Raw genomic sequence first — 72,089 nt, 5'->3', positions numbered from 1 at the left:
TGCAACACCATAAGAACAACAATACCAACCAGCCAGAGCTCCCAGGGACTAAACCAACAACACCCAAAGAGTACACATGGACAGACCCATGGCTCCAGCTGCATAAGTAGCAGAGGTTGGCCTTGTTGGTCACCAATGGGAAGAGAAGCCTTTGGTCCTGCCAAGGCTAGAACTCCCTTCCCCCCCTGTGTAGGGGAATTTCTGAGCGGGGAGGCAGGAAGGGCGGTGGTTGTATGGTGGGAACGCCCTCACACAAGAATGTGAAAGGGGGATAGGATAGGGCGTTTATGGATGGGAAACCGGGAAAGGGGATAGCATTTGAAATGTAAATAAAAAATATCAATTAAAAATATCCATTAAAAAGTACACAGTACGAAGGCCCAGGTTTGGTGATCAAAGCCTCTAACCTTAGCTACTCAGGAGTTGAGGCAGGAGGATTGTGAATTTGGGGCCACATCGTAAGATTCGATAAAAAAATTATTATTCATATATTACAGTAGTTTGTACATCTCTATTTTACCATATACTTCATTTAGTATTGCTATTAGTAGTACTCAAATATATATATTTCTTTTGGATTTTTCTCCCAACAAATCTTTTTCTTTATATCTCCGGTCTTATACCATGACTAGAAGTGAATCAAAGTGTTTCTGCCTGTCATGTAACAGAAGATCTTTTCCTGCTCTTCATGTTACACTCATATGCTGATGTTCTGAGAGTAAATATGTGTTTAAAGTCTCAGGACTGACTCTGAATTCCAGGACTCCATCTAGCTGACCTGATCTTACTGTTGACAGCAAACTTTGCAGCTGTGTGTGGCTAGCAATGCTGCTGTTGCATTTGGCAGCCCTGGCTAATGTTGGCAATTTGTTGTCACCTGTATTGGTTTTTATCAAACTGTCAATTAGCACCTGAGCTTAGAACAAGTCGTTGGCACTCACAGAAAGCAACCTTAGCTGCTCCAGATTGAACTATTCTATAATGATGCAGTGCATTCTATTTATGAAGTGTGTGGCATATAATAAAAATAGCATAAAATTCTAAACTAAAAGTGTATTCTAAAAATGATAAAAAATGATCAACATGAAAATATGTTCGACTTTAGTAATGAATAGGGAAATGGAACTCTAAGTCATTATGGGATATCCCCTCACATCTGGACAACTATTAACAACAACAACAACAACAGAAAGAATCAGCTTGAGTTGGAAAAAGGAAGCCATATTTGTTATATTGGTTGGAATGATGATATGAGAAATATATGGGAGGTACTAAAGAAATTAAAAATAGAAGTCCCAAAAGTCAACAAGCAATGTTCTGGGTATAAAGCAAAAGGAAGTTAAATAATCTCATAAAGACAGCTGCACTCCACGCTCATTGCATCTTTCAAGCACTATGTGCAACACACACACACACACACACACACACACACCATAGACACATGCACATGCACACAGAGACACCCAAAGAAAAACAGACACACACAGTGAGATGTTACTGAGTCTTAAAGAGAGAGATCATATTTCCACTTTTCACTGAGAAACAAATATTTTAGTCATATGTAGAATCTAAAAAGCAACCAAATATATAAAATACAGGCTAAAATAGTGATTACCAGGGGTTAGGAGTTAGGGTATAGGTAAGATGCATGTCAAATGGTATAGCATAAAGGGGAAGCAAAGTGAGAAGATTACATGTGCACTGTGAGATGTAATTAACAATATTGCATTGCCTGTAGGGCAATTTCTAAATGAAAAGGAATGAAGCATATATTTGTTAATTCTAGGACAATAATCATGTGATATGTGCGCATACAATATTTTCTATGCTTTAAATATGTGCAATAAAACTTATTTGAAGAATTAAAATGTGCTGGCTTTATGTGTATAATATATGTAATATGTGTTGATTATAGTGAGGTACTATTTTAAATGCTGACAAGAGGACATAAAGAGATGGATATCCATATTTGGCTATGCTTGTGATGGGGTATGTGTATGTGTGTATTTGTCACCTGGATAGGTATTTGCCTAGCTACACTTCATTGTTAACCTCGAATTGACATGTACTCATGATGAATGCATGTATTCTTCTCTAGAAATGTCTTTTGGGGTTTTAGGTCCACAAAATGTTGACCTCTGTTTCCAAGGCACAGCTTACTGTGAATTAAAATGGAAATATTTGCTAGATGCTTTCTGGAAAAACTGAATACTTAACATTGCAGTTCCATATGTAAGGTAGTTTATAGGATGAAGCCCCCAGCAATTTTATTCCTATCAATTGTAGAAATTACATACATGAAGTAGAAAATGATAAGAAAAAATGTCCATTATTGTTTTTTAATGCAAGAGCTCAATGGGTTTTGATTAGTTATAAGAATCAATATGAGCCAGGCACGATGGTACATCACTATAATCCCAGCATTCAGGAGGCAAAGGCAAGTAGACCTCTGTGAGTTCCAGGACATCCAGGGCTCTGTATGACAACAAATCCTGTCTCACAAAACCAAAGGGGGAAAATGAATTGATATGAATTGGGAACAGCAGTTTGTGCCTGTAATTCCAGCGGCTGGGAGGCTGAGGATGGAGGACTGTAGCAAGTTCCTGGCCACAAAGTATGTTCTAGGTGATATAATGCTATACTTGGATCTTTACGTCATAAGTCTCGAAAGAAACTGTGGTGATATTATATTTCTTTTTTTTCTTTTTGATAGCGTGTCTCTTGTATACTAAGAAAATTTTAAATTTGGCATGTAGTTGGAGATGACCTTGAACTCCTAATCCTTTTGATTAATGGTAACTCCTAATCCATGTACTGAATGCTGGGATTATAGTCATATACGATCATGCCAAGTTTAAGTGATGGCGGGGATTTAAGCCTGGGCTTCATGCATGCTGGGCAAGCAATCTACTAACTGAGTTACACACACCAGCAGTGCTATAATTTGGAGTTAGACAACATGGTGTGGAATGTAAAACTTGAAAAATTACGTATATATGAGAAACTAAGCATTAGTTAATTTTCTGCATACCCTCTTAACACTGGCCACGAGAATGTTGTGCCATTTCCATGAATCTGGAAGTCCTTGGCATAACTGTGCTCACATCAAAACACGTATTCTTTCAGAACTTTATCTGCTCCTAACAAATATGTTTGTGCTGTTCTAATACATCATTATACACATATGCTCGTGTTAAGCTACAGAGAATGCTACCATGTTAGTATAGTATAGGTAGCTATGGAGCTACCTATGAAGGTTTTCTGAACATTATCCTATGTTTTTCAAGATACACATTCTTTTATTAATACAGAAAGGAGCAGAAAAACAAATAAAGATAAAAGTCTGTAGTGTAAAAGTCAAGAAAAGTATAGGTTCTTAGAGCTTAACCTTTTTAGAAATATAAAAAAAATGCTATAGATTTAAAATTGATAAAAGTAAAATGAATTGCAATGACAATGTGTCTCATTCCAAAATCAGCAGCCCCCATTACTCTCTTAGAAAAGCAACCAAGTTAGTGCACAGAACAATACTTTCTAAACAGAAATAATAAACATGGTCAAGAAACTCAAGGAGGACATGAACAAACGCTTGAACGAGGATTTTGAACACCCTCACCCCCATTTAATGAAAGCTAGTCTAGAAATTAAAAAAAGGAATTTAACGAAGAAACAGAATCTCTGAAGAGAAACAAAAATGAAATAAAACCAGAAATGAAAGGCCCAAAAAGAGTTTAGAGGAAACTCTCACTAACCAATTGAAATAACTGGAAGAAAGAACATCTATTCACAAAGATAAGGCAAGGGAAATAGATCCCCAGTCAAACAAAATATTGTATCTAAAGAAAAGAAAACTCCATAGGAAGAAAATAAGTAGGGACAAAATTTTATAATGCACTATAAAAAGACAATAATGCCTATGAATAATAGGTATACAAGGAAAAAACCATATCAAAGACACAGAATATATTTTCAACAAAATCATAAAAGAAAACTCCCCAAATCTAAAGAAAGATATGCTTATTAAGATAGGAATACCAGAGACTTGCTCACAATAGATTCTTAAAACAGAAAAAATATCCAGAAACAAGCCTAACCAAGACCTTCATAATAAAAACCTTTAAAACTCTAGCAAATGAGATAGAAAGACACTAGAAAATGGAAAAATTTCTCATGTTTATTGATAGGTAGATACATTGTTATAATCCTCATTTTACCAAAAGAATTACAGATTCAATGTAATTCCAATTAAAACTCACAGGTTGGACTTCCTAGAGATAGGGAAAAAGTCATAAAATTTGGATGAAACCACACCCCCGCACACACACACACTCACCCCCTCACACACACACCACCCCGCACACTCACACACATACACACACACACACACACACACACACACACACACGCACACACGCACACAAACTGGGTAGACAACTCAACCCTGAGTAAAAGGAACAATTCTGGAGAGATTATTATTCCACATTTCAAGATATATTACAGAGCTATAGGAATAAAAGCAGTATAGCCCTGAAACGAAAACAGAGATGTAGACCAATGGAACTAAATAGAAAACCCAAACATTGGTACATATAATTAAAGTCACCTGATATTGGACAAGGTTCCCAAAATCAGACACTGGAGAAAAATACAGAATGTTTGAGAAATGTATATAGGAAAACATATGTATAAAGATTAACTCCAAATGGTTCAAGGACCTCAGTGTGAAACCTGAAATGTTGAACCTGCTCTAAGAACATATAGGCAGTGCCCTACAAGATACAGATGTGGGGCAGCACTTCCTGAAGAGGACTCCACCTGTCTAGAAATTAAGGCCAATAATTTGCATTTTGTCCTCATAAAACTAAGATGTTCTATACAACAAATGAAGCAACCCAGCAAAGAGGAAACCCCCAGAGTGCGAGAAAATCTATTCTAGCTACACAGCTGACAGATGATGGATTTCCAGAATATTCAACGAACTCATAAAACACATTTAAGAATACTGATTACCCAATTTAAAAATGAGCCAGGGCTCGAATTCTCATAGAAGCCATAAAAATGGCCAAGAAATACCTCGAAAATGGGTTCATCATCTTTAGCAGTTAGCATAATGTAAATTACAACTTACCATCTTACTTCAGCTAAAATGGTTAAGATCAAGAAAACAAACGACAGGCGGATCCCTGCCCTCAGCAGCTCTCTGCTCCCAGGCCCCCTGGAGGGGAGCTCTCACCGCCGCCTGGTCGGGCGGGCACTCCTGAGGCAGCAGAGCGGAGGAGACCACCAACGCTGCCCACCCCTGCCCACATCCCTGGCCCAGGAGGAAACTGTATACGGCCTCTGGAGGGCCAGGAGCCCAGAGGAGGGCCCAGGAGCAGCAGTTCCACTGCGTCTGAGACACCGAACCTGAAGGGACCGACCAGATAAACAGTTCTCTGCACCCAAATCCCGTGGGAGGGAGAGCTAAACCTTCAGAGAGGCGGACACGCCTGGGAAACCAGAAGAGACTGCACGCTGCACACAGTACTGATCCCAGAGGAAAACACCAAAAGCTATCTGGAACCCTGGTGCACGGAACCTCCCGGAAAGGGCAGCGCAGATCTTCCTGGTTGCTGAGGCCACGGAGAGCTCATAGGCAACACCCCTCGAGCAAACTTGAGCCTCGGGACCACAGGTAAGACCAACTTTTCTGCTACAAACAACCTGCCTGGTGAACTCAAGACACAGGCCCACAGGAACAGCTGAAGACCTGTAGAGAGGAAAAACTACACTCCCGAAAGCAGAACACTCTGTCCCCAAAACTGGCTGAAAGAAAACAGGAAAACAGATCTACAGCACTCCTGAAACACAGGCTTATAAGACAGTCTAGCCACTGTCAGAAATAGCAGAACAAAGTAACACTAGAGATAATCTGATGGCGAGAGGCAAGCACAGGAACCCAAGCAACAGAAACCAAGACTACATGGCATCATCGGAGCCCAATTCTCCCACCAAAGCAAACACGGAATATACAAACACACCAGAAAAGCAAGATCTAGTTTCAAAATCATATTTGATCATGATGTTGGAGGACTTCAAGAAAGACATGAAGAACTCCCTTAGAGAAACACAGGAAAACATAAATAAACAAGTAGAAGCCTACAGAGAGGAATCACAAAAATTCCTAAAAGAATTCCAGGAAAATATAAATAAACAAGTAGAAGCCCATAGAGAGGAGTCACAAAAATCCCTAAAAAAGAATTCCAGGAAAACATAAATAAACAAGTAGAAGCCCATAGAGAGAGTCACAAAATCCCTGAAAGAATTCCAGGAAAACACAATCAAACAGTTGAAGGAATTAAAATGGAAATAGAAGCAATCAAGAAAGAACACATGGAAATAACCCTGGATATAGAAAACCGAAAGAAGAGACAAGGAGCTGTAGATACAAGCTTCACCAACAGAATACAAGAGATGGAAGAGAGAATCTCAGGAGCAGAAGATTCCATAGAAATCATTGACTCAACTGTCAAAGATAATGTAAAGCGGAAAAAGCTACTGGTCCAAAACATACAGGAAATCCAGGACTCAATGAGAAGATCAAACCTAAGGATAATAGGTATAGAAGAGAGTGAAGACTGCCAGCTCAAAGGACCAGTAAATATCTTCAACAAAATCATAGAAGAAAACTTCCCTAACCTAAAAAAAGAGATACCCATAGGCATACAAAAAGCCTACAGAACTCCAAATAGATTGGACCAGAAAAGAAACACCTCCGTCACATAATAGTCAAAACACCAAACGCTGCAAAATAAAGAAAAGAATATTAAAAGCAGTAAGGGAAAAGGTCAAGTAACATATAAAGGCAGACCTATCAGAATCACACCAGACTTTTCGCCAGAAACTATGAAGGCCAGAAGATCCTGGACTGATGTCATACAGACCCTAAGAGAACACAAATGCCAGCCCAGGTTACTGTATCCTGCAAAACTCTCAATCAACATAGATGGAGAAACCAAGATATTCCATGACAAAACCAAATTTACACAATATCTTTCTACAAATCCAGCACTACAAAGGATAATAAATGGTAAAGCCCAACATAAGGAGGCAAGCTATACCCTAGAAGAAGCAAGAAACTAATAAATCTTAGGCAACAAAACAAAAGAGAAGAAAAGCACACAAACATAACCTCACATCCAAATATGAATATAACGGGAAGCAATAATCACTATTCCTTAATATCTCTCAACATCAATGGCCTCAACTCCCCAATAAAAAGACATAGATTAACAAACTGGATATAACGAGGACCCTGCATTCTGCTGCCTACAGGAAACACACCTCAGAGACAAAGACAGACACTACCTCAGAGTGAAAGGCTGGAAAACAACTTTCCAAGCAAATGGTCAGAAGAAAACAAGCTGGAGTAGCCATTCTAATATCAGATAAAATCAATTTTCAACTAAAAGTCATCAAAAAAGATAAGGAAGGACACTTCATATTCATCAAAGGAAAAATCCACCAAGATGAACTCTCAATCCTAAATATCTATGCCCCAAATACAAGGGCACCTACATACGTAAAAGAAACCTTACTAAAGCTCAAAACACACATTACACCTCACACAATAATAGTTGGAGATTTCAACACCCAACTCTCATCAATGGACAGATCATGGAAACAGAATTAAACAGAGACGTACACAGACTAAGAGAAGTCATGAGCCAAATGGACTTAACAGATATTTATAGAACATTCTATCCTAAAGCAAAAGGATATACCTTCTTCTCAGCTCCTCATAGTACTTTCTCCAAAATTGACCATATAATTGGTCAAAAAACGGGCCTCAACAGGTACAGAATGATTGAAATAATCCCATGCGTGCTATCAGACCACCACGCCTAAAACTGGTCTTCAATAACAATAAGGGAAGAATGCCCACATATCACGTGGAAATTGAACAATGCTCTACTCAATGATAACCTGGTCAAGGAAGAAATAAAGAAAAGAAATTAAAAAACTTTTTAGAATTTAATGAAAAATGAAATTTACAACATGCCCAAACTTATGGACACAATGAAAGCTGTGCTAAGAGGAAAACTCATAGCGCTGAGTGCCTGCAGAAAAAACAGGAAAGAGCATATGTCAGCAACTTGACAGCACACCTAAATGCTCTAGAACAAAAAAAAGCAAATACACCCAGGAGGAGTAGAAGACAGGAAATACTCTAACTCAAAGCTGAAATCAACCAAGTAGAAACAAAAAAGACCATAGAAAGAATCAACAGAACCAAAAGTTGGTTCTTTGAGAAAATCAACAAGATAGATAAACCCTTAGCCAGACTAACGAGAGGACACAGAGAGTGTGTCCAAATTAACAAAATCAGAAATGAAAAGGGAGACATAACTACAGATTCAGAGGAAATTCAAAAATCATCAGATCTTACTATAAAGCCTATATTCAACAAAACTTGAAAATCTGCAGGAAATGGACAATTTCCTAGACAGATACCAGGTACCGAAGTTAAATCAGGAACAGATAAACCAGTTAAACAACCCCATAACTCCTAAGGAAATAGAAGAAGTCATTAAAGGTCTCCCAACCAAAAAGAGCCCAGGTCCAGACGGGTTTAGTGCAGAATTCTATCAGACCTTCATAGAAGACCTCGTACCAATATTATCCAAACTATTCCACAAAATTGAAACAGATGGAGCACTACCGAATTCCTTCTATGAAGCCACAATTACTCTTATACCTAAACCACAAAAAGACCCAACAAAGAAAGAGAACTTCAGACCAATTTCCCTTATGAATATCGATGCAAAAATACTCAATAAAATTCTGGCAAACCGAATCCAAGAGCACATCAAAACAATCATCCACCATGATCTAGTAGGCTTCATCCTGGCATGCAGGGATGGTTTAATATCTGGAAAACCATCAACGTGATCCATTATATAAACAAACTGAAAGAACAAAAAAACATGATCATTTCATTAGATGCTGAGAAAGCATTTGACAAAATTCAACACCCTTCATGATAAAAAAAGTCCTGGAAAGAATAGGAATTCAAGGCCCATACCTAAACATAGTAAAAGCCATATACAGCAAAACCAGTTGCTAACATTAAACTAAATGGAGAGAAACTTGAAGCAATCCCACTAAAATCAGGGACTAGACAAGGCTGCCCACTCTCCCCTACTTATTCAATATAGTTCTTGAAGTTCTAGCCAGAGCAATCAGACAACAAAAGGAGGTCAAGGGATACAGATCGGAAAAGAAGAAGTCAAAATATCACTATTTGCAGATGATATGATAGTATATTTAAGTGATCCCAAAAGTTCCACCAGAGAGAACTACTAAAGCTGATAAACAACTTCAGCAAAGTGGCTGGGTATAAAATTAACTCAAATAAATCAGTAGCCTTCCTCTACACAAAAGAGAAACAAGCCGAAAAAAGAAATTAGGAAATGACACCCTTCATAATAGATCCAAATAATATAAAAGTACCTCGGTGTGACTTTAACCAAGCAAGGGAAAGATCTGTACAATAAGAACTTCAAGACTCTGAAGAAAGAAATTGAAGAAGATCTCAGAAGATGGAAAGATCTCCCATGCTCATGGATTGGCAGGATTAATATAGTAAAATGGCCATTCTACCAAAAGCGATCTACAGATTCAATGCAATCCCCATCAAAATACCAATCCAATTCTTCAAAGAGTTAGACAGAACAATTTGCAAATTCATCTGAATAACAAAAACCCAGGATAGCTAAAACTATCCTCAACAATAAAAGGACTTCAGGGGAATCACTATCCCTGAACTCAAGCAGTATTACAGAGCAATAGTGATAAAAACTGCATGGTATTGGTACAGAGACAGACAGATAGACCAATGGAACAGAATTGAAGACCAGAAATGAACCCATACACCTATGGGCACTTGATTTTTGACAAAGGAGCCAAAACCATCCAATGGAAAAAAGATAGCATTTTCAGCAAATGGTGCTGGTTCAACTGGAGGTCAACATGTAGAAGAATGCAGATCGATCCATGCTTATCACCCTGTACAAAGCTTAAGTCCAAGTGGATCAAGGACCTCCACATCAAACCAGATACACTCAAACTAATAGAAGAAAAACTAGGGAAGCATTTGGAACACATGGGCACTGGAAAAAATTTCCTGAACAAAACACCAATGGCTTATGCTCTAAGATCAAGAATCGACAAATGGGATCTCATAAAACTGCAAAGCTTCTGTAAGGCAAAGGACACTGTGGTTAGGACAAAACGTCAACCAACAGATTGGGAAAAGATCTTTACCAATCCTACAACAGATAGAGGGCTTATATCCAAAATATATAAAGAACTCAAGAAGTTAGACCGCAGGGAGACAAATAACCCTATTAAAAAATGGGGTTCAGAGCTAAACAAAGAATTCACAGCTGAGGAATGCCGAGGAATGGCTGAGAAACACCTAAAGAAATGTTCAACATCGTTAGTCATAAGGGAAATGCAAATCAAAACAACCCTGAGGTTTCACCTCACACCAGTGAGAATGGCTAAGATCAAAAACTCAGGTGACAGCAAATGCTGGCGAGGATGTGGAGAAAGAGGAACACTCCTCCATTGTTGGTGGGGTTGCAGACTGGTACAACCATTCTGGAAATCAGTCTGGAGGTTCCTCAGAAAATTGGACATTGAACTGCCTGAGGATCCAGCTATACCTCTCCTGGGCATATACCCAAAAGATGCCCCAACATATAAAAAAGACACGTGCTCCACTATGTTCATCGCAGCCTTATTTATAATAGCCAGAAGCTGGAAAGAACCCAGATGCCCTTCAACAGAGGAATGGATACAGAAAATGTGGTACATCTACACAATGGAATATTACTCAGCTATCAAAAACAATGACTTTATGAAATTCGTAGGCAAATGGTTGAACTGGAAAATATCATCCTGAGTGAGCTAACCAATCACAGAAAGACATACATGGTATGTACTCATTAATAAGTGGCTATTAGCCCAAATGCTTGAATTACCCTAGATGCCTAGAACAAATGAAACTCAAGACGGATGATCAAAATGTGAGTGCAGATCGCTCCTGAGAGACACAGCCAGAATACAGCAAATACAGAGGCGTATGCCAGCAGGAAACCACTGAACTGAGAACAGGACCCCCGTTGAAGGAATCAGAGAAAGAACTGGAAGAGCTTGAAGGAGCTTGAGACCCCATATATACAGCAATGCCAACCAACCAGAGCTTCCAGGGACTAAGCCACTACCCAAAGACTATACATGGACTGACCCTGGACTCTGACTTCATAGGTAGCAATGAATATCCTAGTAAGAGCACCAGTGGAAGGGGGGAAGCCCTGGGTCCTGCTAAGACTGAACCCCAGTGAACTAGACTGTTGGGGAGAGGGCAGCAATGGGGGAGGGTTGGGAGGGGAACACCCATAAGGAAGGGGAGGGGAGGGGGATGTTTGCCCGAAACCGGGAAAGGGAATAACACTCAAATGTATATAAGAAATACTCAAGTTAATAATAATAATAATAATAAAAAAGAAAACAAACGACAGCAAACACTGGTGAGAATATGGAGAAATGGGAATCTCTATTCCCTGTTGGTAGGATTGTAAACTAATGTAGACACTCTGGAAATCAGTGTAGAGATTTTTCAAAAATGTAAAACTAAATCTGCCATATGATCTAGCTATAGAGCCTTTTTGTCATATCCTAAATGACCAGACATCCTGCTTTCCAGGTAATTGTCCAACCATGCTCATTGCTGCTTAATTTATTATAAAAGGTAATAAATAGGAACAACCTTATCCTTTAACTGATGGACAGCTAAGGAAAACAGGATACTTGTTTTCAACACAGTACTATTCTACTATGGTAAAATGATGAGATTTTCAGGTATAGGTATTATTTAATTTTGTGTAACAGCTTTTGTGTATATAAGTTTATTAGGGTTGTAATGTCTTCTTTATTTGTCGTTCCTTCGATTATAGCAAATATAACCCTCCTTACCCTTCCGTCAGTCAGAAATCTACTTTTACATTGTGGGATCAGGACATAGTAATTGCTTGCTTTCTACTCTCATTTGCTTAGATTACCTTTTCCCTTCCTTTCTCTTAAAAGTGGTGCTTGTCTTTAAAGATGAGAAGACTTTCATTCTTTCTTTCTTTCTTTCTTTCTTTCTTTCTTTCTTTTCTTTTCTTTTTCTTCTTCCTTCCTTCTTTCTTTCTTTTTTCTTTTTCCTTCCTTCCTTCCTTCCTTCCTTTCTCTTCTTTCTTTCTTTCTTTCTTTTTCTTTCTTTCTTTTCTTTCTTTCCTTTCTTTCTTTCTTTCTTTCTTTCTTTCTTTCTTTCTTTCTTTCTAGTGTTATATCTATTTTTAAAACTCTCTTTAATCTTTTTTTACAGTCCAGTCTTCATCCCCCTCCAGGTCTGTCCTTTGACTGTTCCTCATTCCATACTTACTCCCAGTTTCCAAGAGGATGTTCCCACCCCCACCACACCCCACCACACCCCTGCAGGCCTCCTCATTCCCTAAAGCCTCAAGTCTCTCAAGAGTTAGGTGCCAGACCAGGCATTCTTCTGCTTGTATATGTGTCAGGGGCCCTTGTACCAGCTGGTGTACGCTGCCTGCTTGGTGGCTCAGTGTCTGAGAGATCTCTGGGGTCCAGATTAGTTGAGACTGATGGCCTTCCTAGGAGGTTGCCACCCTCCTCAACTTCTTACAGCCTTTCCCGTATTCAACCACAGGTGTTCCCGACTTGAGTCCATGGTTCGGTGTAAGTATCTGCATCTGTCTCAGCTGCTTGTTGGGCCTCTCAGTGGGCAACTATGCTAGGCTCCCGCACAGCATAGCATCAGTAATATTACCAGGCCTTAGAACCTCTCATTGAAATAGATCCCAATTTGAGCTGGTCACTGGACCTCCTTTCTTTCAGTCAGAGAAGAGTTTCTTATAGACAGAAAAGATGGATTTTTGTCTATTTATTCAGCTAACCTGTATCTTTTGACTATAGAGTTGAGGACATCTATATTTAAAGTTAGTATTTAAAGATGAATGCTAATTGTAGTTACTTTATTGTTCATTTACTGTTTGTATTCTTAGTCCACAATACGTTTCAATACTTATCACTTTATTTGTTTTCTTATCATTTCTTGGGTCTGTTTATTCAGTCTGAAAGGCTGCTTTTAGTGTTCTCTGCTTGTTTGGTTAATATGAATTGTTCAGCCTATGGACATTTTTCTTGTTCAACTATGACAGATAGTTTTCTTGGGTACAGTAGTCTATTTTGTCATCTGTGGTCTTTGCTCAAGGATATTCTGGATTTTAACATTTATGTTGAAAACTCAGATATTATTCTGATATCTTTTCCTTTATGTATGTCTTTTTTTCTTGAAGCTTTCAATGCTGTGTGTGTGTGTTGTGTGTGTGTGTGTGTATGTGTGTGTGTGTGCTCTCATGTGTGTGTATTCTTTATGTCATTAAAGATCCTACCTAATTTACCTTTTCGCTTGTACTTGGAAGATTTCCCCCCTACTGGGTTGCCATATCCAGGCATGCTATGTGGGTTTATGTCCAGTCTTGTTGTATTTTGTTTGTCCATGTTCACTGAATATTCCTGGGAGGCCTGCTCTCTCTTTTTCATTTTTCATTTTAGAAGGGAGGACTGGCAGGAGTGAGGGGTGGGGAAATTGCAGTTGGGATGTAATGCATGAGAGAAGAGTAAACAATCAAAACAGAAATCATAGCCGTGTTACCTGTGTCTAAGGACAAAGAAAAGAATCCTACCTATACAGTTTCTGAATTTGCCTTAGAATTAGGGTTACATGGAGGTTGGTAATATAAGACGATGGAGCAGCAATGTGGAGATGTTAATATTAAAAATATGGATGGTTTTGTTTTAAATGTCTTTAGTAGAAATGACAACTGAGCAAAGAATGACCATCCTAAGGTAGAGATCCAAGATGTGGAATATCAAAATCTTGAGTGACAGCTCCTTAGCATCTTTTTTTATCTTTAACTTTTTTTTTAAATTTTATTTAATCTACTTTTACAGTCCAGATTTTATCCCCCTCCCGGTCCACCCTCTGATTGTTCCATATCACATGCCTCCTCCCCCAGTCTCCATGAGGATGTTCTCCACACCCTCCACCGCACCAGACCTCCCAACTCCCTAGGGACTCCAGTCTCTTGATGGTTAGGTGTGTCTTCTCTGACTGAGTCCAGACCCAGACCCGGCAGTTCTCTGCTGTATATGTGTTGGGGGGGACTCATCTCAGCTGGTGTATGGTGCCTGATTGGTGGCCCAGTGTCTGGGAGATCTTGGGGGTCTACTTGAAAACATCCAACTAAAAAAAGTCAGCCACAAGGAGACCTGTATGAAAATTGTTGTAATCGTATGTGGAGAAGGCTTTCTACATTGTTCCAAATGATTATGATAAAAATCAATGAAAATCAAATGGTGCTTTAGATCATGAGTAGTATCTAGAAGGTTGCTTCAGTCATCTGGATTAGTACAGGCGTCCCATGCTTCCCCTATGCCCAGCAGAATTAGCTCCTATCCCAGCCAAGCAATCTGAAGCAGGTGCAGATCTTGTCATTTCAATGGATCTACATGATCCAGTGGCTTTTTGTTGTTTTGTTTTTGGTTTTTGGACATCCTAGCAAATAATTTATCATTGGCTCTAGCTGTCCTAAGGTGAAGAGGGAAAGGATCTTTGGATGGAGAACCTGTGCCTTGCCTCACATTCATTCATAGAGAAAATCATCTATACTGCACAATGAACGTGGACTTTGCGTTGATTCAGAGGGGATGGAAGAATTTTGATGATCTAATGAAGTAGGATGTATGGTACTAGTGGGAGATGTGAAGGATCTGATTGCTGTCCTTGTGGGATGTCATGACTGACACTTGTGGTATAATCCGCCATGCTAGCACTGTGTCTATCAGCTGGAGTTACCAAGGTTCATGTCATTTTGACTCATGAAATATTTCTTGTCCAGAGATTTCTGAAAAACAATGAACCATGTTTTAGAGCCGTAGTATTTACTGATATCAGACCTCAGGGGGATATGATATAGCACTCTTCCAAACTAAAGGTGATCCTTGAAAAAGCCACCAGAAGAACCCACAATAGAGAGTCTGTTTCCTATCTAGTCAGCTAGGTTCTATCTGAAACTTAAAAATAAAAACGAATCCCACACCTTGTCCTCCCATATTTACTGACAAATTCAGCAGGAGACCAGTTTTCTCCAGTGCAGTTCTCCATGCCGTATTAAGAACAGTAATTTTTTCCTAAACTGGAGAAAGGCACCTCAAGATTAATTGCTAGAATTTTCTTCTTGCATGATCCTATCCCCAATCTTTTGGTTATTTTGTGACCCTTGCGGCTTCTAGAGTTTAGCTATTGTAGATGTCTACATTGTTGTGGGTGTTCCATAGGCCACTAGGATGTGACTCAGATTCTTTTGCATGTGAATATTTTGAAGGTATTTTTGTAACAACTAGGAGCCAAGCTGGTCAGTGGTACCAAGGCACCTTCAGCCATTTTGATTTTTCCCTTATCATAGGTCTTAGGTACAATGATCATTAGCTCATAGCTCTCTGCTTCCTGTTTATAACTTCTAACATTCACATTAGATAACATTTTGTAATGTACTCTTCTTTAGCCTACTAGCTCTAGGGTAGTAAGTTTTAGATGGTATCATAGCAACTGAGATTAATTTAAGTATTTAGTTTTTAACCTTTCTCAGATTTATTTGGCCTCACAGCCGAACTGAATTTTTTCAGAACATTCTGATGTCATAACCTTGTCTAGAACATCTTTCATGTGTCTAAATAATTATTTATTCATCATAATAGCCATAATCATTTAATTTATCCTCATTTGTTTCCCTCTTTCTAAGAGGTAGGGTTATTAAGCTAAGATTATACTTCTGAGGTCAAATATATCCTATAAAACACAATGCAGAAGATGAGTTTGTGTCATATTAATTACATTTTTTGTATTTGCTATGTATCAGGCAGGGTTTTATAATGTACTACATTTTATTTCATAAAATTAAGGATTGAATTTTATTAAATAATATGCTCTCCTATGTTTGTTTGATATATAACTTATGGTACAAATATCAGACCTTTAGAGGGCACACTATATAAAAAAGATGATCACTGTGGAGGACACACACAGACACACACACACACACACACTCATTCACTTAGTTCTAAAGTTAATATTCTTTGCTGATAGTACAAGCATATTCACAAAGCTTTTGTAAATACATTAAATCACAAAAATACATCCTAAAAAATCACCTCTGTCCCCTGACAGGGGACCTCATCACACATGTCACCTTTAATATTATCACAGGAGCATGCCCAGGGAAACTATACCCTGTGACTCTAAGTTACTTCAGTCCTCTTTGACATTCCATAGTCTCAAGACACTCCCAGTTTGAAGTTCTTCCAGGAGATCTACTGTGTCCTAAAACTTCCCTGATAAGTCAGTGAGCTTGGATAGATTAGGGAACACCAAGAAAGAAATTTAAGTCAAGTTTGGAGTATTTTCTTTCAGGTTGAGCTTATTTGAATGTAGTTTTTAGTCCCACTGCTGGCTGCATGAATTTCTTAGCAAAACCTCAGGGGTACCAGTTTTCTCATTTTTAGTCACATTGATAATATATATATATATATATATATGTGTGTGTGTGTGTGTGTGTGTGTGTGTGTGTGTGTGTGTGTGTGTGTAACAGTAGTGCCCTTCAGCATTGAGCCACCTCTCCAGCACCCAGAAAGCAGCCTCTGAAGTGAACCATTATAACATATATATATATATATATATATATATATATATATATATATATATATATATACAAGTCTGTCCCCAGTGGAGTCATGATGATTAATTAACATACTGTCTAGCACTGAGTAAATCTTAACTAAATATTAGTAATGTTGCTGATCACCATTGAACTGCTATCCTAAGCCTTAGTAGCCAATTGGTTCGTAGTTACAAAAATATTTGGAATTTCTTTTTTAAATTGACTATCTAAAATTTTACAGTGTAGATATGATGAATATCTGTGCAGGGAGATGAGCATATTGACAAACAATTTGAAGTGGCCATAGGGCTCAATTTTTAAAAAATATGTGTAATTGGCATTTAAAGAAATAAACATATATATGTTCCAAGTCAATTTACTCTATTTCAACTTTGCAGACCGTTTTCATGTCTTTGATTTTACTTAGATATAATATTTAAGAGTGTCAATGTATACTTAGAGAAGAAAGAAGCTTCCCTTTTTAAAATTTATTTACCCTTGTTTTATGTGCATTGGCGGTGTTATAGCTGCATGTATGTCTATGCAAGTGTCGGATCTTGGAGTTACAGACGTTTGAGCTGCCATGGGGGTGCTTGTATTGGAACCCTAGCCCTCTGGAACAGCAGTAGTGCCCTTCAGCACGGAGCCACCTCTCCAGCACCCAGAAAGCAGCCTCTGAAGTGAACCATTACAAGTTATACTTTCTAGAGTAACTTTCTATAAAAAATTAAATTAGGTGAAAATGTTTTCTTAGTGCTTCTTTAGCATTTTGTAGTCCTCTCTTAGGTAAAACACTAAATTCAAACAAAAATCTTGTGTATCACGTTTTTATACATTCTATGCCAGATACAGAAAGATAGATATCAAACATGCATCTAATAAGTAAAAAATTACATGTGAACATTTTGAGTTAATATAAAATCTGACATGAAGGTTTTTTAACCTTTTTTGATTGGATAATTTTTTATTTACATTTCAAATATTATCCCCTTTCCTGGTTTCCCATCCATAACCTCCATCCCATCCCCCCTTCTTCTATGAGGGTGTTCCCTGACCCATCCACTCACCCCTTCCTGCCTCCCCACCCTGCATTCCCCTACACTGGGGGGTCCAGCCTTAGCAGGACCAAGGGCTTTTCCTCCCATTGGTGCCCAACAAGGCCATCCTCTGCTACATATGCAGCTGGAGCCATGAGTCTTTCCATGTGTAGTCTTTGGATGATAGTTTAGTCCCTGGGAGCTCTGGTTAGTTGGTATAGTTGTTCTTATGGGGTTGCAAGCCACTTCAGATCCTTCAATCCTTTCTCTAACTCCTCTAATGGGCACCCCATTCTCAGGTCAATGGTTGATTTCTAGCATTCGCCTCTGTATTTGTCACGCTCTGACTGAGCCTCTCAGGAGACAGCTATGTCAGGCTCCTGTCAGCATGCACTTCTTGGCATAGCAATATTGTCTGGATTTGGTGGCTGTATATATATATATATATATACAGATGGCATATATATAGGCCGTATCCCAGGTAGGGCAGGCTCTGAATGGCCATTCCTTCAGTCTCTGCTCCAAACTTATGAAGTTTTACAAAAGCACTGAACATTCTATTCTGTAATACCTTTTCACTGTATATTTTATTTCCATGACTATTATAATTACAATTCTCAGAGATGATTTCTAAATACCAGCAAAGCAGAGCAGAAGTTAAGCAATGTTAATTTATTCAAGAAAGCTCCACTGGAAAGACAGGGAGATATTTATGTATTATATGCATTATTTACATGGGTCATTTTTACCTGCTGAGAATTCTGGGCATTTGAATAATTATTATTCTTAATTGTATCTTCTTGCATTTGTTTAAGCCAAAGCAAAGACTTGGAGAAGAGTCTCTCAGCTGTCAAGGAAAGTGCAGTGGGTACGTCTGTAGTTGCCAGGGAGCCCTGGATAGGCTCAGTGGCATCATTCAGCAGAAGGAAATGCTCTTTATAAATGTGCCTCTGGCTTCTTGACTTATTTACCCTTCTCCATGTCCTCTTAGGAATGAGAGAAGGACCTTTTTAAGCTTGTTAGTGCAGATGTTAGAAGCAAAAAGAACAAGCCTTGTAAAGTGTTTGTTAACTATAAAATATAAAATGCCATTCCAGGAAAATCTGTCATGGTGGTTAAAAGGATAACTTTACTTTGAATCTTGGTTCTCAAATAAGCTTACTTTTTCCCATTATTATTATTTCAAGGTTTTTCAGAAAGAAATGCCATATATAAACCAGGTGGGACATTCACCCTGCCACAGTTTTTATTAGTTGAGAATTGTGTACAATTCATTTTGATCATACTTTCCCTTTCCCCACTCCTCCTAAAATCCACTCCCTTCCCTAACCACTCAACCTTTTGTCTCTCCACCTTTTAAAGCCATCAAGTACAGCTGGTCCTACCTACACACTCTTGAATTTGTGTCCTTCCACTGGAGCATAGTCAACCCACTAGGGGCCACACCCCTAAAAATCCAATTCTCTCTCCTCCCAGAAACTACCAATTGCCACGGTATGTTCAGCTATGGTAGGATTTATTACTCAGACCCTCTTCTTCGTGCTGGGAGATTTTGTCTGGCTTGAGTTTGCATGTGTTGGCACAACTATGGTTAGATGGCATGTACAACTTTCCTAGCATATGTTCAGAAAACATAATTTCATTATAGGGGTTGGGGTAGGGGAAGGTTTAGGTTTAAAATACTATACAAATGAGAATATTCACTATAGTAATCAGTGTTCTCTAAAGGAACAAACTCTAGAAGAACAGAACTGATAGAATTTGTATGTATGTATGTATGTATGTATGTATGTTTGTGGGTGTGTTTGTATGTATGTATGTATGTATATATGTATGTATGGTTCTTATTCTGACTATGATTCCCAGAGAATTGTGGGTCTTGAGTCTACGTTGGAAAACTGACAAAGCTGCATTGCCATGTCAGTGACGGATACCAGAGTTGATAGCAACAATGGGGTAGATGCACTTACCAGCAAGGAGAGAAAAAAGGCCAAGTGTAAGAGCTTTTTCCGTGGACATCCTTATGTCTTGGCTACCACAAGAAGTGTCACTCACTCTGGAGGAGGCTCTCTCTTTTTCAGGTCATTATTACAGGAAGTACCCTTAAAGACCTGCCCAGAAGCGTGTCTCTTAATTGATTCTGGATACAATAGAGTCGACAACCAAAATCAACCACAACTTTTATATTTTTTTTATGCTTTTCTAGAACCCACAGCCCTGTAAATTTTAGACAAGGTTTCAATATAACATTGAATTATATTGTAACCCCAAATATTTAACACTTAAATACTGTTTCTGTGCAGTGGCAAATTCATTTCAGCTGCAGGACTATTAATGGAAAACAGTAAATTTGATTAGTTAGGAGTGTGTGCGTTCCTTGCACAGTCTTACATGGGAAGAAAATCAAAGGACTTTAGAGAATCTTTGTTTCACTGGAAATGTTTTTAATTGAAGAAAAATTATTACTATGGGATGATGTTCAATTTCTGTACCACCTAATAATTAGTGAATGTAACACTAGCTAATTGAAATGTTTACATCAAGTTTGTTTTCCATTATCTAAGTAAAAATACTATGCTTTGTGATATAGGTAAAATATCCAAGTTCATGTGCTCACTAAATGTAAGATTGGAGGAAATCAGTTTTATATTAGCAAAATTGGATTAGTGTTTCTCGGATGCTAACAAGTACAGTGAATACAATAAAAGCACATGACTGATAGATTTTGAAAAACACTAGGCTGTTCAAAACTCTAGGAGGAGATATTTACTGTAACATTTCTTTGAATCTTCTGTCTATTAGTGTGTACTCAGAAAGTCAGAGGAGTGGAGCATTGTGTTTGCACTGTCGGATAAGTTTTACAATTTAATTTAATTTTTTTTTACCTATTCACTTCCCTCTCCCGGTCACTCCCTCCCACAAGCCTTCCCCCAGCCCTAGTTCCCCTTTTCCTTTGAGTGGGTGGGAGCCATGGGGTATCCCTCTAGCCCTGGCACTTCAAGTCTCTGCAAGGCTAGTGCTTCCTCTCCCACTGAGGCCAGGCAAGTCCAGTTAGTAGAACATGTCCCACGTACAGGCAATAGCTTTCAGGATAGCCCCCATTGGGTACAGAACTAAACAGAGAATTCTCAACAGAGGAATCTCAAATGGCCAAGAAGCACTCAAAAAATGTTCAAAATCCTTAGTCATCAGGGAAATGCAAATCAAAATGACTCTGAAGTTCCACCTTAGACCCATCAGAATGGCTAAGATTAAAAAAAAAAAAATCCCAAGAGATTGCCTAGGCTGACAAGGATGTGGAACAAGGGAAACCACTCCTCCATTGCTGGTGGGAGTAAAAACTTGTACAACTACTTTGGAAATCAATTTAGCATTTTCTCAGAAATCTTGGAATAGTTCTTCCTCAAGATCCAGTTATACCTCTCCTGGGCGTATACCCAGAAGATGCTCCAACATCTCACAAAGACACTTTCTCAGCTATGTTCATAGCAACTTTATTCATAATAACTAGAAACTAGAAACAACAGATGTCTCTCAACTGAAGAATGGACAAAGAAAATCTATACAATCGATGATATTTTATCGTTGAATCATTTTCTGGAGTAGCTGTCTTTAGTATTATATTTTGAAAAGTAATAAACTAAAAGCTCCTTTTCTCCTTTATTTTCCATGAGAAGAAACAGTAAAACAAAGAAGAAACAAAGACAAAACTCTAGGACGGTATAGAAGTTCAGAATATTCTATAACATTTTATATTTTGGGATACATTTCACTGGGATATGCTTATTAATCCAGTTTGCTGAGTAGTGATGATGGGTTGGGCCTCTTGTCTTCCTTCTTCAATTCTTCTCCTTTAAAAGGGCAAGTGGTCTCATGAGCCATCTCAGAAAACTTCTGAGTCCCTCTAATTGTGTCTGATCTTGAGGAAGTAGGACAATGTAATATCTGTGGTTTTGCAGTATGACAGAAAAGTAACAACACCCCAAATGATGGTCGGTGTTCACAATAACAGTTTTAGTTCCTTGAAATGCTATTTTCCAGGGAGAATTAGAGACATCACCAGTAACAGTACTCACAGTTAGTAACAGGTACGTACACTGGCAGTGCTTGTTCTTACATGGGTTTGATCCACTGTCTTCCAGGAAGGAGAACCAAGGTAGAAAAAGCAGGATTCCATCTCAGAATGATACTTCTGTATTATATTGTTTTTGTTTGTCTTATTTTGGTTTTTCAGTCCTGACAAAATATACATTTGGACTGATAGATAATTTGTAGTTGTGGGGCAGTAACAAGTTATCCTCTATAGTTAAGGGTCATCAGCATCATTGTTAACGTCTACCTCCCAGATACCAGCAGCAACTCACCCACTACCTCAGAGGCTGACAATGTGACTTGGTGTAAAAGTCACTCCACTTGGATATAACTCTGGCTACATTGTTTCCACAAGTCTCCTCCTCTCCTTGGTATTAGAAAAAAGGTACAGAAAACCTATACCTATTATATATATAATATATATATATTATATATATATATCCAGAATTGCACAATAAAACCTCAAATGGTTAAGGAAGACCAAGAGTCTACAATTCATTTGGTCATTTTTCTGTCTTTGTGAAAAATAGGTTTGCTGTTGCTTTTATCAGACTTATTTATCATCTTGTGACTAATTACCATTTCCATTTAAAAGGATATTAGCATAACTTTAGCTTTGTGTCTTAAAATATTCAAAAGGAAAATATTTAAGCTGGCTTGAAATCTCTTCTGCATGGTTAATTGTTCTGGAATCAACAAATATTAATCACTGAAGTAAAATAAGTCATTGCCAAACTTAATGGATAAAGCACACAGCCTATTTCTACCTTCGTATACTTTTGGGCTACAAAATAATGTCTATTGTGTTTCCCCTCTCTGAATAATTTGAACCTTTCATATTGGTGACCAGAACTCAGTTCCTTTCCTGAAAAATTAGAAAGCCTAAGAGTCTGTGAAAAGAAGCCTCAAACTTAAAAATCAGGATTGCTAGAATTTTATCTTAATTATTATATCTGTTTTGAGTTTTCAGTACTGAATATTTACTTTTAAAATGAACATGGCAAATTTAAATTTTTATGATAATCTATACTAGAGATGAGAAATCAGCTACTTCTTCCAGAGAGAGAGAGAGAGAGAGAGAGAGAGAGAGAGAGAGAGAGAGAGAGAGGGAAATGGCAAACCTCAGGGAAACTCAGAGTCTCAGCACTTATATTTATGGCATGATTTAAAATGCTGGCAAAATACTTCAGTTCAAAAATATTTAAACATATCCTTTTAAGTTTAAAACAATCTAGTTATTTTTTTTATTATTATTAACTTGAGTATTTCTTATATACATTTCGAAAGTGTTCCCTTCCCGGTTTCCGGGCAAACATCCCCTCCCCCTCCCCTTCCTTATGGGTGTTCCCCTCCCAACCCTCCCCATTGCTGCCCTCTCCCCCAACAGTCTAGTTCACTAGGGGTTCAGTCTTAGCAGGACCCAGGGCTTCCCCTTCCACTGGTGCTCTTACTAGGATATTCATTGCAACCTACGAGGTCAGAGTCCAGGGTCAGTCCATGTATAGTCTTTGGGTAGTGGCTTAGTCCCTGGAAGCTCTGGTTGGTTGGCATTGCTGTACATATGGGGTCTCGAGCTCCTTCAAGCTCTTCCAGTTCTTTCTCTGATTCCTTCAACAGGGGTCCTGTTCTCAGTTCAGTAGTTAACACATAGACAGAAAATGAAACCCTAAAAGCAATCTATCTTAATTTAATTGCAGAAATATGATTTTTACTTTCCAATTTTTTGTAAAAGAGCTTTAAAATGACATGAAGTATCTTTATCATCCACTATTATATGACTTATATTACCCTTGATTGAATATCCATTTTTAAAAATTACACAAGATTAGCTTTGAGGTAGTCTTTGTTTTTCTTTTATAGAAAGGTGCTGTTACTTCTCTCAGATTGCACTGGAGGCTTTAGGTGACAATTATATTCTGGAGTCACTATAAACAATTCTACAGCTATGCATTTATACAGATACAATGTGTATAATGCTTTCTTTTCTAAGAACGAATAAATAGGCTTAAGAAAATGGCTTTGAAGTCACATCTATTCTATGTAGTTCAATTAAATAAAATAATATAGGAACTTATTTAAAATAGTTTAGATGAAGTCAGCCACATTGGGGGGGGGGCAAAAAACAGAACAAAACCAAACCAAACCCCAACTGATTACTCTAAAAACCCAAACACAACATCAATCGGGACTGATAGGGCAGAGGAAGTGGCCAGTTGCCAGGAATTTCTAGATTGCATATCTCTCCATCTTTGCTCAAAGGTCAAATCCTGAGAATTATTCTGGGACAGGAATGGCAACTCTATGACCCGTTGTTTAACATGTGTTTCTAAACGGGCTTGTAATTACCAGATTAATCTCAGGATATATTAAAAACCCATTTGCACAAACCGTGAGCATGTAAAGGGAGCCTCACGCGTTACCTGCATTGACACAAAAGCCTTGCATAACAAGTATTTGTTTTTGCAGCCATTGTAGCATCAGGAAGATATAAATATGAACAGTAGGAAACACAAACAGTCAGTGTAGTTGGAGGTTGTCGGAGAGCGGTATTTGGTTTTAGGAGATGAATTCTGCTTGAAATCAGCATCGACGCTGTGTGGAGGGGCATCGGTGCTGTATCAGGTCTCTGAGTCATCCTCAGTACGTTTATGCAGTGTTTACATTAGTCTTTGTTTCCCAATTCGAAGGCAACTTGCCTTTCTGTCGTATTCTTACATTAACAATCTAGTTATTGACTTTTTCGTTTGTATCTTGTTTTAGGATTAGGACTTTGGGCACATAATATTGAGGAACAAGGAAAAGAAACTACTGATGATGTGAACTGAGTAATTCCTGTTTTCCATAACGGATCTCTCTCTCTCTTCCTCCTCCCCCCTCTCCCTCCCCTTTTGGAAAGTCTTAAGGGTAAATTTTATTGTAATATAACTGCTACTCTCGCAAAGTTCCCAATATATTTCTCTACCCAAAAGGAAAGGCATTCTTTTTTTCTCCGTCTTTGTTTTTTGGAAGCTTGGCAGGCTTAATTCAATGTAGCTGTGGGAAGATTGTGTGTTGGTAGGAACCCCATAATCATTCCAAACCACGCCCATCAAAGAGGCAGGGTCAGCTGAGTGAGGGGGAACAGGAAGCTGTGTACTTCTGACTCTTAATAAGGCTGAAGACAGTGACGTATTTAACCACCATTGTGGCGTCTAATAGGAAAGTGTATGAACACCTTTGGTAATTCTCTCACCCTGCAGTTACCATTGAAGATTGTTTTTTGTCTACGTAGCTTAGATATCTAGAAAATGTTGTAAAATCAGTATCTTATTATGAATAGCACCACTGGGTAATCAAGGGTAAAGACCTTAGAAGTTCCTTTTTGTATATCTCATTGGCACTGGGAGAGGGAGCTGTACCATGACTAAAGAAACAATAGCAATTGTTTTAGGAGCACCGAGAAAGCAGTAAGCTGTGGATTCCTTATGCAAGTCCAAATGCAGCAGCTGGATTTAGCTTTATGAACCATGAAAAATAGTTCCCATCTGGAGGTCGGTGTTGAGTAAAGATGCCACAGTGAGACAGCGTTTTATACACATCTAACCCAATCACTGATGCTTTCTAGTTCTAATTGGAAAATAATTATTGATGGTCCGTGAATTTTAATATCAAATACTCAAATGTTCTCAGCCTTTGTGTATGATGTGTTTTATTCATTTGAAATAAACCAGGCTAAAGCAAAAACCATCATTAAATTTCTTAATAGATAATTAGACACTTAGTTGTACAATTATAAACACTGCTCTTGAAATAAAAATTCCTTTGTTAATGGTGGTACTTCTTTAAATAGTGAGAAAATATTAATATGTACAACTCCTTACGATACATAGCACCTTACAAAATATCAGTTTTTGCCTTGATAAGCCTTCTGTATAATTGCATAATTTGTGAAGTCATATATATATATGAAATATTTTAGGTTATTTTATTGTCTTTTTAAAAGAAGGCATATCCTCAAATACAGAGCAAATGCTTAACCATAAATCCAGTTTCACAAGATTAAGAGAATACACAATAGCATGTTCCAATCGTTTCTGAATTTGTTATGGAAATTGATCAAATTATTGCTTACTGCCAAGATTTTTAGCAGAAGTTTTGTACTTAGCAAGGACAAAAATAACCCCTTCTTCAGTATGTTTTGGATCTAATAAAATTGCAACCTGGACAGATGAGTTTGAGGCTAGAAATATTTGTAGGTTGTCATGGACACTACATCATTTGAAAAATAGATGACTGAACTTCATTTAGTCAAACATACCAATATTATTGCTTAATGTCTTTGCTTATTACTTCTCTAAGACAGATAAAGACTTTGTTACAAAACCTTTGGCTTTCTTTATAAAATTCCCTAGAAGTTTAGTAAAAGAGAGCCAGCTTAATTTTCATATGACATTCAGTTTCAAAAATGTCATATATGTGTCCTATATTTACCTCATAATACAGTATTTCCCCACTTCTCTTTGCTTTATGTCATCCCATCTCCAATTCATGGCATCTTTCTAAACATCTGATTGTTTTACACACACACACACACACACACACACACACACACACACACACACACACACACACAGAGAGAGGGAGAGAGAGAGAGTGGGACGAGAAAACCCCTATAACACGCGTGAACCCGCGACGGGCAGAGAGAAATAGAGAGAGAGAGAGAGAGAGACACACACACAAAAACACACACACACACGGGGGCGGGGGGAGAAATATACCACACATACACACACATTCACATAGAGTCAAAATAAAACCTGTTGTGTCCACTTAGTGTTGTTATGCATGTGATTTTTGGACTGATTACTTGGGGTAGGATAACCAATTAGAGAATCATCTCTGGGCAAGACCGAATTTCCTTCTCAGTAGTCATTAATTTCCTGTACTACTTCATGTAAGGGTGGGGCTTTAAGAGATTTCCACCAACCAATGTGGGAATATCAACTGGTTGTATCATTTTTTTTTAAAGGACTTGTTTAAGCAACCATATTGTTGAGATTTCATGGGTGGGTACGGCTTGCTTTTCTTATCTTGCATGAGGCATCCTGGTCCTCTGGTTCTTACAATACTTTCACTGCCTCTTAGGTATGTTTCCTGAGTTTTAGATGTACCGTTAAGTTACAGACGTATCAGCTGAGGCTGGGTACCTCATGATAACCAGTTCTCTGCATTTCGATCAATTGCGGCATTCAGTAGTGGTCTCCGCGTGCTGCAAAAATCAACTTCTTCGGTGACAGGTGAGAGCTGCACTTATCTGAGAGTGTATGGATGAGCACTAAGAATGCAGTGAGAGGTTATACTCGTTTGGGGAAAGCTGCAGTAGTGAGTCTCCTACACTTTCTCTTCTAGGGTTCTGAACCCTAGAAGCCAAGAGTAGTTAATTGTTTAGATTTATAGAATCAGACATGAATCTCTTCCAAGTCCTGCCTGTAAAGAGTTTTGTGTGCAATGTGACCAAATCTGACGGTTAGGAGAAGTGTAGGTGAGACTGATCAGAAAGAGGTCAGTGTACAGGATAAGCAACTGGGCACAATCTGGGGCTTGGGAAAGGAACAGGAGGGAACCCTAAGGCCACATTTAAAATATTTTCAAATAAAAAATCTTTGTAGTATATATTTACTTATAATGGAAATACCATACAATAAAGAAGGGTATTGGCGAAAGAGGATATTAACATCTACTACAAGTTGTAGTAAAATTTCATTTATGGGACAATTTACTAGGTAATTTTCCCTATGCCACGGGTTTCCTTAAATGCTTAGTTCTGAAACTAATTTACTAACACAAAGCCAGGTCACTGAATTTCAGAACACTGTTTTTATTATTTTAAATTTTTTCTCTCCTGAAATATTTACTTAAAATAACTCATGTTTCTACAGTGTTTCTAACCCAGTGTGTAGAAGACAATATGGAAAATTTTAAGGTGTTCCATTTTTTAATTTTTTAAAAAAGCTTTTTTTATTGGTTCTTTGTGCATTTCACATCATGAACCCCAATCCCACTCATCTTCCCATGTCCCCCCTTGGACCTTTCCTCCATCCTTGCAACTCCTTCTCCAGCAGAGAAAATAAAAACCATCGTTGTGGAAGCTCTACTGTGTCAGTGTGTCCCACAGTATGCCCTTTTGTCCATACTTCTTTTCTTGCAAATGTTCATTTCAGTGACTCATTAGTCTGGTTACAAGGCTTCTGACTTCTGCTACTCTATACATATACCGGAACTTATGGGCTCCTCTAGGATATGCTGTGGTTGCCCTATGTAATGGAGACCCTGTAGTTTTGGATCTAGAGGACTGGCCCCTTCACGTACTTCCGCAGTTCATTAGTGAGTGAATTCAGAGCCCTGGGTTTGGCCCTAAGTGATATCTGAGCTGGTCAGCTCTCCAGCTCTTCTGCTTTACATGCCCTTGGGGCCATCTCACCAGCAACCCTGAGTGTTCTACCCTGTTGCCCAGGCGAAGCAGGGACCCGCTCTCTCAAGTGTTGCAGCCAGTGAGGGACATGGCCAGATCTCCCATTCTCATAACCATCGGGGCCGGATCTCCTGCCTGTTATGTATGGTAAGTAAAGAGGGAAGGGAAGAGCGCATCTCTCTCTCTTCCTCACCATGACCTAGCAGACAAGAGGCAGGAGGCAGGGCCAAGTCTTCTGCAAGCCCACCCTCAGAGAAGGTTCACCTACAGTCCCTACTTCCAGGGACAACTCTATTGTGCTGCCCAGTGAGGTACTGGGCCTGTTTTCCTGAGTGCTACAGTGGGTGAGAGGCAGGGCCAGCTGTCCTGCTCTGATGACCTCAGGGCCATCTCTCCTGCCTACCATCGATGTCCTGGGTGAGAGATGAGGGTCATCTCTCACTCAATAATGTCACCACAGGACAGACAAGTTGTGTTTAGGGGGTCAGATCTCTGGAGCTGGCTACCTGTCCTCCTCCCCAGCCATCAGGGTCAGCTCTCCAAAGTGCTGCAGCAGATGAGGAGCAGGGCCTGCTTTCCTGCTCTCATGACTGAGGTGCTTAATTTAGTTTGATTTTATCCATTTCCATAATTTTGCCCAATTATGATGTCGCACAGCACAGAGTTGATGCAGTATCCTTATTTTGTGCCTCGGAAATTCCTTTGCAGCATCGCTATTTTTGTTTAGGCTCACTATGAAGTAAAACAAGGGGTCCTGGAATATAAAAGCTGTGACATCAGGCTATGGGCCTGATACAAGACGTCATTGAGAGTTAAATAGTGTATGCGGGGAAAACTCTGACAAAGCAGATTCGTGGCCTGAGCAGGATGGAGGGGAGCGATTTGAAAAGTATAATTTACAGATCTTATTTCTGAAATTTCCTATTCAATATCTTCAGGCTGAGGTTAACCTAACACAGATAACTAACACTGTGAAACCTGAAAGCAGAGAGCAGCAGAGACTACTGGATGTGGTTTTAAATCCGTGTTAAACCTTTTAACATGTGAATGAAAGCAAGTGTCTTATGTTTAAACACTTTACTTCTAACAGAGTAGAACATTGTTTTCATGAATTGATGGCTTGTGAGCCACACTCTTGTAAATGATAAGCATTTAACAGATACTGATTGTTCTTTATGCTTGAGGAAGCATTGAGTCAGTGATTTTACATCATCCTGTGGGCGTTTGTCAGGATTTGCAGACACTTGATTCTCACTGTGGCAGGAGTTGGTGGAGAAGTAGGGAGGTTGATGTAAGAGCATTAACACAGTAAATTTACTGTCCTAGGATCTAGGACAAGGCTGTAGCTCTTAGAATTCTCACAGTGGCAGAAATTGGTGGAGAAGTGGGTGGGTGGGGTAATAATAATTCATAGCATATATGTATAAAATTCCCATTATCCATTCATTTATTGAAGAGCGTTTAGGTTCTTTCCATTTTCTAGTTATGGTGAACAGGGAATCAATAAACGTGGCTGAGAAAGTGTGTTTGGAGTAGGATGTTGAGCCCTCTGGGCTCATATGCCAGAGAGTAGTATACGTGGGTCATATGGTTGATTTACTTTAACTTTCTGAGGCTTCTCCGTGCGGATTTTCACAGTCACGCTTCATGCAATCTCTCCAGCTTACAGAACTGCCATCATTTGTTGTCAGGTTTTTTTTTTCCTTGCCTCAAGTTTATTTGTAAAAACAGCATCGTCCTATGCTGGTCACTTGCAAATAGTGTGTAGGTAGTTGTGTCACAGCAGTCTATCCGTCTTCACATTGGCAGAAGCCTTTTCTATGGAACCTTCATAGGAGCCTGGGCTGGAGCTGCAGCCCCTGCCTTGATTTGAACCTTGGGCTTTGATTAGCAGAGCCTATGACCCTTGACCGTGTAGCCTTGAATCTGCTTCCCAAGCTTGGGAAAGCCAGCCAGCTGAATTAGTGGCTGGGGGCCCTTTGGCATCTTGGGCCTGAATCTTCTTTGGACCTTTCTTGTGCTTCTTAGCAAAGTGCATGTTCCTCAGGAACTTGGGGTCAGCCCCCTTAACAGATTTGTATCTTTGTGACCAAGTCTCTTGATGCCATTTCTGTGCCATGTGAAGGACTGGTTGTGTGTGGTGTGATTCTTGAACTTGGCCATGTCTGCATGGTAACCCGTGGATCCTGCAGCACCTAGGACAGAAAGAGAAAGAGAAGAGCGTCAGTTTTGCTTCGTTGCACTTCTTCATTCCGACCGGAGAGATTAAATTTTCCTAGTTGGTGAAGAAGATGAACACTTTTTGAGGTATTTCTTATCCATTTTTATTTCTTGTAACAAGTAGTCTGTTTAGATTCCCTAATGTATCTTTAAATTGTGTCATTTGTTTCCTTGACTTTTGGTTTTTTTAGTTCTTTATATATTCTTGATGGCAAAGATTCCCCCATTCTGAGGTTTTCTTCATTTAGTTGTCTTTTCTTAGCTATAGTCATCCAATTGATTTCCAGAACAATATAGATCATGGATGCTGTTCTTGGTTGCCTCTCAGAGATTTAACATAAGCACGCCTATTGCAGAAGGTGTCAGACAGACACAAGATTCAGGTTACTTGAGCTGGATTTTACCTCAGAGCTTTCCTGTGGTTTAGCTTCCATGTTAACAGAAAGTACTATCAAGCTGCTAAGGCATGGAAGGAATTAATAGTTCTACCTAGGCATGACACATACAAACACAACAATGACTAGTATGACAAGACATTCACAAACATGCAAGAAGGGACACTCACATGTTGGTTGTCTAATAAATCTTAAAGCCTAAAGCCTACTCAAATGGAAGGAAATCATGCCTGGTGCTAGAAACACTGCCAACTACCCAGGGCCAGTAAGGTACAGATCTTAGAGGAGAATCTTCAACCACCATTTTGCTAGACCAGCATCGCTTCTAATTCATTTCTAAACCTTATCCTTAGAGATGGCTCAGTGATTAAGAGCACTGACTGCTCTTCCAGAGGTCTGTTCTTACACAGGTCCTGAGTTCAATTCCCAGCAGTCATACGGTGGCTCGCCACTCCTCATCAAAGAAGCTTTCCTTTATATCATAGAAAATCATATCTGGACACAATGTAGAGATCTACAGATTGTGTAGTGCCAGACTAAATGATTGTGTCTCCATCACTGCCCCTGTGCCCATTGCTCAGAAAACATCAGGGAAGAGGGGAGGAAAGATTATAAGAGCCAGACTAGCAGAAAGGCTTCTGTGAAAAGTCTATCATAAAAATCCCTTCATAAACAAAATCTGAAAAATAGTAGTGTAAATAGATATATTTACATGGAATGAAAAATGTCACAACACTGGACAGAAACTACAGGACTATAGACAAATGATGACTGCTTAGAAAAGGAGAGTTAGCCTCTCCCAGGCATGAGCCCTCCTCCCATATATATGAACATAATAATCTGGGAACAACAACCTATCGATTTGAGAGGTATGGAAGCATGGAAGGAGTTGGAAGGAGGGGATTTGGAAGGGGCTCGAGGGGGAAAAGGAAAGTGATTTTCTTTTTAATGAAAATGTTTGAAGATATTTTATTTATTTAGTGTAGTATATATGTGCTCTGTGCATTTTGTGTGAGTGTGTGTGTGTGTGTGTGTGTGTGTGTGTGACACTCTTGGTACACTGGTGTCCTGGTAAATGTGTGGATGCCAGAGGACAAATTCCATGAATCGATTCTCTTTCTACATTCTATCAGGCTTGCATGGTCAGTGCTTGTATGCACTTAAACATCTCAGTGGCCCACAGACTCAAATACATGTTTCTACATACATCCACATATATGTATATATGTATATATAATTTTTGGTGAAAATGTACATTGCTTGCAGATTGTCAAATATTAGCATAGCTTTCCCTCCTTGAGTCCTCTTATTCTTTTACGTGAATATATCAGTGAGCTTACTTTTTATTATGTGTCTTCATCAATCTGCCAAATAGCATCTCTTCTCATTTAAAAGAAGAAATCTGGGGAGAATAATATAATAGAGTAAAAAAAATCCATGTTTTTACCAGTCAGAAAGAAAATAGAAATGGAGGCATTCCTTAACTTTGCATTTTTAGAAACATAACTGTTTCTTATGGTTTATATACATACTATATTTTATCTATCTCCTCCTCTTACATATGATCTTAGCTTAGTATTTAGACATGTATTCTTCTGTTGTCTGCTTTACAAATATGTATAAAAAGCTCCAGTCAGTTGGAACTGGATTTGTGACAACTATAAATTTCAGGTTCTTTCATTTGGATTTTTTTTCTTCTCTGCAGGATTACACATCTTATGGTAAGAGAAATGTTAATCCCATCTAAGGACAGTGGTAGGCTAAGATTGCAGAGTGTGGTTTTGTGCACAACACGAAGCTTTTATGCAGCTTGCTCTCAGGTCCAGCTGTCTTTTCTATTGGTCCCTTTGTCCCAATTTGTGCCAGAGTCCTGGAAGGGGACCTGACATAAACTTGCTCTGTCCAGTAAAGAGTCTCATTTTCCATTATGGAGAATGGTGAAGAAAGGGGCTCATTAAAGGATTCACATTTTCTGAGAGCATTAATAGATTGTGTGTTTCTTGCTAATACTTAAAGACCTTTTCTAAGGATTTAAAAAGTGAATATACATATATACACACATACATACCCATATATAATTAATATACATTCTATATTCTATACTCTATACTATATACTATATAATATATATGTATGGGGCTGGAGAAATCGTTTAGCACTTAAGGTCTCTGGCTGTTTTTCTAGAGGACGTAGACTCGGTCTCAGCACATCACAGCTCCCAACTGCAATTGTTCCAGGGACTCCGATACTGTCTTCTAGACTCTGTGGAGGTGGTGGTGTGTAGACATACTCATATATAAAGTAACAGCAATTTTGTAAAACTGGAAATATTGAAAACCAGCATCTAATTTTATCCTTAAAATATTTTTACAATATCTTTCACACCACTATAAAATGCTAAGAGAAATTATATTACTGGTAATCTTAAAAAAGACCAGGAAAAATTTTGATGTTAACAAAACATCCTCATATTTCTTTTTAGAATAAAATTTTGAAAGTTGTAGTTTGATAGGTTAAGTTTGTAATTCGCATTATGCGGTAATTTTAAATTCTAAGATTTGTATTTCACTTTAGAACACAATTATGTTCTTTCACTGGAGACAAAGCTGTGTTAAATGCATACATCAAATTTAAAAACATAGATAATAATAGCACTAGTAATAGTAATAAATTTCAACATAATCTAGATAGTTCTTGATCTTTAAGACAATGTCAAAAACAAAAAGAAAACCCTTTCTCGTGAGTTGAAAAGTGATGGCTTAGTTGACAAAGTGCTTGCTTTGCCAAAGACTGCTGATCTCTGGTGCTCTTTTAAGAGCTGGGCATGAAGGCTAGCATCAATAATCCCTGTGCTGGGTAGGCAGGTCAGGAGGATTTCCTGGGGCTTAAAGGCACAGCCAGTCTAACTGAATCCACAGCTCCAAGTTCAATGAAAGTCTCTCAAGAAATAAGGTTGACAGCAATTGAGGAAAACGCCCCTGTTAACCTGCCACCTCCATATGCATCTATACACACAGGCACATACATATACTCATTCATGCAGAAGCACACACACATACATACTCAAAAACATTTCTCACGTATTCTTTAATCATAACGAACAAAATTTCTTTCCCTGCTAGGCAATTCCAAATGCTAAGAATTGCATTTGTTCAGATTTACAACTTTTACGACTTTTTTTTTTTACATTTATTTGCAAAATTCAATCCTGTTCACTCTTCTTTGTTCAGGGCTTCATGCTCGTAGGGAAAGCACTCTATTACTGACTTACATCCCAAGGCCTCTGGGCACTGCTAGATGCTCTCATCCATTTTCTCTTATTTCCTGTCTTTCTTAACTTTATCCTTGTAAAATTCCTCTAATACTTGAGAAAAGTTTTTTTTCCTTGCAAAATTCTTTTCGATGACTTACTATTTTGTTTTTTTTCCTAGCTTGTCATAAATGCGTATTAAGTTGTTTCAAAAATGTTTGTTTTCAATTTGAACCTACTCAAAATAGTGGTGGCTGCTGAATGACTATGCATACAGAGTGTGGTGGCTACAGTTTCACAGTCTTGCTGCAGAATAGGGACTTTAGTTAAATATAGAGAGTTAATGCCTTAGTTTTTTGTCCTGATGAAAATGATTTGCTCTTTGCGAATTCTTATTCACAGTGATTCAGCTTTGACCTAGCCAAAAAGAAAAAAGAAAAATATTGTGAGCATATTTAGTGCACAGGGATATTGGATTCTCAAAAGCATTTAGAATATAGAGGATGAAAGAAGTGGATTACCACAAATTATGAAGCTAGGAAGATAAGAATGATAATAAATAGGTAGATTTTTTTCCTACAAAAAATTTAAAGACAAAAATCTACGTAATGCTAAAAGTAACAAGTATGAAGTTAACCCTGAAGTAGTTTCTTGGTTGAATTCACTCAGAGGAATTTAGGGCTGTCATATCACATTGTGAATTCCTGAACATAGGGAGTGAGTTTCACTCTTCTTATTCCCTGAGTGATTGAAGGTCTGAGGTAGGAAGCTTGTGAATTTAAACAATCAGAAAACATGGTCAATCTATGGAAATAAAGTAGCTTTGAAAAATGGTTATTGGACTTATAGAACTATTAACGTCTCTTAAAGCTTCGAACAGCATGGTGATACCATGACGAATGGGTAGGAAACCAACACATAGCTATGACAGATGTTGACAGGTGGCATTTGCATCGTATCGTAAGTCTGATATGCACTAAGTGCATGAGATGAGATGTTAGTACGTTTCTCAAACTTACCTTGAACGTAGAATCTTTCCTCCTCAGCCTCCATGTAGGTAAAGTTGTAAACATATACATGGGTTCTTGAGTACAGTGCTCTTCATTCATTGCATTGCAATGCCGTACACCAATTCCTCTGTGATGCTCACGTTGTTTTGAGGCCCTCAATTCTATCTCATTGCTCCGTCTTTTATTTTTCTGCGTGTACAAATGGCGTATTATTTTAATCACTCTTGGATTTTGTTCTTTCCTTCCAATAAAAAGAAAAGTCTAAATATTTTATTTATTTATTTTTAGTTTAGCAAAGTGACATGTTTTGTCATGGCATCTTCAGGCGTGTGTCATACTTTGTTCTCATTCATTCTCCTTTCTCCGTGCCCTCCTCCTCCTCCTCCTGCCAATGCGAGAACCTCTCACTGGTTATTTTCTTTGTCCAGTTATTCTCCATTTTGCTTTCTTATTAATTTCTTGATCCAAGACCCTACAAGCATCGCCTTACACAGTCTATTTTGTTCAACCCTCAAGATTTCTGACTCTTTCATGACACCCTTTTCTAGTCTCATAACCTGTAAGTACACACAGATAGATGCACATACACTAAATATGATTTTAAATTCGGGTCCTGCCAATGAAAGAAAGTGGGATTTGTGTTTCTCAGTCCGTCTTAGTTTGCCTGGCATAACGATCTCCAGTTCCATCCATGTTCCCTGCATGTGTTGTGATTGCATTTTTTTTATGGCTTCCTAAAAGACCCCTTTGCATGTGTCACATTTTCTTCATATATTCATCTGATGAAGAACACCAAGGCTGGCTCTATATTTTAGGTATATAAACAAACATGTGTATGCTGTCTCTGTTTGTGTAGACTCAGCATATTTTGGGCATACACCTAAGAGTATGCCTAGCAAATTAAACATTCATACTTTTATTGGATTTTTATTGAAACTACTCACAAATTATGAAACAATGGTCTCTCAATGCTATTAAAATTCTATAACTCTTAACATTTTTTATTCTTTAATCATTTTTTACAGTCCAGTTGTTATCCCCCTTCTGGTCTACCCTCTGACTTCCTCCCTTTGTCTCCAAGACATTGTCCCCACCCCCAACCCCTACCCACCAGGCCTTCCCACTCCCTGGGCCTCAGGTCTCTAAAGGGCTGGTGCGTCTTCTCTCATGAGGCCAGACCAGGAGTCCTCTGCTGTAGATGTGTCAGGGGCCTCATCTCAGCTGGTGTATGCTCTCCAGTTGGTGGCTCAGTGTCTGAGAGATCTCGGGAGTCCAAGTTAACATTTCTTTAGTCCACAATATTTTTTTTTAGTTCTTTTTAGCATGTCTCCTTATAAATTTTGTGACGTTTTTCTTTAAAATCCTTACTTTGTTAAGTTGATTCCCAACAATCTCACAGACAACTCTGTTATTGTCAATGGGATTTCTGCTCCCCCACTGTGGAAAGGTGTGACTTAATGCTATCTGTGTTCTTGATCCAAGTGTCTACATTTGAATTCTGACTTTGCCACTTTCTAGTCTCAATTTACTTACCTCTAAGATGGGAAGAATAATAGCATTTATTCAACAGGATTGTTATGGTGAACAGAATATATCTAAAATAAAATATTGTATTTAAAACATTTAAGATGGTGGTAGCAATATGATGTTTTTTCTTTGCTCCTATAAAGTATAATGTTTATTTCTCATTTGTCCATTGCTTCTCTTGATTTTGTTGATAGGAAAATATCTCATTGGTGAACAGTGATGACAATTTTTACATGACCTACTTCCTGCTTCTTCATCCTGGTAAGGACATATTCCTCCCTTATGAATGGTTCATTGCTATACAGTTGTTGTCTGTCTACTTACTTTAGATTGTGTGTGTGTGTGTGTGTGTGTCTGTGTGTGTGTGTGTGTCTGTGTATATATATGTATATCATACATCATTCCAGCTCCCTATACCACAACTTTTTCTTAAATATTGTCTTCTTCATGAACCTGTATGTTTTCATACACTAAAACAATTCTTCTGGTTTTTCACACCTTATCACATCTTACCTGTGTTGTGTCAACTTATATTATGGCTTTATATAAGACCCTGCTCATGTCCTAGGCTTTTTAGAGTTAAGGTCAGCATCTATCTTGCTTTGAACATTTTATCCTGCTCCGAACTAGTAGAATTTCTGTATTTAAGTAATAAAAAAAGAAAAATAGCATCTGGTACTGTCAAAAAAAGGCTAACATTTAGTAGGGAATATAAATTGTGGGTTTTTTTGTCATAGTCTGTTTCTCTCTTAAAATAATTTGAGTAAACATGCATAGATACCTAAATAATTAATATAATATGCATAGATACCTAAATAATTAATTTGAATTTGACTACCACTGAGGTTTTTGGTTAACTTCACTAGAACTTGCAATAGAATAGAGAGGTAATGCAAGAAGTTCTTCAGTGAAACAGCCAGGTCACACATAGAACGAATACCCATTTATATTTAATAGAGAAGTAAGCCATCTAGTTTTATTCTCTCTAGCTAAGTCCACTCCATTTCGGGAATATTTTGGGGAGAACTATTTTTAAAAATTAAGGTCACTCAGATATTTGTTATGTAAAATTGTTTTATTTTTGTCAATTTTGTAACATTAAAAAAAAGGCTATATGAAAAAAGCCTCATGTGGAATATATGACTTAGTCATTCCTAGTGCCATCCTGCCTTTGAGTGTTCCCTCGTCGCCTCATCCTAAATGGATTTGTCCCCTGGGGATCTCTACGTTCTCAGCATATAGTCCAGTTGTCATAGCAACTACAAAATGTCTGGCACAGATGACAAATCATTTCTTCCTGGAGAAGAAATAGAACACACAGTTTTATTCTTGAACCACACAGAGCCTTATTAAACATGTCCTAAGCATAGAGTGTCCTACAAGTATTTTCCCATTTTAAAAAAATTACAGCATATATATTTTTTCATTGTTTTAGAAACTTGATTTCAACTTTATTTCTCAAAATATACTTGCATAGGTCTGCAGGTTTCCACAAACCAGCACCTGTTCCTGGAAGCAAGGCTTCTAGCCTGCATTGACTTTCAGGATCTTCTTTCATCTAACACCTGGAGGCAATCGGCTGCAGATGCCAGTCAGCAAGCAGATGCGTATGAGCAGGACAGCAGCCCTTATGCCATTAGAACAGCTGGGAGGAAAGGAAATGAATGTGTTTTGCCTTCTTTTGTGTCATAAAAAACTCCCTGAGAGAATTCTCACCTGGAACCTATTTTTCTGTCTCTTCTGGTCTTGGCTTGTTTTGATGGAGGAAGAAATTCACCTCACACATTCTTCTAGCTGAGGAGGAAGGTTGCTCTTCCTTGTCGTCAGGACAGTGGTTTGGATGCTGCTACTCGGCAAGCATCCACGAAATTTGCGTACAATATTTTCTTCTTCAAAGAATGTGCCTCTTAAAGTCATTACCTAGTGTCACCATTCCACAATGAGAACTCCAGCGTAAGTCTGAACACTCACAGGTACTCGAGGGTGAGGATGATGCCCAGTTTGCATCTCAAACGCAGCTGAAAACATATATGAGAATTTTACTTACCATTTTCAAAAGATATATGGAAACTGTTGGAGCGATAGTAGCTTATTTAGAAAAAACATCCTCTTTAATATACCACCTGAGAAACAACCAAACATGCTTGATTTTAGCACTTTTAATTAATGTTTTGACAAGGCAAAGAAATCAAATAGTGAAAAACACAGATACATGCAATATCCTTCCCTACCTTCAGTCTCCTTCCTGAGAAGCAGTCCTTGTAAATGCATCTAAGTTTCTCTTCAGTTTAGCTCAAGCAAAGGTGAGTATTATTTAAGTACCTAAGTTGTCCAATTTACCAACGAAGGACAATGACAACTGTCTTTCAATATAAGAGATTGACTTATATAGAGTTGGCTGTCACCAGCTCTACACTCCATTTCTCTCTGACTTAATTTGTAAATTATTGTCTTAGTTTTAATTCTTCTATTGGATTTCAGATTTAAAACTATATACTTAACTCCATTTGATTCATTTTCATTTAAATTTTTTTATTAATTCCTTGATAATTCCACACACTGTATTTCGATCATACCCACACCTCCTCCAAGTCCTCCTACACTCACTCACCTCCCATTTCATACCTACCCAACTTGGTGTCGTCACTTTCATCATAAACACTAGTTCAATTAGGGCTGCCTCTGTATGTGCTCTTGGGTGTGTCGCTACCCATGGAACATTAACTCTCCTTCTCTGGAAGGTATCATTTACCAGGAGATCCGCAATTATGGGCGGAACTTCACGTTTAACAGTAACCAACGTGCTAGAATTTTGTCTGGCATAGGTCTTGTGCATGCTGTCACAACTCCTATAAGTTTTGTGTAACTTCCCTGCAAGGTATGGAAAATGGTGTTTCGTTGAGGTTGTCTATCACCTCTGATTCTTACACTCCTCCTATCCCTTCTTCTGCAATGACACCTGAGCCTTGAAAGAATGAGCGTAATGTAGATATGCTTAAGCATTCTGCTGTCTCTCATTCACTGCACCATTATCAGTTGTGGGTTTCCGTGGTAATCACCATCTACTGTAAAAAAAGGAGCTTTACTGATGGAGTCTGAGGCATGTCCTAATCTATGGGTGTATCAGTAACTCTTGAGGAGTTGGTTTAAAACTGTGTCCATGAAAGGTAGCTGCTCTACCATTAAGCTACCCCAGTGAACGTGATTGTTGGGGGGAGGGTGGTAATGGGGGGAGGATGGGGAGGGGAAGCCCATATAGGAAGGGGAAGGGGGGAGGTGGGGGGGAGGTTGGCTCGGAAACCAGGAAGGGGAATAAGGATCGAAATGTAAATAAGAAATACTCAAGTTAATAAAGGGAAAAAAAAAACTGTGTCCATTTGATAGAGTCATAATAACATATTCTCCCCTAGAGAGAATCTGTCTAGTCACAGGTTCTTGACCCCCAAAACATTGTCAGGTATGAGTTTATTCTTGTGGAGAGGGCCTTTAATCCAGTCAGAAATTTGTTGCTTACTCTAATGGCACTCATGCAACTACTGCCTCCGAAGGCACATCCTGACGGGTCTGTAATTATTGCTGTTCTCTAAGTTCGCTCATTACTTTCCCCTTCTGGTAGTGTACAAAGCACTTTCCAGTACTGTGAAAGCTAACCAAACCAGGAAAATGAAGTCAATACCAGTTTGATTTCTCCTCATTCTGTGTATGGCTCAAGTACATTGTGTTTTCAGCAACAGGGTTTTGCCATCAATTTCTGAAGGGTTTCCAGAAGAGTTGGCAATAGTCCATAATATGTGGGGATCTATGAAATCTCATCGGCCAACAACTCCTATGGTGGTAACCTATTCCTGGTAATGAGTTTTTGTTAGCCTGTGGTGTTGTCCCATTAGCATGGTAATTCCATTTAAACTCTTTTTTTAAACATGTTTATACATATATGTACATATACATATGTATGTATATACACATACACATATATGGAAGCTTTAGAAGTGTAGATTTGTTATCTTTAGTATCTCAAGTCCTTATATGGGAAATAACCCTTCCTTCAAAACCATTACAACTCTGTCTTCCATATTCTCTCAGCCAAGGCTGTTCATATTTCTTTCTGTTTCAAAAATTCTGTTTCATATTATCACCAGTTTTTCAAAGTTTTTAACATTTGCACTCTACAAGTGAATTTTATTTTTGGATTGTAGGTATAGTCTAAAAACTGAAATTAAAAAAAATGCACATTTACCTTGGTGCACCAAAAACAGTTTACTACAGCTATAGTTTGTGCCGGGATGATTAAATGGTTCTTGACACCAAATAACGGTAAGTTATCAAATTTTATTTTTTTAATTTAAGATATTGTTTACAAGTAAAATGTAGATATAATAAAATGTACAAAATTTAAATGCACTATATAAAGTTTTGGCAAGTTTATATACACAGGTTGTGAATGAGTCTATTAGAACAGTTTGGGTACCTCAGAAATTCCCTCTCCACTCTTTCTTCCATTTTTGGAGGCAAATGCTTCTCAGATTTTCTTCGCAGTGGTTCAGTTCTCTGTTTTCTAGGACTTCATGCAAATATAGCCAGAGCAGCACTCTTTTGTGTCCTGCCTCTTTATCGCAGCATAATGCACACGAAACTCGTCTATCTGTAAGCAGTTCATATTTCTCAGTTTATAATTTTTATGATCCACATTGTATGAATGTACATTTATTAATAGTCATCTTTTATTGAACATGTGGGCTTTTCAGATTTTTCTATTTTTTGGTCAAACTACAGTGACTAAATTGTGATGGTGTTTTATGGCATACCTGTTTATTTTCCTTGGCTAAATATGCAGGACTGGGATTGCTGGGTGTTGTGTTAAGTAAGGGTGTATTCTTAATTTGAGTTTTTTTTAAAATGTGATTACAAACTGCTATGAATGGGAAACTGGGAAAGGGAATGACATTTGAAATGTAAATAAAAAATATCCAATAAAAATATAAAAAACCCTATGAAACTGACCTTTAGATGTGAGGATGGAGATCATACTGTCCTGTCTTGAGGATAGAGGGAGAATAAATACAAGAACCCATTATTGTAGAAGAACCAAGTCATCACATCTAGGAAATATAAAATTGACTATTCACAGAGCAACCGACATGATGCCTAAAAGCTTGTAGATGCCGCTAACTGATCGCTGACACATTTTTCCAAAGACAGGCTTTTTCTGTGTAGCCTTGGCTGTCCTGGAACTCACTGTGTGGACCAGACTAACCTTGAACTAACTAAATTTGTGCACCCACGCCCAAGTGATTGCAGATAATTTTAAGATTTTTGCTGTGAAGTTTATGAACGTCTTACCTATCTAAGTGATTTGTAAAAACTTACTGTACTTTGCGGGTATGTTGGACATTTGGATATTTTAGAAGTTGTTTTGTTCAAGCTTAGTAAAATAACATCAGGATCCTGGAAAGAAACTAATATATAATAAAAATAAGTTGTATGTAAATTATTCTGTTCTCATCTCAGATATGTGGGGCACAACAAATTATTTTTATTACTTAAGACTAACTTTACTCAAAACTTCAATATATAAAATGTAATCTCCAGCCAGGTTTGGTAGTGTTAATTCCAGCATTTCAGAGTTTGAGGGAAGATAATTTGAAGGCCAGCCTGTCTCCAAAGGAAACTGTCTCAAACAAACAAACAAACAAACAAACAAACAAACAAGCAAATACAACAAAAATGGAACGCATTCTTCTGATGGTGGTGTTCAGCTGATCTACCATATTAAAAAAAAGTCAGAGTTTTTAAATATACATCAATTGAAGAGTTCTTTATTCTTACAATTTTGACTCATTTTAATTTAGTTAAATTAGTTGAATTTTAATTAAATGTTTCATTATAGTTAATTTAAAAATACCTAGTCGCCTACAGTTTATAATGAAAAATAAAATTCTCGTGCTGCTTTTTTCACTTCTTCATGTCTTTTAGTTTTGTTTTGAGAAAAAGTCTTACAATGTAGCCCAGGCTGATCTCGAGGGCATGTTCTTCCTGCCTCAGCCACCCAAAGGCTAGGACTATGTGTGTACCACCAGGCCTGGGCTGGAATTTTGTTTTAATATTTAAAAAAGATACAACTGCTCTTGCTATAATAACATAACTTTACGTTTGTGTAAATAAAATAACCATTAAAAATCACCAGTGAGGGAAAGAAAAGAATGCTTGCTACACACAATTATGTTATATACTGTGCTTGTTATATACTATGCTTGTTTCTTCTTGATGACATAAATAACTCACATGGAAGTAACATTTTATACCAATAAAGAAAAGCTTATTGATAACTGACAGGTAGTTTTTAAATGACTGTGTATTTATAGATAGTTAATAATTCAGTGTTTCTTTCTTGGAAGAGATTTGGGAGTCAGAAGATGGCTTCCCATGGGTATGCTGAATGTTTCAGTTCTAAGGTGACTCTGTGAAGGCAGCTGTTTGTTCCTCAGCAGTAATTCAGGCGCAAGTCTATGAATGCTCTCTCTCTCTCTCTCTCTCTCTCTCTCTCTCTCTCCTCCCTCCTCAAAGATTTATTTATTCTATATAAATACACTGTAGCTGTCTTCAGACACACCACAAGAGGGCATCCGATCTCATTTACAGATGGTTGTCAGCCACCATGTGGTTGCTGGGAATTTAACTCAGGACCTCTGGAAGAACAGTCAGTGCTCTTACCCACTGAGCCATCCCTCTAGCCTGAGGAATGCTGTATCTCTTAAACTCACTTAGCTGCCATATTCCCACACTTTTTTATATAAGATTATTCTATGTGGGCTCAACTTAGCTTCATTGTCCTAGTAACATAAGGGTTCCACTGACTTTTGCCCAGCCATAGGTTTCATGTTGACTCATTGGAGTTTGGGGTTCAGTATTTAAGAAGATGAAATGAAGGACTCTCAGTTCTGGAGCTCCTTTTCTGTTTGTCTGGTGAAGTACATATTCACTCTCCATATTACGTTTCTTAAAACCTACTTCAGAATCAGTAAAATAATGTTTCAAGGAAGTATTTTCTTCTGTTACAGTTCCTTGCCTTATTTCTCCAGGCAAAGTTCTTGGCACACCACACCAAAATCTGTTGTGAATCATATCCTTATTTTATGACGTTCATTTCTTGCGTTAGGACGCTGCCTATCGAGATTATTATAAAGTTAAACTGATGTTGTTCTTCTTCATTTTATTATAGTACACTGAGTGGACGTGTAGCTGAGGTTATTTTGTCTTTTAAATATGGATATCTGGTACTTTCTGCCTATTAAACTATACCTCATTGATTAGGATATTCTTATCTAACCTAGAACTCAACAATTTTTCTTTTGATTTAAAAAAGTTATAGCAATTATAACTTTTTATGACTCCTAATGATACTAATAGTCTAGAGCCTAGCATAATCATCAGAGAAGCTTCATCCTACAACTGACAGGAGCAGATGCAGAGACCCACAGCCAAACATTAGGCAGAGCTCAGGGAATCCTGCCAAAGAAGGGTTTTAGGAGCTGGAGAGGCCATGAACACTCCAAGAACATGGCCCGCAGAATCAAATAAGCAAGATTCATGGGGTCTCACAGTAAATGGACAATCTAGAAGCCTGCATGGGTCTGCCCTATGTTCTCTGCAAATATGAAGTATTGAATATAGATTGAGCTTCACTGAATTTAGAAACAAAAACAGCCTGACATGTACAATAACAGCATTGGTAATAACTTTGTGTGCATTATATATTCATTAATTAACCTATATAATAGTTCATTACATAAGTCATTAGTGAATTTTAAGTATGTAAAAAAAACCAACACTGAATTAGCAATTAATCCAAGCCCCATGAATAAACATGCACCTTAAAGGAACCCTCATGTGGAAGACAAGAACTCACAAATCAGGATTTTTCATATTCAAGAAGCCCCTCCCATCTCTGTTCTCAAGGTCATCCGTTCTTAGGAAATAGGCGTTGATGAAAACCAGTTAGTGAGGTTTCCTACGTAGGCCAGTTTAAGTTGAAGAATCCATTTTGTAAGTTTATGGATGATGTGAGAGGTTGTATTACTTAGAGTTTTATTATCCAATGTATTTTTCAATATAAAACTAACCGTCCCTTGATAATGAAACAAAGTAAAATCATCATCACTTAGTCATCCTGCAGCCTTTCAGGTTGAGAATAAAGCAAGCTCAACAAAGACTGACATTTACTTCTGTATACGACCTAAGAGGAGGAGGAATAGGACATGTTTTTCCCTGCAGATTTAAGCTGACTGTTTGCACCTCCTTTTCCTCCTTTTCCTAAGCAAGGTAAAGCAAGTTAAAGCAGGTTAGAAAGAGAGGGAGGAGCCATTCTGGCTGGTTAGTTCTGAGATCATTGCAGGCCTGGGAAATAATGAGGCCACTTTGAGCCTAAAACTAACCATCAACAGTGGCAGACAGGCGGCGGTTTTCCTTTGTCAATTTTGATTTTCTCAGCGCTTTCCAGAAGGAGTATTTTTGGAAACCAGGAAGAGAAGCTGACACTTTTTTCGCTGCTTCTGTCTGGTATAGGAAGACAAAGACTGATAACCTGTGTAAAGCTCTTGCCGGGAGCTCAGGCAGATGACGCAGGATCAGATAGAAGTCAAAAGCAGAGTGAGCGCAGGTCATAGAACAAAGGTGGACTGTAAACAGTCACTGACCTTTGAAATATTTAAAAATCCTTGATATTGTATAAAAGAAAATCCCAAGAGTATCAGAACCCAGCATTTCCCTCTGGTGATTTCAGCCTGAAGGAGATAACATAAATTAAGAAACCGGGTAAGCAAAGACTATACACGGACTGACCCATGGCTCCAACTGCATACGTAGCAGAGGATGGCCTTGTTGGGTAACAATGGAAGGAGAATCCCTTGGTCCTGCCAAGGTTAGACACCCAGTGTAAGGGAATGTTGGAAGGTGGGGCGGGAAGGGAGGATGGATGGGGGGGGAACACCTTTGTAGAAGAAGGGGAGGGAGAGGGGATAGGGGGCTTATGTTTGGAAAACCGGGAATAACACTTGAAATGTAAATTAAAAAATATCCAATTAAAAGAAAAAGAAAGAAGCTGGGTAAGAAGTTTCTGCAGGTGCAAATTTCCAGAGCCTAGAGAGGCCAGAGCGTGGGGGCTTGCCCAGAGTGAAGGGCAGCCATCTGTCTCTGTGTGATGTCTCTTGACCGGCCTGTGAGATGGATTAAATGATGTCACTCTCCTTGGGACATTACAAGTACCAATTTGGCCATCAGTGCTATTCATAAAAGTTGTAGACAAGAGACAAGTACATAGGACTGTGACAAAAAATGTAGTCAATCTGAAAGAGCAATCGATGAATGATGAGGCCCATAGCCAGATAGCAGTAGGTTGGAGGGTAAAAGAGAGTTGAGCATGGGGAGAGAGAAGAGGCAACTACTGAGTTTCAAGGAGCTGGCTAGGGGGAAGGTGAGTGATGCTCTTAAAGGTTGCAAGGCTCCACCGTGGTTTAACTTTGACTGTATTTCAAGCAGCCCGACTCAATAAAATTCTTCTTTGGACTTAAAAAAAAAAGAAAAAGTAAAAGAAAAATGTAGTCAAAACAACTGCAGAAATAAGGAGAGCGATGCTTTCAATTGTGAAATACTTTAAAAAGTTGAAAATGGAGTCACACGTTTCTTGCCTTTAAAAATTACCTGTCATGTTAGTAGTGAGGAAGTGTGAATGAAATAAGCTAATTTGTGAGTAACTCATTCAAAACAGCACACAGGGCAACCGGATGCAACTAAAGTCTTGTCCTGTTTCACAGGGAGCGCTTCTGGTAGCTGTATTTGCACACTGCTTGTCTAGCCTTTTAAAAATTAGATTTCATAATTGTCTGAGCAAAACATTAACCAGAAAATTTATTTTAAACTTCACAAAAAGAGTGAGAGCAATGATAGCTCATGGGAGCATATAAGCTTCTTTTTATGTTAAACCAAACCAAAGAAGCTGGACATTCCCTCTCCAAAACAATAAAAAAAAGGGCGGGGGAGGGGGGGAGAAAATTTCAATATAAGCACAGGAGAGCAAATAGAACTGTTGGATTTCCCTGTAGTTGAGCTCAGGATCTAACATCTATTGTATTCTCATGAGCTTAAAAATTAAGCAATCTTTATAGAAAATATGGAATTCCCAGCTAATAGAGTAGGACAATTTTGCATTAACTCTTCTATCTATCTATCTATCTATCTATCTATCTATCTATCTATCTATCTATCTATCTATCTATCTATCATCTATCTATCTATCTATCATCTATCTATCTATCTATCTATCATCTATCTATCAATCATCTATCTACCTATCTATCATCTATCTATCTATCTATCTATCTATCTATCTATCTAATCTAATCTATCATCTGTCTATCTATCTATCTATCTATCTATCATCTATCTATCTATTATCTATCTATCAATCATCTATCTATCTATCTGTCTATCTATCTGGTTTTCAAAACATGGTTTCTTCATGTAACCCTGGAGTTTGCTCTGTAGACCAGGCTAGCCTCAAATTCACAGAGATCCACCTCTTTCTGTCTCCTGAGTGCTGGGATTAAAGGCATGTGCCACCATCTCTTGGTTATGATTTTCTAGTGTTAACACGTGAAATCTAACATTCAATAGGCAGTGAATACTTCTTACAGTGAATGAAGGTCCCGTCTGGGGGAAAATGATGAGTATAGACCATGAATACATAGAGCATTTCACTTCCTTCACCTTTCAGTTTAATTTTAATGGAAAAAAAAAACCAAACAAATCCTAGCACTCTTCAGATTATATTTCATCTCTCTGTGTCAATTCTTTGAATAGGAATAGACTCCAAAATGAAAAGAGAGCAATTTGAAGCAAATAACTATTCATGAGGTAATGGCTTCAACCAGTAATTTATACTTTAATGTTTCTTGAAAAAAATTTTTTTTTATATTTTTGGATGACTTTTTCCCTCCAAATTCTTTATATGCAGAGGTACTTATTAATTATTTCTGGGTTGATGATATATATATTCCTTATTCTATTCATATTATAGCCACTTCTTTCTAAAGATTATATACAGATTTTTGAATGGAAAGGAAATTTTCACATGGTTGGACTGCTATAAAAATATTTAAGGGCTCTGACTCTTTTTGTCAGTGATCCCCTTGTCTCTCCCCACTACCTGCTGTGGTAATGTAAATTGAACTTAGGGCTCAGGTTTGCCAAGCAGGTGTTCTCTCCTGTGTTCTCTCACTGGTCAGAGTAATTGATTGACATTTGTTAGCAAGAAAACGTCAAAGATTTGTAAAAACTCAGTTGATTAATTGAAATGTAATTTGAATGAGATGAATTAACAAAAGGTTAATTAAGCAGTAATATTAGATATAAAATTGTTGGAGTTGCTTTTTTGTCTGATGAAGGGGATGCCTATCATAACCAGTCACGTTCAGTGAATAACCAGTTTGGGCTGTCTCTTAATTTCCCAGGACAAAAGTATTTTGTAGGGTCCAGTTTCTATGTAGTCACTGGAATAACTGTAACTTAGAGAACCATCTTTGTTTGGTTTGTATCTATCAAAAACTTACACAAAATACACAATATAATCACACAAAATATACAACATAAACAGTCTATTTTAATCGTGTATTACACAATGTTCACATTTCTCATCTAGAGAACATTATAAAACAAAGGAGAAGTTCCAGGAACAACATTCTGCCTCATACTGTCTCTTATATAACTCCAACTTTTAATGTTTGTTAACACACCTTTTGATACACTGTTTATTAATTCTCTAAACATCTCGAATGTGTGTGAAAGCTGTGTTCTATGGTTCTACAATACAATGTTCATGAGTCAAAATTGTTGATTACATCTTATGGTCTATAGTCTCTTCTCTGGTCTCTTTTCCACCTATTTACTCATTCAGCAGCAATTTTTGAATTATCCAATAAAGAGATGACTCTTTTAGTAGTTTGTGTATTGAGTAGAATACAAATTGAGAATTTTTAAAATTTCTTTCTGAGAGTTTCACTGCATCTTGCTCTCGCTACATCTTCTATCCTTGTGCCGCTGGTTTCAGTGTTCTAGATTTTATTCCAAGTTCTATATTTCATGTTACTAAATCTCATAATGTTGCTACTATGTGTGAATTGCTGCCAAACATGCCCACTCGGAATAATTTCAGTTTTAAATATTATTTTGTATAATTTATTTTACAAGGCTTATTCATAATATCTTAATTGTAATTCAGTCTTATTATATTCTCACCTATTGTAATTTTAGTTTCTTTTAACAGTATTTGTTTATTTTTTTAAAACCCACATCACTTTATCTATCTTTATCAGGGTAACATTTCCTGCAACCATCCTTTGAGTTTATCGCATATTTCTTCATGAGTTATAAGTGTATCTTGAAGTGAAAATTTCTGGTTTCTTTGGGGACTCAGTTACGTCATATGATGTCTTGCTGAAGGAACCATAGGTGAGAGGATGGTCTGCTAAAGCAGACACGTTAGAAGATGTGAAAACAAGAAGATAATACATCTAACCCCACAGACAGTGTGAGGGGCCTCTTTTATTTGTTCACCTTGGAGCACGCTGCTCTTCTTCACTTGTCGGAACTCGGAAGAGAGCGACTCACCGAAGAACTTCTGCTGATATTTTGTGCACTCGTGCAGATTGGCAGAACTTCTCAGTTTCTTCCGGATTGAAGTGTTGCAGATTATTCATATTTGGTGCTTTGCGAGTGAACTGGACTGCTAACAACAGATTGGAATAGCCCCAGCGAAATATTTCTACCTATGGCAGGTGGTGGGCTAAAAGTGAGGTTGAAGCATTAAAGAACCCCCATTAAAGTAGAATTTAAAAAATGTAAGCCTACAATAGTCATTTGTAATCTTTTTGTAATAAGAACAATATATAGGTCATCTTTTTTTTCTGTAGGTTATTACAAATGTTTTTCTCTGGTTTTTGTATCTGGTGATCTTAGGTCTTATTACACTTAAAAAGTCACATAATTTAGAGTACAGTTATCTTTTCTTTTGAAATAACTTGTTTATATCTCAGTGGGTTATAACTAAGACAATTTTCAATAAATTTTGAAGTTCAAAGTCAGAAATATGCACAAAAGTCAGGGCAGAGGTTTTGGAGTAGCAGATTTCTTGCTGTTTATGACATATGGGTTTCCTAAAAATAACTTTATAAAGCAAAGTAATGAACTGACAGAGCTTTGTGGAAAGATGTCTTCCTTTCCAAAGGGAGATCATATTTTAAAAAAGCATCTCTAATAACAGAAATATTTATAAAAGGAATCACTGTATGTAGTGTACAATTAGTCTGTGCGAGGCACTGTCACCCACTCAATGAACAATATATCATTTAATGAATATAACACAGGTGTTTGCTAGCCTCTATATTTTGCTATTAAAGAAAAAGGCTATAAAGGTTAAGCAACCTGTCATCTCAGCCTGCTAAAAGTAGAGCTGAAATCTTTCCTTAGATTCCACAAAGACTTCATTATTCCACTGTAGGAGTGAGTGATATATTCTAGTCATGGGAAAGATATATTCCTAGCACACACACACACACACACACACACTTTAAGAAACATGGAAAAAATTGTAGTATCATCATTGGCACTTTTCCAAAAAGTACATTAGCATTCCAGTATAAAGAGAGCTATTTGATGGGAAACATCAAAGCTCAGGTCTGTCTGTCTGTCCTACTTATCTTCCCCGAGTCTGAAATTAGCATTATGGTGTAATAAGATTTTATAGGGAAAAGGTCATAATTTATGTTCAAATACTAATCTATTAAAAACACACGATGGAGGCTGAGGAGATGGCTGAATGGTTAGAGCACTGACTGCTCTTTCAGAGGTCAATTCTCAGCAACCACACGGTGGGGCACAACCATCTGTAATGGGATCCAATGCCCTCTAAATCAATCAATCAATCAATCAATCAATCAATCAATCTTAAAACAAACAACAACAACAACAGGATGCCGATTGCTGTTGTATATGGCACACTGAAAGTAGTGAAATGGGTACAAATCACATTTATATTTTTTCCTAAGAAGAAAAGAACAATTGAAAATTGTATTTGAAAATTTCACAGTTAATTTTCTGTTTTTCTATAAGAGGATGAGAATAATCAAGCCAATGAGAAGGTTAAAATCCTGGTTTTTCTTAATAGATATTTGTATTTTCTGAACCCACTTTTCTTTTTTGCTAAGAGTTAGAGATACATTGTTTTAAAATACTAAAAATGTTTGTTATTGCTACTGCATTTAGTTGTGCTCCTACAACTTTAGAAAAAATTTTTATTCTAAAGATTTAAATTGACTGTTTTTATATTTGTAATTTTTAAAAAACTAAGCAAAAATCTCATTGTATATATTCAGACATGTTTACCCATGTGTATATATATATATATCAGATATAATAGAATACACACATGCACACACACATATATTTAATTAAAGTTATGGCAGTTGGAGTGACAATGCTTCTTTTACCCAAGTTATAAATTATCTAATAAAAACCCCAGTGTAGGTATGGAAATATTCTTCCAAATTTTGGTCATGGTAGTTCAACAGACCCTTTAAATAATATAGGATATTGTTATTGCTCTTGGTGACTTCCAAAAATAATGTGATACCCTATTGCTGAAGATATCATATACCTTAGACACATGATTGAGAAGAATTGATCTAGATCTGATCTGAAAGCCTTGTCACTGAAAACTAGCTCTCATAGTCTTAGAAGGTGCCAGGAAAAATGCCAGCTGAATGAAAGGACTGAGAGTCCTCTACAGCCTTAATGCCACAAGAAAGATTACCAAGGCAAGCTATTCTGACAGGTGCAGTAGTGACATTTATTCCTTGGGGGTAACTGACAGACACATGATCGGACTTAAGATAGAAAGGATTTCATGCACAACAGTGTGAATTTATTTACCTCCCTGTGGTAGGTAAGGTCATGGAATCAAGAGGATCTCCTAGTACTTCTTTGCTAAACCAGCATAATTCCTAACTGTACAGCATAATACTTAAGCACTTAACTCTTGACCATCATTAAAGAAACTTCTTTTTGCAGCCAACAGAGATCACTCTAGAAAGCCACAACCCGTCAAAATATAAAGATTAACTGACTGTGGGTGCCCACCTTCAACTGATATATCTGTAACATAGACCTTACATTTATAAGTAAGTGCTCAAGGACTAGAACATCCACTATGAGATAGTCTCTTCTTAAAACAATTGATAAGAATAAAAATAAGAAAAAATGAAAATAATAGGAAGAGGAAGAAGACGAGGAAGAGGAAGGAGAAATAGACATGAGCTAGAGTAGAATGGATGTGAGAGAATTTGGAGAGAGAAGTGAGGGGATGCATATGATGAATATGATCAAGATGTTTCATATGAAATTTTCTAGGAATTAAAAATACATTGTTTTAATAGAAAAATAATATTTATTTATTATGTATGGTATATTTAGGATACTTTTGAACAGACAAAAATTAGCTTCTGCACACCCAATCACAAAATCTTTGATCTACAATTTTTCCTACCTGCTAGGGCAATGGATTTAACGTAGACCCTACTCCATGAGATGGTACCCATAGCTGATACTGCTTGAGGGACCAAACATAGTCTAGATAGCACAGAGACCTAGGATAAAAACAAATACTACCGATCTAAAAAAAAAGTAACAATAGCAATTCTTCATAGAGTTAGACAGAACAATTTGCAAATTCATCTGGAATAACAAAAAAACCCATGACAGCTAACACTATCCTCAACAATAAAAAGACTTCTGGGGGAATCACTATCCCTGAATTCAAGCAGTATTACAGAGCAATAGAGATAAAAACTGTATGGTTTGGTACAGAGACAGACAGATAGACCAGTGGAATAGAATTGAAGACCCAGAAATGAACAATACACCTATGGTCACTTGATTTTTGACAAAGGAGTCAAAACCATGGAATGGAAAAAAGATGGCCTTTTCAGCAAATGGTGCTGGTTCAACTGGAGGTCAGCATGTAGAAGAATGCAGATCGATCCATGCTTATCACCCTGTACAAACCTTAAGTCCAAGTGGATCAAGGACCTCTACATCACACCGGATACACTCAAACTAATAGAAGAAAAAGTGGGGAAGCATTTCGAACACATGGGCACTGGAGAAAATTTCCTGAACAAAACACCAATGGCTTATGCTCTAAGATCAAGAATCGACAAATGGGATCTCATAAAACTGCAAAGCTTCTGTAAGGCAAAGGACACTGTTGTTAGAACAAAACGGCAACCAACAGATTGGGAAAAGATCTTTACCAATCCTACAACTGATAGAGGACTTCTATCCAAAATATACAAAGAACTCATGAAGTTAGACTGCAGGGAGACAAATAACCCTATTAAAAAATGGGGTTCAGATCTAAACAAAGAATCCACAGATGAGGAATGATGAATGGCTGAGACACACCTAAAGAAATGTTCAACATCTTTAGTCATAAGGGAAATGCAAATCAAAACAATCCTGAGATTTCACCTCACACCAGTGAGAATGGATAAGATCAAAAACTCAGGTGACAGCAAGTGCTGGCAAGGATGTGGAGAAAGAGGAACACTCCTCCATTGTTGGTGGGATTGCAGACTGGTACAACCATTCTGGAAATCAGTCAGGAAGTTCCCTCAAGAAAAAATTGACTTTGAACACCTGAGGACCCAGGCTATACTTCTATAACAGGCATATATCTAAAAGATGCCCCCAACATATAACAAAGACACATGGCTCCACTATGTTCATAGCAGCCTTATTTATAATAGACAGAATCTGGAAAGAACCCAGATGCCCTTCAACAGAGGAATGGATACAGAAAATGTGGTATATCTACACAATGGAATACTACTCAGCTATCATAAACAATGACTATGAAATTCATAGGCAAATGGATGGAACTGGAGAATATCATCCTGAGTGAGGTAACCCAATCACAGAAAAACACACATGGTATGCACTCATTGATAAGTGGCTATTAGCCCAAATGCTTGAATTACCCTAGATGCACAGAACACATGAAACTCAAGAAGGATGGCCAAAATGCAAATGCTTCTCTCCTTCTTTAAAAGGGGAACAAGAATACCCTTGGCAGGGAATAGGGAGGCAAATTTTAGAACAGAGGCAGAAGGAACACCCATTCAGAGCCTGCCCCACGTGTGGCCCATACATATACAGCCACCAAACTAGATAAGATGGATGAAGCAAAGAAGTGCAGGCTGACAGGAACCGGAGGTAGATCTCTCCTGAGAGACACACCCAGAATACAGCAAATACATAGACGAATGCCAGCAGCAAACCAGTGAACTGAGAACGGTACCCCCGTTGAAGGAATCTGAGAAAGGACTTGAAGAGCTTGAAGGGGCTCGAGAAGCCATATGAACAACAATGCCAACCAACCAGAGCTTTCAGGGCCTAAGTCACTACCCAAAGACTATATATGGACTGACCCTGGGCTCCATTCTCATAGGTAGAAATGAATAGCCTAGTAAGGGCACCAGTGGAAGGGGAAGCCCTTGGTCCTGCCAAGACTGAACCCCCAGTGAACGTGATTGTTGGGGGGAGGGCGGTAATGAGGGGAGGATGGGGAAGGGAACACCCATAGAGAAGGGGAGGTGGAGGGGTTATGGGGATGTTTGCCTGGAAACCTGGAAAGGGAATAACAACTGAAATGTAAATAAGTTAATAAAGATAGAGAAAAAAAATTTTCAATTAAAAATAATAACAGTAAAATGATCCCTAATGTAGTTCTGTTATACTCATAGATCTACTGTATTCATCCATCATCAAAGAGGCTTTATTCTTTGGCAGACAGGGACAAATAATCAGATGCATAGCAAGAGTCATGCAGAGAGAGACAACTTGGAACACACAGCTCTAAATGTTACGTTTCCATCAAATCCCTCCCCTCCAAGTTGAGGTAACCCTCAGAATGGGAGATAGAAGAAGTCAGGGAGACAGTGGGGACAGAGGACAACAGGAGAACGAGGTCCTGAACAAAGCTCATGTGAACCCAGAGACTGAAGCAGCGATCACAGGGTGTTCATGGGTCTGCTCTAGGTCTTCTGCGTGCATTTATCTCTGTCCGTCCATCCATCCGTCCATCCATCCATCTGTCCGTCCATCCATCTGTCTGTCCATCCATCCATCTGTCTGTGCATCCATCTGTCTGTCTGTCCATCCATCTGTCTGTCCATCCATCCTTCTGTCTGTCCATCCATCCGTCTGTCCATCTATCCATCTATCTATCTATTGATCTATCTTTTTATGCATTAAGTTAGCATTTTTATGGGAAGCCTGAATATGTGAAAAAGTGGGTCTCTGGTCCTTTTGCTTGCTCCTGGGGCTATTTTTTTTTATTGTTTTGACTTGTCTACCTTCAGTAAGATGGCTTTTGTTTTAACCTATATTTTACTTTGATTTGTTTTTATGCCCTAGAATACTGTTCTTTTCTAGTGGGAGTCAGAAAGGGAGTAGATATGGATGGGAGAGGAAGTGGTAAGGAAATGGAAAGATTAGAGGGAGGGGAAATTGTATTCAGATTATTTTGTACGAGAAAAGAGTTTATGTTTAATAAAAGGGAAAAATTAGCTGGAGGCTTATAGACCTCTGCAGTTAGAACTTCAGCTTGGCTCTGGATGCTATAACGTAATTACTTATTTTTCTTCCATTATTTGTGACATTGCACTCAGAATTATTTCCAATTCATAAATCTGAACATGGAAATCTTTGCTTAAAACCATTTATTATATTTATCCCCAAAACAGAACACATAGAAAGGTTAGAGCTACCAGGCATTTTTTTTTCAGTTTTGGCTGCTAGGAAATTCTTCAGTTTCACATTTTCTGGGTTCCATACTTCCTATGCCCTTCACCGACACCAAATTGTATTCTTTCGACAGGACATGCTGTTTCAGCGCTACGTGCTTTATACATGATGCTGGGTCTGTCTAGATGCCCTTTCTGTCTGACTTCCAGCAAGTTTCATCCTTTCCAAAACCACTTAGTTATCACCCTTCTTTGAGTGTCCTCAGCAGACACACCCCTTGAAACGTTGCCCCATTTGGGGGTTCCTAGACCTCCTGGAACCTCACCTTGATCCTGCACCAGCTGTTCTCATCTTGTTATCATTATTTGCATGTTTGATATATTTCTGCGATTGGATTTGCAAAATATGTTGTGTTCAGTAGAAGCAGCATGAGTGATAAAACCATTAAGCTATTTCAAAAGCAGGTAATGTTGTGAATATGAAACTCATTATAAGCTTATAGATACCATACAGTTGCTAATGACTCATTAATCTATCCTAATACCCAGTAAGCAAGTCAGGTGAGACCTTTTTATATAAGCATGTTTGAAAAATGCAATAAATTATTTATTCTTTTAACAAATTATTCCATTTATTTGTGTGTGTGTGTGTGTGTGTGTGTGTGTGTGTGTATGTGTGTGTGTGTGTGTGTTGCAAGTTATGGTGTGTATAGAAGTCAGGGTACAACTTGCAGGGATCCATTCTGTCTTTTCACAACGTTGATCCCAGGGATCAAATTTATGTCCTCAGGCTTGGCAGCAAGGATCTTTTTCCATCTTCTTTAGAAAATTTCATGAGTAAGCCTGTATGATCTCTAAAACTATAAAGAATTCTAGGGGCGTAAAGATTGTCTCTGTTATTGGAAAGTTTATCATCTACAGTGATATAAGACATGTAAAACCAAAATCTTTGAATAGCACGTGATGTAGGATTGCCGATGAATGATTGGGTATTTGACATTACTAAAGTTATTAAAGTGTACCAAATGTAGGCGAGGCCATAATAAAGACACTGGTTTTGTCCTATGTCTCTGATAGGAAGATTTATGCATGAAGGCTCAGGGCCTTTTAATGGAGGCTGCGTGTGCCAAACTCAGCAGGGAGCTGCTGTGCAGTTTCCATTAAATTTGATATACTGCAAATACAACTTGATCTTTAAAATCTTCTTCATGGAGTTCGGTAGCACTTACCCTATTATAAAATACTATTTAATCTTTTCGATTTAGCTCAGACGCTACTAAAATATCCTATAAAAGTGTTTATTTCTTCTCTCTAAATTTTAATAGTAGCATATCATTTAGGATCAGGTCAGAGTCCTGTGACGGAATCACATTTCCTTGCTACCCCTGTGCTAATAGTCTAGCTAAGCAATGCCAGTGTTTATTTTTTCCAACAATATGCTCTTAACCAGGTTTATTTTATTTTATTGGTGTTTGTAGCTTTCAGTTTTGATTGACTCACTATCTAAAATGGTTGCCTATACTCCTGACCATTTTGTCCAAGTTTCAGAAATTAAGAGGAGGCATGAACGGCTAGAAGAGTCTTCCTAAGAATTTATTCTAACAGCTTTACTCCCACTTCATCAGCAATATCATCATACAAGCAGATTAGCTGAAAAGCCATTTCTAATGCTATGTGTGATTGAGAACACTACTAAAACCATGAAACAGGCAGAAGATGTTGGAAAAAAAAAGCCTAGATACAGCATGGGTAGCCGTCAGTCTCCAACTCAGCACTGCTTTGCATGCTATGTGGGACATTCATTATTATCTTCTCCTGGTATTGTCTTACTGGTATTTAATCTTCTGATGTGTGGTCACAGACTGTAAATGTTTATAAAAAAAAAGTTAAATAGGTGAGAACATAATAACCCATCAACTTCTGTAGGCTTAGATTTTCAAAATATACTTTAATTAGAGTTCTTAATATTTCAACCTTTCTTCTAGCCCGATGATCAAAGGCAGGGAATGAGATGATTAATAGGACAAGGGGATGTGGACCTGTTTAGAAGTATTTCTTTGGGAAAGTAACAAACTTCATTGTCAGAATATCAACAGTCCAGTCCAAAACATGAAACATGAACCAGTAGCATGGCTCAATCCATGAAAAAACTTGAGGCTCTGCCAAATTGGTATGAGTCCCAGGAAGTGGCAAGAAGCAGCCAGATCACCATGAGAAGTTCTTTGGAATGTTTCTCTCTGCAAAATCATGACAAGCAAATATCAGTAAAGACCAGCAAAGAGTTGCAAGGTGAACCAATGCAAGAGCATCTGTGGGGTTATATTTATATTCTTTCTAAACATCATAAACCTTATGCACCCTCTAAAAGTTTCTGTTTCAGCAAAACATCACATGCCCTTTCACAAGAAAGCTTCCAGAAAAATACCACATGTCTGTTCTCAGCAAACCATCCTCTTATAGGACAGTCTCCTGGAAAACATCACACACCACAACTGAAAAACCAGGCATTTACACTTCAAATTCCTCTGTCTGTTTTCTTTTTAATTATCTTTACTTCTAACATTAGCAATCTACAAACTCCACTTTGTGTTGTCCATATACTTCTGGATGTTTAGTCAAACTATTAAGGTCAAACCATTGGAGAGAACTGACTCTTTCTACTCCAAAAGTTGTCAATTGTCTATAACTATGGGCTATTATGGTTGGAATAAAACAGGCTGTACTGGAATACAAGAAAGGCAACATAAGACCAGGATTAGAACATAAACACAAGGAATAAATTAAAATATTATTAACCTCTACTAATAGATTAGTGAAACTCTCATATCAAATCTGAGAAGGCTTTTGTTTATGTTTTGTTTTTGCAGTGGAAGGGGGTAAATACAAAAACTCATAATTGGTCCAAATATAGATAGTAAGGGGATGTGGAATACTCAATCACAAATGGGATATTTATATTACATTCTTCTCCTAAGCTCCAGCAACATCTCAGAAGGGGAGGTGGAATGATTATAAACTTCAGAGGATAGAGAGGACCAAGTTAAACACTGTCCTTTGGATATGGAAGGACCATCAACCTCACGACCTCACAGCAGCTGTAGCTGCCCCAACACGTCCTGTACGATATCAAGACAGTCAAATTTAGCAAGGAGTAAATAACAGGCTTATGAGTCTTCACCCCTCCTTCACTGAGGAGTGTAGACAGTTGACGGGTTTTGGAGTAGGAAGAATCAGTTATCTTTTAAGAGTGCAACATTGGTATGTTGATTATATGTATATCCAAAGGTGTATGGGCATCACAAATTAGAGTTGATGAGTTATTATGTTTTTAAATGACAAGAAATTGAATGGTGACAGGAATCAGGGATGCATCTGAAAGGAGAAAGAGGAAGAGTTAGGGGTGAATATGAAATTCATTTTATGGAATTCTCAAATCAAAATACATTCTCTGAACATTTCGGAGAATTAATAAGGAAATTTTCAAAGGGGTTAGAGTAACTTTGATTTCCAGTACAGAATAATGTATTTAGAAATTATGTTAATTTGATTTGAGATTTGTGACACTGACTCATTTTTTCCAAGATGAGTAAGTGGATATGGGAATGAACTATGCACACTTAGTCAGGAAGTCAAAGAAAATATGATGATTAGTCATTCTGTACAAAGCAATGACCCTTCCATGTGGGATGCTTCTCTCAAAGAGATAAATAGAAAACCACACTTAATCTCCCCTCCCCCCAAGTGTGTGTGTGTGTGTGTGTGTGTGTGTGTGTGTGTGAGAGAGAGAGAGAGAGAGAGAGAGAGAGAGAGAGAGAGAGAGAGAGAGAGAGAGACTCTCATCAATAGAGATCTGCTTTGGTTTTTGCATCTTTTGTTTCAACTCTCTGTGTGTGAATGTTTGCTATATCAGATTTCTCGTGATAAAATTATTTGATCATTATTTTATTCACGGGCATACTAGTTTAGTTTCTTCAACTACAGCCCTAAATTATGTTTTTACTAAATAAGTTATTTTTACTGAATAAGTTATTTTTGAGACAATATATTTTAATCATACTTTACTCTTCCCTCAACTCCTCCCAGATCCTCCAGGCTCTACCAGAAAAATATTTTCAACTTCTCTTAATTTCCAAATGCTCACTTATTTCCAATATCTATGTTACAAAAAGTACAATTGCAGAAATTAAACAAGATTATATATATATGTATATATGTATGTATGTATGTATGTATGTATGCATATCACTGAAATCCAGTATTTTCTTGTCCCCCTTTATTCTTTCTCAAAAAAATGAAGGAGGTTGAAACTAGTAGGACCTTAAACATGTTAGGGACTAACTTTACTTAAGATGCATTATATCCCATTCCATATTTTCTTCTTATCTTTATATCATTTTATCTTCCTTCCCATTTTGACATATAGCGAACAAATCTTTGTCATCTCCTCATTTCCTTTGTTCTTTTCTTCTCTTTATTATAGATTGGAGATAATTAAATAAATAATTTTAACCCTTTAGGAAATAAAACCATTTTATTTCTTTTTTGATAATTTTTATTTAAAGATTTTATACACTATTTTGATCATATCCTTTTCATCCAGCCAAGTCCTCCTAGATCTTTTTCCACCTTCTCAATCATGGTTTCTTCCCTGGGAAAGGAAAACAGAATAGATTCCATGGGAGGACTGGGAACAGGTGGTGTTGGGAACAGGAAGAATCAGGTGTGTTGGGGGGTGTGTGGAAAATACTGGAAGAAAATAGTGGAATTGCGAGGCATTTTGGAGGCAAAATGAAAAACCAGTACAATGGAAACTCGTTGATAGAATCAATAAAAGTAACCGTAGCAAAGATTCCTAGTTATAGCGGACAGGAAGCTGAACCATCCACCTTCTGTAACCAGCAGGGTCTCATGTGAAGAGATTGAACATCAACCCACCCCAAAATTCAAAACCTGCACTTTGTCCTATGTGTGGTATTTCTAGGGTCCAGACTCCTAGTATTGATTGCTATAAAGGTGCAGAAAAGACTTATCCACAACCTTAATTGATGAGAACAGATACTGGTACCAAATACAAATTGGAGCTCAGGAGAGTCCTGTTGAGGAAGGGAAAAGAAGGATCGGAAGAACTACAGGGTCATAGACACTACAAAAACAGAACACACCTCCCAGAATCAACTGACTTGGATAAGGTTCTCCAAAGATCAGAGGGCGATAGGGCTATGACTTAGGTTCTCTGATTAGAGATTGTTGCTGAATAATAACTTGGCCGTTCTTGTGAAAATTAGAACAATGGGACTGGGAGGTTGTCCCTGACTCTTTTTGCCCTAATGTGGGACTCTTCTTCTCCTACTCAGTTATGTGCCCAGCCTTCATGTGAACCTATGTACCTGGTCTTACCATAGCCTGTCAATGCAGTGATTTTGTTTGGTATCTCTAGAACTCTGCTCTTTTCTGAGGAGGCCAGGGGGGATAAGGCAAGGGGTAGCTCTGGGTGAGAGGGTAGGAGGGAGGTGCAGGAGGAGAATGGAAGGAGAAATAGTAAGTTACTATGCAATATAGAAGAAAAAATATAACCAACCAAAACATTTGTTTATGTTTGGTCTTATCTATATTTAAATGTAAAATGAAGTATGTTTATTAATTCGCAAGAAACCACTATCAAGATACTATATATGGAGGTTAATATCCTTATATATGTTTTCCAAAATTAAAGACATTAAGGAGAAGAGTGACATTGCAATTTATTAATGCCTTTCTTTTTTTAAGATTTATTTATTTTATGTATGAATACCTGCAGCTATCTTTAGACACACACACCACCAGAAGGGGCATCAGATCCCATTACAGGTGGTTGTAAGCTACCATGTGGTTGCTGGGAATTGAACTCAGGACCTCTGGAAGAACAACCAATGCTCTTAACCTCTGAGCCATCTCTCCAGTCCTATTAAAGTCTTTCAAAACTGAAAAGATAAGCTCACACACACTTTTGTTTGCCTCCAGTCTTTTGGGATGCATTACAATGAGCATTGGATTCTGATCTCGTTGATACACACATGGAAAGAAAACTCTATTGAAGCTTTCTGTAAGCCCTGAAGGACCCATAGGGTCCATATTTTTCAAGAACTTGTTAAAATGAGGTAATATTTAACTATAAAATATTCAAAACCAATAATGAAACCAGTTCTTCTTCTACTATTAAAAGGGAAAAAGTCATTTGTCTGCATGCATGTAATTTACTTGTTTGGAATGCTCAATTGCTTCTTAGAGGTTTTTTCAGGAGCATTTATCTCTCTCTGAAAAGTCAACTCTGTTTGCACAGTTCTGAAATAGTTGATATGATAACACACACACACACACACACACACACCTTTTGTTGACCATCTACTGCACACTTAATTTAGGAAAGAAAAAAACCTATATAAAGTTGCTTTCACATATAAGTGTGATGTGAATGGGACATGATTAGCAATTCATTTCCTTGAGAAAAGTGTCCAAAGAAAATATATACTTTGTCTCCATTATTCAAAAATATGAATATATACACATTGTGGTGGTTTGAATGAGAATGGCTCCCATAAGCCTCTTTATGTTTGAATGCTTGTTCACAGTTAGTTGAAGGAGATGTATCACACCTTAGGGTAGACTTTGAGGTTTCAAAAACCCTTGCTTCTTTGGATCTGTTGATTTTAGGGAGTTATACAGTACTTTATGGTTAATATCCACTTATAAGCTGACATGTCCTTTTGGGTCTGAGTTATGTCACTCAGGAGAATATTTTCTAGTTCCATCTATTTGCATGATGTCTTTATTTTTAACAGCTGAGTAGTATTCCATGTGTAAATAAACTACATTTTCTCTATTCTTCAGTTGAGGAACATCTAGGTTGTTTTTCTGGTTTTGGCTACTATATGAATAAAGCTGCTATAACACTAGTTGAGCCAGTGTCCTTGTACCGGATGGTGAGCATCTTTTGGTTCTCAGGAGTTTGTATAACTTGATCTTGAGGTGTGTGCCTACCAAGGGGGTGGAAGGCATGTGCCACCTAAAGGGGCTCCCCTTCTCAAAGGAGAAGGAGAGGGAGGGTGGGGGGAGATTCTGCATTAGGGGGATACTGAGGAGAGGGAATGTGGTGGTTTGGCCCTATTACTGCTCTCATTATAATGTTAATTAGTGGTCCCCAAAACTTTTACATGAGTGTCTGCATGTAACTCTGGGAAACAACCCCTAGTTGGTTCTGACTGATAAATAAAAATGCCAGCATCAATGGCTGTGATTTTTTTTTCCAAGCTGGGAACAGGAGAAGGAGAGGGAGAGAGAGGGAGAGGAAGGAGACCTACCTGTCAGTGAAGTATGGAGGAGAGGGAGAGACACACGTGTTGAGAATAGTGGAGGACAGAGAGCATGAGCACCATGTGATGAAGCCAAGAGAGTGTGACCAGAGGCTGCCGACAGGGTGTGGGGCAGCCAGATAAATGCTCCGAGTTTAGTAAGTAATAGTGGGGATAATTGGCAGAAGGTGGATTAAGCTGTGTGGAGGTTAGGCAGTGACCCAGCTATTGTGATGTTTAAGGCTGAGATAAACTATAAGGGCTGAGTGTGTGTCTTTGATTCAAGAACACATGATTCTGAGGCAGGTAGTGACCTGTGCTTGAGATTTAGTTATTAATTATTTAGCTAACAAAAGGGGAGCTGATATTGGGATTAAACTGAATTTTAAAGGCCCTTACAAAAATCTAGTTGGTATGTCTCTAAATTCTACCTTTGGATCAGGATATATAAAGCTCTCAGCTATGTTCTACTTCCGTGCCCTGCCTGCTTTCTTCCATGATTATCAAGGACTAATGTCAAAACTATGTAAACAAGACCTGAATTAACGCTCTAGACCTTCAAAACAGCGATAAAATCTGCAATTAGCTTCTCTTACCACATCCATATCCGGTCTTAGCAGAGGAAGGATTCTGCTCATAGGTTAGAGCAACTCTATTTGGTCTAAAATAGTGCAAGACAACCTTCCTTCTTAATATCTCTTCTTCAAAGTTACCTGCTGTATAACATCACATTTTCTTGGGTTTCAGAGATAAACAAGAGATTTGGAAACCTTTAAGGGGCAATGTTGTGGATAGCACACTCAATTTAAACAAATCCGATGGGTGTAAAAGTTAAGTCTTTCTTCATCCTTGATGCCCCATGCTCCCAGAAACACGACTCAGACTCAAAAGATGGTTATAAGTACCTTGGCCATACAGGTCGGCTCTTCTCTGACTAGTTCATAACTTAAAGTAACCCATTTGTTCTAATCTGCATTCTGACATGTGGCTGGTGACCTGTGTCAGAGACCACATATGTCTTGTCACAGCTTCCTTACAAATCTCCCATGCCTCATTCCTATCCCTGAATTGGATTTGCCTTCCAAGTGTCCCATTCTATTCTGTTTTTCCTATAGAGGCTCTATATAGCTATTTGTTTGTTTTTTTAATTGACTGGTGAAGTTCATTCATTCAATTACATTAGTCTATGATTACCTTTTTCCTGTTGTCCCTTTTAAATAGAAAGCTTCAATTGGTTAAAATGCCCCAATAACAACTGACCTTGGTGCCAAATCCTTATTGATAAATCTACAACACAGTCTCTACACCAAAAGCTTCCAGAACATCATGGAAGAGGCTGGGATTGGAAAGAATTGTAAAAATTAGAGGAATCCCCCACAAATATTCTATGGATTGTGTCTCCTAGAAATGGCAAAAGGCTTCTATGATACTTCAATAATATCACTGCCAAAAGGCAAGATAAGTATAACAACAATAGATACATTAATGTTGAAAAAAAAGAAATACCTTCATGGGATTCTACCTAGACAGGAAAGCGCCTGGGCGATCTGTGACTGTTGAGAGGGCAATGGAGTCTTCCCAGGGTGAGCTTCCTAAATTAATTTAGCTGGTATATATATATATATATATATATATATATATATATATATATATATATATATTGTTCAGGGAAGTCTAACCAAGATTTCTGTGGTGCTAATAACCTTTAAATTTGATCAATGTATATTCATTCAGTTTGCCAAATTTGTCACACTAACAATTTAAGATGTGTGGGAATATGGTTATGTTTTATAAACCAATTCGTGTTTACTTAAAATCAGAGGCTGGGTATCAGCTTACATTATAAATCGTATTGTGATTCTCTGGAAAAAGAATTCCATGGTTGAATAATTTGATTAGAGATCCTGCACATATGTTAATTTTCTCATCAGTTGGACCCCACAAATCTCAGGAGTCTAATAAAATTGTATTACTACCAAGAAAACTGGTTTTAAAATTGCAGAATGTGCCTGTGGCAGAGTACTGGAGAGTTCCTAGTGTGTCTGGAATTCCAGTCTATGTGCAAATTTCAAACTCCAGCTAAGAAAAACGCTTCCTCGACATTAAGTTAATTTTCTTGGGACAGAAGACCTTTTAAGAGGATGCCAGTTTTCCCAATGGTGGTCAAAGTGTTTTATTCAGCTGAGGTTTGGACCAAAACCACATCAATGTCACAATTCTCTCCACATGTGAGAAAATGCATGTGGTACACAGCAAATGGGTGCTTTTGCTTGGTCTGGCTGGTCAGATGAATTGGCTTGCCTCCCAACAGTGCTCTTACACTGTCAGCTGTGGCTTTGAAGAGCCTTAGAGCTTCCTGGATGTTTTTTCATAAAAGACTTGTGGGAGAATGACATTTTTGCAAAAATGGTTTGCCACTCTTTTATTTTTCTCTTGAAAGAAACAAAGTATGCCCCACAATCCTATTCTCAAGGAATGATCTCCATTTCCCACAATGGCACTAAGGATCATGACATTTTACCCAGTTGATTTTAGAACTTTGTTGGTAAATGGATGTGTTGAGGCATTTGTTCACCTTATGTAGCCTTGAGGAGGTTTGCAGACTTGTGTGGAGGAGGTAAAACCCAGCCATTAATTGTTAAAACATTTTAAATGTTTTTAATTTTAGTTAAACATTCAGTGTTTTAAAGTAAGTACCTCTTCTTTTCACCTATTGTGTGTACTCCATACAAAGGACTAAATTCTGAGAAGTTAAAAATTCTTTCAACTTAGCCATTTTATGCATAAGATGATGAGATTTTTTGATGAAATTGTGTGTTGAAAATATTCAGATGACCATGAAAATGAATGAAATCTGCAACTATGGGACTGAAAATGGGGGGGTATCTCCAGGAAAGACAGAGACCTAGGATAGGGGAATCAGTCAAGAATCAATGGGGATGACCTTAGCTGTGACTCACTATATTGGTGATATGAAACTGAAGAGGGGCCTCCTGAAGTCAGGCAGCAACCCCAGTGGAGCAATAGATACACACTCACTTTCTTCAAACTTTATCCTGTTTACAAGAAATAGGCATGAGGGATGGGTGAGACTGAGGAATGGTGCAACAATAACCAGTCAACTTGGGGCTCATCCCTTGGGCAAGCACCAGTCCCTGACACTGTAAATGATACTCTGTTATGCTTGCTGACAGGAGCATGTTGTCCTCCGAGAGGTTCCAACCAGCAGCTGACCCAGACAGGTGCAGATACCCACAACCAAGCAGTGGATGGAGTTTGGGGACTCTTATGGAAGAAAAAGAGGAAGTATTGTGGGCCCCAAAGGTGATAGGAACTCCATAGGAAGACCAACAGAGTCAACTACCTGGACCCTTGGGGCTCTCAGAGTCTGAACCACCAACCAAAGAACATATACAGGCTGGACCTAGGCCCACTGCACATGTGTAGCAGATGCAGTATGGTCTTCACGTGGGTTCCAAACAACTGGAACAGGGGTATGACAAAAGCTGTTGCCTGTCTGTGGGATATATTCTTCTTGCTGGGCTACCTTGTGTGGCCTCAGTGGGAAAGGATGTGCCCAGTACCACAGAGACTTGAAATGCCAGGGTGTGGAGATACCCAGAGATGGGGGTCCTTCACCCTTTCAGAAGAGAAGGGGATGGAGGATAGGGGAGAAGATCATGGGAGGGGGTGACCAGGAGGTAAGTTAGATGTAACATGAATAAGAAAAAAAGAGAAAATATTCTGGATATGGGGATGTGGAAGGAAGAATCTCTAGGAAGTCCCAAAGACTGGGATAGGGGAGCCTCCCAGGAATCAAAATGAGAGTGACCTTAGACAAGATGCCTAACAGTGGTGACATAGAACCTGAAGAGGTCACCTCGTGTAGCCAGGCAGGATACTAAGTGGAGGAATGGAACACCAATAAACCCACAAAACTGTTCTAAAATTTGTCCTGTCTAAAAGAAATGGAGGGATGAAGCACAGACCAAAGGAACAGCCAATGTACAACCAGCCAAATTCAAAACCAATTTCATTGGTCAGCACCAATCTCTCTGACATTATTAACGATACTCTGTCATGCTTGCAAACAGGATCCTAGTATAGCTGTCCTCTGGGATGCTTTACCCATCAGCAGGCTGAAATAGATCCAGATATCCACAGCCAAACATTAACTGGAGTTGGAGAACACTTATGGAAGAGCTGGGGGAAGGATTGAAGGCCCAGAAGGGAATGGGAACCCCACAGGAAGACCAACAGATTCACCAAATGTGAACCCCTGGGAGCTCTCAAACCCACTAAGCAAAGAACCTTTAAGGAGTTGGTTAAAATTTCTTTATATCATGAAGGCAGCCCATCCATGGCTGCCTTGTCCATCTCTCAGTGGAGAAGATGCACTAAATCAGTGAGAACTTGTGTCCCCAGGGTGAGGGGAGGGATACCAGTGGGGCCCCTTACCCTCTCGAGAGGAGGAAAGGCAGGGGACTCTAGGAAGGACCAGGAGGGTCAGTGTTTGGGATGTTAACTAACTAATTAATTAGTTAATTAAAAGAAAATATTCTGGATAGAATTTCTTGATAGTAGGTTTTTAAATTGGGGATACTGGATTTATCCACTGAAATTAAGCTTATCACCTTTTTTGGTGAGAATTTGAGAGAGTAAGCACAAGCATTCTGCATTTACGTGTTTTTTTTGCCAAACCTGAAACTCAATTATTATATAGCAACCACAGCATCACAAAGACACAAAGGGCAGAAAGAATGTCTTACAAACTAATACTCATCCGTGTCATATTGATTCTTTAGTTACAGTCTATAGTCAAAATATTTACGGATGGGGTGACTATGCATTTCACTATTTATTCAAAGCTACTTTAATCCTTAAATATTATGAATGTCCTGAAGAAAATTTCCCAGGCTTTCAAAATACATGCATACTCTCAGTCATAAAATAATATCACCCAGCCAGTTTTAGATGCTGAGGGGTAAAGAGTAATAACTCTTAAGGCTGACTATATTATGAAGCAGGATAGATATCCAACAGTCTATATTGTTTTGAAATGTGAGAAAAGTTTATTATGGTGATGTTGTTTAATTAAACAATTTTCTAAGTTACAAGTTATGCTTTAAATGTTTATTTTAGTAGAATTAATTTCTTTTGCAGACAAGCTACTAAGCATTCTTTAAGTATAAACTAAAAGAGTGAAAAACAAGATAAAGTTTATTTGATAAAAATGACTTTCAAAGTTGTGTAAAGTAATTTTAATCCAGCAACATGTCTGCTCTGGCAAGGGATCACATCCAAAGACCTTCTAGGTTTATTTGATCTGGCTAGAATGCAGACACATTTTAAAGTACACTATGATCTGACTGGAATACAGATGTGCCTTTAGTACACACCTTTAATTCTTAACAGTGGAGTTAAAGTTAGTTTGTAGAAGGAAGCAGCCATGTTTGAAAGTGCAGTCTAATTAAGGGGCAGACAAAGTGACCAATTAAAGAAAAATTGGACAGAATGAGTAAGAAATAGGATATGCCCAACTCTAATAGAACAGCACGGGGGGAAAAGAGGCTACTTAAAAGTAGTACAGGGAGAAAAGGTGTTTGTGTGTGTGTGTGTGTGTGTGTGTGTGTGTGTGAGAGAGAGAGAGAGAGAGAGAGAGAGAGAGAGAGAGAGAGAGAGAGAGAGAGAGAGAGTTTTACCAGGACAGTTTTACAGAAACAGGTTGCAGAGAGAACAAGCTAGACACAGGTGAAGCCAGAGAATGAGATCAGGAGCCAGAAGATGAGAGCATACTGCCCAAGTTAGCATGAAGCCAAGCAGAGCAATTCAGTGAGAAGCCGAGAGGAGAGCAGCCGGATTGAATCAGCCTGGAAGATTAGATTTTTACGGAGGCTAGAAGTTTCCAGGCCTAGGCCTATAGATAGAGCAGAGAAAGAAACTGTCTGAGCTCAGCCTAAGCAATATATTCTCACAGCTTGGGTAAGGCTCTCAGCTCATCCCATCATCAGATAAAATAAAGGCAATATTTACAAAGTTTTATTTTCTTAAATTGTAAAACAATCACATAACAGTGTGTGCTCATTATGAATTCTGGACTCACCCCTCTCAGAATCAAGCAAGCGATGTCACAGAGCTAGTCTCTACTGACACATCACAGTACTGTTTTACACTATATATGCTGTTCACACTTTTGAAGCTGTGTTCTCAGTACAAGAAACTGAAGGCATTTCTCCAAATCATGTTCATAAATTGCTACATTTTTTGAAGTAGGCTGTGTTCTTTGGAAGTTTTTCTACATAGTCATTATTCCTGTTCTACTGTGAAAAGAGCCTCCATTAAAAAAAATCTTCCCTGGGACATTCTAGATCTATAAAACTTGAGAATCCAAAATACCTGACATTAAGAAAACAAATAAACCAGTTAGAATGTGGTACAGATCTAAACAGAAAATTCTCAGAAGGGTAAGCTCAAATGGCTGACAAACACTTAAAGAAATATTAAACATCTTTAGACATCAGGGAAACGAAAATTAAAACAACTTTGAAATTTCATCTTTTACCAATCAGTGTGCCAATTCTTCAGGAAGATAGGAATTGATTTATTTTCAAGATCCTGGACATAGACCCAAAGGAGGTTTCTTCTTCCTATAGAAACACTTACTGAACTGTGTTCATTGCTGTTCTATTCATAACAGCCAGACATTGGAAACAACATACAAGTCTGTCAGCTGAATGGGTAAAGAAAAGGTGGTACATTTATACAATAGAAGATTATCTGGCTGTTAAAATGAAATTATAAACCTTACTGGGAAATGCATGGAGTTAGAAAAAGAATCATCCCGAGTGACGTAACCTAGAATGACAAACATGATATACACTCACTTATATGTGGATGTTAGCTGTTAAGTCATTGATAAGCAAGCTACAGTCCATTAACCACAGAGGTTAAATATAGAGTAAGGATCACGGGAGGTGGAACGGGAGAGGAGGGTCAGCCAAGACTTTGGAGGGTCATATGGAAAACTAATATAGTAGAAGATTCACAAAATATATTCATATCTGAAGGCAGTCTTCATGAAATTGCCAAATAACCATGGAGTCAGAGCCACGGCTGGATATCTCTGATCACCAAATGAAGCTTCTTGTATTGGAAATGAGTTACATGTAATTGAATTATTGACAAAGAGGTACCACTGGGACCAGCAAACAACACACTATTCCCAAGGATATTGATTGTTTCCCACACACTTCTGGTAAGGTCTTATTGCCGAAGACAACACCTGTAGAATTCACTGAATAGAACTGCTACCTATATGTAATTATGGACTAATTGATATTCAGAGTACTGGAATGTAATCTTCATGTTACCAAATGAAAACTATAAACATCAGCCAACCTACAAACCCTTCGATCTATAATGATTACTTGCCTGCAGGATATGCTGCTATTACAGTGGTGCCTGCGGGAGTAACTAATAACAATCTGGTTTTAGTTAAACCCAACTGCGTAAGAGGGAACCCAAACCTGACACTGCTTGTGTTTCCAAGAACCTGAGACCAGATAGAGCAGGGATCTAGGTTTTACCAAATACTACTGTTCTGTTAAAGGAACACGGCAATCAAATGACTCTTAGTGACTGCTATCCTCAGACCTGAGACTTGTTCAGCCACCACCAGAGATCCTTTATCCTGCATCAGATGGAAACAAATACAGAGAACCGCATCCAGACAATGTGTGGAGAGCAAGAGACTTTGGAACGCTGAACCTTAAAAGGGATAACTCCATCAAATCCCTCCCCTCAACGTTCAGGGAGCCATACGTGATTAATGATGCTAAGGAAACAAGGTCCTCTAAATAAACATGATTGAGGCTCATATGAACTCGCAGAGACTGAAATAGCTACACAGGGCCTGCACGGGTCAGAGCCAGATGAGTCCCAGATCGAGAGGAGTGAACACATGTCCCCACCCCTAACCTAGAAGCATTCTACAATTGATAACCAATTACAAACAAAAAATTATTTGTCTCTAAGGGAGTCTTTCTGGGGAAAGAAACCATTCTTAAGAACAGCCCTTATGTTCAACCACACATGGCCACTAAAAAACAAATTCAATGGCATTCTTTGTCTCATAATTTGTGCCATGTCATTTTTTAAAACCTTGTCTGTTCTTTGCAGATATATTATAGTTTCCGGTCTTATGTTTTATGGGATTCCTAGGTGTCTTAATGTGTGTCTTTGCATCTTTATGTGTTTCTTATTCTTTTGTTTTGTCCTATTCTGATACCATTTCATTTTATTATATTTTATTACTATTCCTTAGAGGTCTGTTTGTTTTCTACTGAGAATCAGAAAGGTATGGATCCAGAGAGAAGGAGAGAAAATGGCAGGAGTCGAGGAAGGGGAAATAGTTACCAGAATATATTGTATGGAGAAAAACTTTTCAATAAACATAAAAGTTTTGTAAAATCTAAAAAAGTCATTTTAAAAAGCCTACATGGTTATAAAATATTTATTAAATTGTATTTTTTGTGTATATTTTCTGAAATTTTTATAGCCAAATTGTATTTTTATGTGTTAGTTCCTGGAGATTTTTAGTTTCGGCATCACTAATGATTGACAGCTAGTCATTTGGCTTTCAGAGATAAGAATACGTATTGTATAGTTTTATAATTTTTATTAGGTTTTAAGAATTTTATACACTGTGTTTTGATCATAGTCACTGTCCTTCCATAACTCTTCCCATATCAATGCCACCTTCCTTACCCACACAAGTCCCCCCACCCCTTCCAAACATGTCAAGTCCAATTTGTGCTGCCTGTACATTCTTGGATGGACCGACTTCCAGTGGAGTCCAGCTGACCTAGTACTAAGGGTTACTCTCTTAAAGAAAACTGACTCCCTCTCCCCCAGGAACTATGAATTCCCAAGAGCTCTCAGCTATTGGGTGAGATTCCCATTCCAGCACTCTCTCTGTGCTGGGATTTTGTCTGCCTTGGCTTTACACAGGTCTTGTGCATGTTGTCCTAACTGCTGTTAGTTCATAAGTGTACCTGTCTTGCTGTCTCTAGAATATACTCTTTCCTGGTGTTCATCCAA

The sequence above is a fragment of the Rattus rattus genome, chromosome 8 (genome assembly GCF_011064425.1).
Source record: "Rattus rattus isolate New Zealand chromosome 8, Rrattus_CSIRO_v1, whole genome shotgun sequence".
NCBI lineage: Eukaryota > Metazoa > Chordata > Mammalia > Rodentia > Muridae > Rattus > Rattus rattus.
This window is presented reverse-complemented; position numbering follows the sequence as displayed.